At 39.2% G+C, this 72,089-nt stretch overlaps 1 protein-coding gene across 5 annotated transcripts; it reads right to left on the bottom strand.

Annotated features, from left to right (window-relative positions):
• Positions 1-24,069: 24,069 nt before the first annotated feature.
• Positions 24,070-31,435, bottom strand: LOC148036242 (voltage-dependent chloride channel 1, chloroplastic-like). Of its 5 annotated transcripts, none has more exons than XM_087678257.1 (5): positions 30,128-31,435; positions 29,878-30,045; positions 26,478-26,684; positions 26,224-26,295; positions 24,484-24,620 (listed from the first exon to the last, which is right to left on the bottom strand). In XM_087678257.1, the coding sequence occupies exons 1-4, from the start codon at positions 31,082-31,084 to the stop codon at positions 26,266-26,268; spliced, it is 1,362 nt and encodes a 453-aa protein (XP_087534383.1). In that variant the 5' UTR covers positions 31,085-31,435; the 3' UTR covers positions 24,484-24,620; positions 26,224-26,265. The 5 variants fall into 5 exon arrangements, with proteins under 5 accessions (XP_087534380.1, XP_087534384.1, XP_087534381.1 ...); XM_087678256.1 differs by lacking the exon at positions 24,484-24,620 and adding an exon at positions 26,103-26,122; XM_087678254.1 differs by lacking the exon at positions 26,224-26,295 and having other exon boundaries at positions 24,070-24,620; positions 30,128-31,433.
• Positions 31,436-72,089: the final 40,654 nt, after the last annotated feature.

The following is a 72,089-nucleotide window of genomic DNA, read 5'->3' as shown; positions in this document are numbered from 1 at the left end:
TCCTATTAGGATGAACGCTCACATCACTCAAGGGGTTGGTGATGAAGATCATGTCGGCTATTGTTGTCATCAAGATATTGAAGACGAGGCGTACCTAGGGAGGCAGCCAACAAGTCTCGTACTTCAATGATTTGTAAGAAAGATCGTTTGTTAAGAAGGACAAACGGACTGATACTGCAGAGATAGCGCACCAAGGGAGGTGGCTTCAAATTACTTGCTGGAAAGATTCTGCTGGTGAGTTGGCTATCCTGAACTGTGGAGTGTTACCACCTTTTCCACAGTCAGCTTCCCGCCCAAGGGTGTTTCCACCTTTTCTTGGAACAAGGCCTGTTATGACGTGGAATTTCTTCCTTTTCTCCTAATAATCTTGTTTGTTTTTTTTTCCTCCTTTTTTTCATTAAGAAAGAAAATGGTAGAAATACCATGTGTCAGGACCATCCTCGCCACCGTTGTTGGATCAAACGAGAAGAGAACAAGGTCGGATTGAGAGGTATCTGTGAGGGGCTAGCAGAACGAGACCACCTCATGAGGAGAATCATAAGGGCTATTAGAAGCACGAAGAGACTAACGCTGCGACGCCCAAAAGGGAGAGGGTAGGTCGATTGTGATTGACAAGATCCGCAGGGAGGGAAGTACTTCTTCAGATGATAGCCATTGATTAGGAAAGGATCATCAGAGGCATCAATGATCTGTACCTTCTTTGAACTCCTTGTGCTTGATAAAACTATCATAATAGTCCTTGTGTCGCATTTGAGTGGTTTCTATGCACTGTAGGGTCATCCGTCGTATCTCATCCAAGCATTCCAAGTGCAGGAGGTGGGTTGCAGTGACTCATCATCTCCCAAGCATTCTTTAACTACCACTCGCAAAGAGGGCAATTCTAGTTCAATAGGAGGGAAGATGACTTCTATACCATACACTAACTCGAAAGGGGTATGTCCTGTAACTACCTTATGGGAGGTTCTGTATGCCCAGAGAGCCTCTGTAAGTCAATCGTCCCAATCATGACGATGTGCGGCAATCATTCTTATCAGGATCGAGTAGAGGATGCGATTGGTGACTTCAACTTGGCCATTGGCTCTGGGGTAATAGGGAGTGGACTTGCGATGGCGGATCTTATACAGCTCCGTCAGCTCCTCCATGATTTTGTCAAGGAAATGAGTACCTCTATCACTTACCAGCTCGATGGGACTGTCAAAATGGGTGATAATATTCTTGTACATGAACAGGGCTACGTTGTTACCATCGTCCCGCTTCAGAGCTTTAGCTTCACACCACTTTGTGACATAATCCGTATATACTAAGATGTATCTGTTCTGCTTCCATCTGGTGGATGGATCAATGGGACCCATAAAATCAATCCCCCACTTCTCGAACGGCTTTAGGGGAAGAATAGGTTGCAGTGGCATGGCAATTGTTTTGGTGGGTTTTCCCATTCGTTGACAAGCATCAGATCTCTTGCAGTAGTCATATACATCCTTGTGGAGGGTCGGCCACTAGTATCCTGCTAACAGACCCTTCCTGGCTGTCGCTTCTCCTGCGAAGTGTCCACCACATGGTTCGTCATGGCATGCTTTCAATACTTTCATCTCCTACAACACATCTTCTTAGCACTTCATCTTTGCCTCTCTTGTACAGTGTACCGCCTAGCAAGGTGTAGGGGGCTGATTCTAATAGAATCTTCTTTTTCTCATGGCTTGATATGCTAGGAGGATACTGTTGAGTTGCCAGGAGGTTGGCTATGTCTGCATACCAGGGAGTAACTGTTTCAACTAGAAACAAGGAAGCATCAGGAAGGTCTGGATCATCATGTTCCTCTTCTGCAGTTTGAGGGATCCGTGATAGATGATCGGCTAGGATATGGGAACGGCTAGGCTAAGTGGCCACTTCAAAATCGAACTCCTGGAATAGGAGCAACCATCTCATCGGTCGCCCTTCAACATCTGCTTTGTTCATCAGGAAGAACAAGGCTTCGTGATCCACGTAGAACTTGAAATACATGGACAGTAGATAGTGTCGAAACTTCTCCAGTGCAAACACCATTGCCAAGCACTCAAGCTCTGTCACTATGTAGTTCCGTTCCCTATCAGTGACCTTTCGGCTTGCATAATATATTGGTTGATCTAATTTATAGGGGGCCTTTTGACATAGAGCAGTACCTAGCCCTTTGACTTATGCATCTGTGTGCACATGAAACTCCTTCGTCCAATCAGGAGGCTGTAAGATAGGTGCTTTGATAAGGCACTGTTTTAGGGTATTAAAGGCTTCTTCACAGTCATCAGTCCAAAGAAAATCCGCATCTTTCCTTAGGAGCTTGTGTAGAGGGGCCGCCTTGGTTGCAAAATGTGTAATAAATCTTTTGTAGTAGCCCACATAGCCAAGAAATCCTCTCAATTGCTTGAGGTTTGTTGGTGATGTCAAGGCGGAAATGTCTCAATCTTCGTCGGGTCTGTTGCAATCCCTTGTGTAGAGGCAATATGGCCCAAAAGAACTCCTGATGAGATGCCAAAGATACATTTGTCAGGATTGAGAGAAATCCCATACTCTCGGCATCTGTCAAAACATTGCTCTAGGTGTCCCCAGTGCTCACAGATTAAGCTATAGACACAAAAGTCGTCAAGATATACCTCAATGAAATCATGCAAATGATTCTCGAAAGCAGTCATCATTACTCGTTGGAAGGTGGCATGAGCGTTACAGAGTCCAAATGGCATCACTCTATAGACATAGGTTCCCCATTCTGTGGTGAAGGTAGTTTTGGATTGGTCCTCCTCTACAATTTGGACTTGGTTATATCCCTTGAATCCATTCAAGAGGGAATAGAGCTCATGGCCTGCCACTGTGTCCAACAGTTGGTCTGTAAAAGGGATAGGGAATGATCTTTCTTCTTATTCGAATTGAGCTTTCGAAAGTCCACACATTCGAAGTTTCCCATTCTTCTTGGGTACTACCACAATGGGCGAAACCCATTCACTGTTAGCCACAAGATAAATGAACTCGGCTTCAAGAAGTTTCAATAATTCGGCCTTCACCAGAGTAGAGTAATTAGGATTCATACGCCTTTGTCTTTGCCTTACAGGTTTGGCATCAGGCTTTAGGTCAATGTGATGTTGGCATACTGTGGGATCAATCCCCTTTAGATCTTTATATGACCAAGAAAACATGTCCCACAAACACTCAATTTTCACAATTATTTAAGTATAAATGAATATTGAAATAGTGAGGATGACTTGATAGGGGTTTATGGTCAAAATATGCCAGTTTATTTGGTGTGCATCTACCCTTGCGTGATAGGGTTTCAAAACCCTAAACTCAAAAAGTTTTTCTTAGGTGATGAAATCCTTGCTCAAGGAGTTACAACAAGCAATTCCCAATGTGATTTTTCTTAGATGACTAAATCCTTGCTCAAGGAGTTGCAAGTGCTCTTTGGCTTCAATGGCTTCTGGAAGTCATATCTTGCATAGTCTCTTAGATACTCATTTGGATCCAAGAGTAAGTTCAAACTCATATCGACTTCTATAAAGGGAAGTTTTGTGACTTCGTCTAGGAATATGTTAGCATAATCGCAATGGTAGAAAAGTCTAACATGCTTGAGTTCTTCCACTTTGTTCCACTTCAACAAAAATATTACATGCCCTTATTTATTACCTAACAGATGAGTTAGCATCGCTCTTTGAACTTTGGGTGATCATGATTTCCTTGAGCTTGTGAGTGTCATCCTTGAGGATTTTCTTGAGTTTGATCATTCTTCCAAATATTGATCAATATGACAATTGTTGACCAATCATAGATAAGATCAGGGCAAGGGTACCAAATGTGTGAAAAAATCAAGATTGATAAGAGTTGAGGTATTTTGAAAGATGCAAGGCTCATGGTATAAACGGCTTGTTGTCAATGTAGCATACAATGCATATTCTCGTTGCCCTTTGCCACGTACTAAATTTGATGCCCATGTTGGGTTTCTTGATGATTTTGGGCATCAAATGATAGGTAAATATTGAGAGAAAAGTGTCAAATTTTATTATAAGAATTAGGGTAAATGTTGTAGTGTAGGTTAGTTCTATTGATATGAGATAAGGTTTCACTATTTGCATATATATGTGCATCTAGGGTCCACCATCTTGGGTTGTAGGAGTAATACTTAATTAGAAATTCCAATTTTAGATTAGTATTTGTAATTAAACTAATAATATCCAATGCTCGACCCTTAAATGTCAAGGCTAAGCAATGAGAATTGAGATACATTATACTCCCCCAAATCTTGATGAAGGTATTTATATAGAGTAGGGTGTTGAAATTTGATGGAGGTCTTCTACCTTTGTTTGTGTTTTTCCCTTCCATTACTAAAGCCTAGATATTGGGACAATATTATAACTTAGAAGAAGGGTGTTATCCATATAACTAATAGTGACTAAGTGATATGGATTATCAAATGACTAGGTCATAGTCAACTCACCATTTGATTAGTACCATTAATATGATTCCTTAGATTATCTTCATCATAGTTGACTAGGTTATAGTTTACTCATCCCTCATCAAAAGACCGATAACTCATAGCTTCTCTCTAATTTTTCCTCCTCCTTCCTCTTCTTGAACCTTTCTACATGATCCATGTACAACACTACTATATATTGCATAACATGACTTCTAGGCCTCTAATTCATATTTCCAAAAATTGAATTTGCTATATCCATTGAATAGTTAATTTCTCCTAAAAATGGTGTGCAAAATGGTAATAGATTTAATTTACATACACACATATACATGTGTGTGTGTGTGTGTGTGTGTGTGTGTGTGTGTGTGTGTGTGTGTGTGTGTGTGTGTGTGTGTGTGTGTGTGTGTGTGTGTGTGTGTGTGTGTGTGTGTGTGTGTGTGTGTGTGTGTGTGTGTGTGTGTGTGTGTGTGTGTGTGTGTGTGTGTGTGTGTGTGTGTGTGTGTGTGTGTGTGTGTGTGTGTGTGTGTGTGTGTGTGTGTGTGTGTGTGTGTGTGTGTGTGTGTGTGTGTGTGTGTGTGTGTGTGTGTGTGTGTGTGTGTGTGAGGGATAAAGAGAAGAAAGCTAGAAATACATGGATTTCAAAAATATGGGTGCAAAGAGTAAGGTTTAAAGAGAAGAAGATGAGAGAAATGAGAAACAAATCATAACCCAAATGAATCAAATGCCAAACCTTTGTACTATTGCCAAATACAATAGTACCCAATCAATTCAACCCTTGTTGGGACAATTGATCAACTCAAAACTAATTTCCCAACATATACCCTGACCTTGAATATGAATAGATGGTTATCTTGTTATACATGAACCTATGAAAAAGGAAAAAGCATCAAATCTCAATACAAATGCATAGCCTTTGATGGGGAAAGACCAATCCCATCATCGAGAAGCACTATCAACTAATACAGTTAAAGAGGCATCAAATCTTGTATGGGCCTCAATTTTGCACTTCATCCTTATTTTTGCTATTTATTATAATAGTAAATAAATGCCTTTAATTTACTCCAAAATCTCTCCAAACTAAAGTGCAAAATGTTCCCTTAATCACCGAGAAGCAATACCAATTGATAGAAGTAATTGATGATGGAGAAAACCCTATGTGGGCCTATTTTTTATGAATAATCCCTATTTTTCCATGTTTATTATAGCAATAATAAGATACTCAAAAAATGCTTCAAAATCTCCCAAGATTGAGTCTTTGATATGCACAAAGCATCCACTGATAGTAAAGAGTACGATCCCTGTCATCCAACTGGTATCCTCAACCCTATACCATCCAATTCACTAATGGAGTAGGCATAATTATCGTGATGTTGTAAATGAACTTATGAAGAAGGCAAAAGCTTCAAATCTCAATGCAAATACATAAACTTCTATGAGAAAAGACTAATCCTATCACCATAAAGCACTACCAATTGATAGACATGGTTAAAGAGGCATCAAACCATATTTGGGCCTACATTTGGTTCTTCAGTCCTATTTTTACTATTTATTATAGCAACAAATAAATTCCTTAATTCACTCCAAAATCTCTCCAAACTATATCATTGATAAGTGCAAAATGTTCCCTTAATCACCCGAAAGCAATACCAATCAATAGAAGTGATTGATTGGAGGAAACCCTATATGGGTCTATTTTTAATTATTCATCTCTATTTTCTTGTTTATTATAGCAGTAGTAAAATACTCAAAAATTTCTTCAAACCCTCCCATAGGTACAAAGCATCCCTTGATAGTAGAGAGTATAATCCTTTGCATCGATGCACCCAGTATCAATAGAGGGGGTCTAAATCTTTATGGATAGCAATTTTCCCTATTCTCTTGCTGCTTGTAAATCCATATTCGAGGAAGCAAGAAGAAGACAACGAACTCCCCTCTCTCAAGCCAAGACACAAGACTCCCCTTCCTCCCTACTAGAGCTTACCTTTCCCTTTGATTTTCTTCAGATTGTGGGCCTTCTCTCTCCCTCTTCCGTCCACGATTGAAGCTACCCTCTTTCAGCCTAGTTGACCACATTTTTAACCAATAAAAGTCTCTATTTTGCTTCACTTCTCCCCCTTTCCTAAGGTTCTCCAGGTTGCCCCCCCTTAAACCATACATTATCTCCCATGCAACCTTGATTTCCTAAGTCTTCCTCTTAACTTAACCTCATAGATGTTTTCCAAACATTGAAGACTACATATAAACTAAGCGAATACACTAAGCAAATATCCCATAAGAATGTATCCTTAGCTTGAAGGTAGTGCATAGAACTTTGCAAGGTATGGTGATCATTGACTTTTAGAGCTTAGTCCAAAAATCCCATGGCAATGCATGCATGTGTGTTTTTCTTTTTTAATTGAATAAGGTCCTAAGCCTTTAGAAAGCTTGTCAATTAGGCTCATGCCTCTCCACTTGTTTTTTATGCCACTACAATCGTGGTAGCATTCATGTGAACTTATGATGTGATGATCAATGCACATGTTGGTTGTTGGACATTTTAGTGTCTCAAATAATTGAGCCCCCCAACAATAGACATGGGCCTAGGCTATTATCCCACTCAATAAGTTGTACTCCTCCTTCATCAGGTAGGTGGTAAATCATGTTGTTATTTATGAATGGTTGGGAAGGGCTAAATTATGGTTTCTTTCTCCATATAGGTTGCATCTTTTGCTCTTAAATACAACATAAATTATTGTTTTGAATAGGCTAAGATAATAATAGTGAGGGAAACTTGAATGCTTCCCTCCATAATGAAGATAGCATGATAGCCCAAAATGGAGATGGTTGATGCTATTGTAGTCAATAAAAGAGGAGAGAAAAACTTGAAATGATAGATCCCTCCTCCCCTCAAAATGATAATCTCCTCAAATCCTTACTAAATAGTGGCATGATTGTATAGAGATTGATTGCAATAGGGAAGAAGTAAAAAGGCTTAAAGTAAGCCTTTGAAAGCACCCCTTTTATGCATATATTTAGTGTATTCTAAGATCTTTTGTGCTTGAAATAGGGCATACACTTTATGCTCATTTGTATTAATGGCCTTTCCTTTCCATAATATCTAAATCAAATCTTAAATTCCAAATTATATTTTGGCTTAAGAAAATGAATGCCTAGCAATAAGACTATCAAATGAATGTTACAAAACTATCAAATAGTCTTGTGCGTAAGCATAGTAATAGATAATACTTACACATAGATAGTATCCAAAATGTTATTTGTGAAAATAATCCTAAGCACTCCCTTGGTAAGAATATTAGAATTATAAAATCTTTGACTCTTTGACCACTAATGATCTATTCACTAAGGATACAAAATATATTAAATTATTTGCCATCCATCTACACAATGGAATACATTTACATGTGCAATAGATCACTATTATATGCAATGAATAAATAAAATAAAAATTCACAATATAAATTTAATAATTAAATCCACTTATTTTCAATGCAATGCAACTCAATTAATTATCATATAATAGCATCTTGAAGAGAAGAATAATAAAGGGTATTAAGCTTTGCTTAGATGTCTAATTGAGACTGTCAATGCGTGAGGTGCCTCCTCCAACAAACCCGAAGGAGTCCTCTTAGTAGTTGACAGAAATTCATATCCATATATATCACCATCCAGTCTCCCCATTGGAAATCTAGGACTTAGTTAAACATGGGAATCTCAGTTCTACTTCACAAGGAAAGCGTGAACAAGTCACCCCTAATAGCAATCTAGCATCCACCTAAGAAAGACCACTTTGTAATCAATCAAAGGTAGGAGTGAGGTTAACACCGCACTTAGTTCAAAGAGAGTGAGAGATGGGAGAGAGTGTAACTCGATGCCCCTGCCCATAAGATAAAATCTCAACTCCGACCCCCCTAAAACAGTGTTAAACTTGGTAACTAATCTTATGGATATTGAGAGAGTCACGATTTAATCAGCTCTATCTAGTGTTGAAAAGTTACCCAAACCCAGCCATAGGCATTCGATCGTCAAGATCAAAGCCTTCCACTTTTCTCAATTGGATTTTCTCTAGTTTTCTAATTAGCAAAGCATATTACTACCACATTGTTTGGACATTAAAAAACAACTTCCTTTTATTACTCAGTTAAGCTAGGTTCATTAAACTCAATCTTTAGCACATAACAACAATTCGAAAATTAAATATTTTATTTCATAATAACAAGTAGGACCATCACTCCGCAAAGTGGTACTAAACTATCTTTCCACAAAAAGACACAATCCAACCTAGAATAGGACCTTCCAATCTCATAGGATTGGGTTGTATATGATCAAACTCCGTCTACGGTCAACAAGGAAACCGTCCTATATAATGGGGGCACTTATCACTTGGCCCTTTATCCTCTCAGGTGCTCGAGTGATTAAAAACCAAAAACACCTACTTTCCTCAAGAGCATAAGACCCCCACCTGCAGGTGAGTTTTTCCACACTCTGCAGAGTGTTAGGGACCCCAATGTCCCGAACCACCATAGTCCACAACTTGTCCAACTATTACAACCATAGAATCATAAGAGACATAATTCATCATTCACAAATCCAAAATCGATCATAACCATAAAATATTGTTAACACACTTATCAATGTATGCGATGCATAGAATCTATCCCCCTCATCAATTCACATATTCTTTCCTAAAAAGTAATTAATAATACTAACATGTTTATGTAAGTCTAAGTACGTTCTAACTAATCATAAATGATGTAACAGACTTATCCTATGGGATTTTCTAACATTACTAACTTGTCCTTCACTTTATCGTAAGATGCAAAAAAGCAATAACATAAAATTAAAAAATTAGAAAGTTGTAGAGATTAATAGCTTAAAAGTAATCATTTTCTTATGTACTAAACCTGATTATCTCCATTCAACCATCCATCGTAATTAAGGTTTATGACCCCAACCTTGGTTTGTTGTGGAATAATCGGCCCTTCGGGTTGAATAGATTCGAATGTAACTTTTGCTTGCGCTTCAACTTCGTGTTGAGTTCCCTCAATAGCGACTACTTCCTTGCATTGGGGAGCTCTGTGAGCATGACCTTCCTCAACATCTCGACGTCTCTTGGGTGCTATGAAAGAAGCTTGATGGATTTGAGCAACGCTTCCGCATAGATATGGAAAGAGAGAGACTCAGCTTTTGCATTAGAGCTTCATTGCGTCAACAACAGAGAGACTTCTGCATAGGTTGTTCTTCTAATGTGACACTCTATCCCTGTTTACATAGTAATCAAGGGGGACAAAGGGGGATAAAGAGAGAATGCTTGTTTTTAGTGTTTTTGATGATATCATCGATGATATCAAAGAGGGGCTCTATTTTTGGAACGTAGTGTGGAGATGAAGATATGATAAGCATCGTGCATTGCATCATGGACAGGATTACTCCAAGACTCACAACCAAGGCATAGACCTTGGCATCTTGGCCTTGGCATACTTGGCAAACGGGCTATGAAGGCTTCATTGGCGTCGTTGGCTGCATGTGAAAAGCTCGCACTAACTTGTAGAAAAAGCTACCCGTAAGGTCACCCATCCCAGTAGTGTCATCACCCAAGTGCACTTAATTGCCAAGTGACTATCCACTAAGCTAGTTCTTTTTTATTGTTTTATACTATAAACATAGTTTTAATAAGCTTGTCTTAGAAGGATTTTTCAAGCCTTCCTTCCATAAATTGGCATATAATACCTCATTATTAATAACAATTATCTTCCATAAATTGGCTAGTTTTAAAAAGGTGCAATCTTTACCATTTTGTTTTCAATAGAAATCAATTTTTGGAATGTATACACAGATTGTTTATTAAATTAAAGTAAGTAATGGAGACATTACACAATGTATTTTTTGGTATAGTATATTCTCAAGCACTTCTTTAAGATTCCATAATAAAAGTATTTACCAAATCATTTAAATGTAGTTAGCCATGGTACCATCTTCTCACCGGTGTTGATATACCCATTTAAGGATAAATGAATGATTCTTTAACTTTTTCTTGAAAGTTCTCCCAAGTGGTAGGACGATCAAAGTTATGATAAATAATGTTTTACCAAAGGAAAGCTTTGTCCATCAAATTTTTAATGGTGCACTTGATTTATCTTTTTCAACAAAATATTCTTCTTTAAAGTAATCATTGAACTTACTTAACTAAGACAAAGTAAATTTTCCATCCTTTTTCCAACAAAGTTAAAATTTTGAAAAGGCTTATAACTAATCTTATAGTCATTTTCAAGTTGTTGAGCATTGTAAATGCTTTAAAGTATGTGAGCAATGCAATTGTCCTCGAATTTTGAAGCTTGATTTTGATAGTCCTACTCTTGAAGCACTCGAGTAACATCAACCAAATTGTGTTCAAAAATATCAAGGTTATTGTAAAATCAAAATCTTAAAAATAAAGAGTCCATGTTGATCCCATCCACAATGGAAGATCTCAACAATCTTGTATTTAATTATAGATATTTTATGCATAGAAATTTTATTCTCCTCTTTATGGTGGAATTTGAGTATTCTCTTCAAAGACAAACTTCTTAGAACCACATGTACAAGGTCCATTATACTCGTGTGTGAACAATCATTAAGATTTTGATTAAAGACCTTATTGTTATGAAGGGCCTTTGAGTGGTGATGGAGAACCTTTGGTAAAGAGTTGAGTAGCCTATCTTGTCCTTGCCTTGGGTATGGTGGAGAAAGGGGTTATTATATAAATATCTCCCCACCTTTGTTAACAAAAATACATGCCTTTCAATAAGCTTAAAGATTTTGAAGCTTTAGTTTTAAGCTACTTTGAGCTTATGCTTAAAAGAAAAAGGGGACAATGGTCAAACATGGACTAAAGGTAGAGCTAAGGCATGGCATTGACAACTGTTGGATTTAAAGGTGTTGGAAATAATAAAGTCACGGGCTAAGAAGAGTACTTTCATGCTCGTGTTGCTAGCATGGGGGAAGACCATGCAATCTAATTTAAAATCTCCTCTTATTGAGCAAAACGTCCGTCCTGGCTCTCGCTTCAAAAAGCCAAGGTCTTCCCAACAGCAGAGGGTATGAGGTCCCATAAGAATTTGGTTTGACCACTAAATAGGTCAGCCAATAATCTCTTCCTGCAAGGGTTATTTTTACGTATGGGAGGATGCCCAATGGTTTAATTCTACTTTGGTCTGCCAATCTGATAAGCCACTGTGTAGGTCGGATTCCTTGCAACCCTAAGTCCTTCATTGTCACATCCGTCATTATGTTTACTGATGAACCTCCATCAATCAATGCATCTGAGATAAAGCATCCTTCTATCCATACACTAATCTCTAGGGTTCCAGGATCTAGGAAGGTATTAGCCACATCTACTTTCTTTACAGGCTCCGAGGACTTATTGATCTTGGTCGTTGTTGAAGGAGCTATCCTTAGTCCACATCTTCTTGTCAAGATCCTTTTGATTTCTTTTCAGCAGCTGGGAGACATCATCAGCAACTATTGGAATACTAAGTTTGGTTTAAACGTATCTAGGTCTTTGACCAAGTCATAATCTTTGATAGGATCCACAGGCTTCTCCAATCTGGTGGAAAACGGGGCTACACCCATTTTCATCTTTCCTTTTTCTTCTAGTAATGGAAACATAGGCACTTTCTCTATTTTTGGAAGTACTTCTGTATCATCTATGTCTTGGACCTCTTATCCTGTTTCTGGGACTGTCTATGTGACTCTCTATGGCACTATAGTGCTCTGCACTGCACTGTTCTGTCCTGTACTGCTCTGTCCCTCTGTTGTGGCAAGTTGAACTTCGCAGTCTTAGTAGGAGAATTATTTTCGTTCTGAACAACTGGTTCCTTCTTCTTTACGTGCATGATAGCGGCAACTTCCAATTCTGCCAAATTGGAGGCAGGCTCTTGTGCCTTCTATTGGCTATCAGTAGCATTGGCCTTGATAGGGGCTGAACTTGGACAGTCCTTTGCAGTGTGGCCTTCTCATTTGCATCGGCTACATAAGGGCTTGTAATCCACAGATCGTCTAGGGTTTGGACAATTCGGGGAGATATGACCCTTTTCTCCACACCTGTAACATTCCACCTCTGATCTATGACCACCCCCAGACTGTTGTCCTCTGTAACTTTGAGAGGGAAACCTCCTTGGACCAAAATTAGGACCAAATTTCCTAGGCTTTGGTCCAATATCTTGTGTTGTCATTTTGGATTCTAGCAAGTTGAATCTTGCATTTTCATCCTTCTATCTTCGTTTCTGCATCTCTTTCAGAGAGCAAATATCCTCTGTATGGTTCTTTTGCAAACAGTAAGAACAGAAGGCTCCAAGAATGGTTCGTTTTCGGGTACATTCAGTGGCTAAATGTACCGCTTGATGACACTTTCCGCACCATGTTTTAGAGCGCATCACATCTCTCCCAGCTCCCGTAGGGGTGGATATATTGGCAGTATTCACCTTCAGCGTCTGTAGCTGCTCTATAATCACATCCATAAGCTCTTTCTTGATACTTGCAACTGAGTTGGATAAGTAGTCCTTCAAATTTTCACCTCCTGAAGTACTTGTAGCAGGGTTTTAGGAAGCTTCTGTAATTACTGCATACACTAGTTGGGTCAATCCAGAGGGTCCTCTATTCTAGTTCTGATTCAGAGCTCCTGTTGAGACTTGGGGTGGTTGATTTCAGTTGGTAGGATTCCACTGTTGTTGAGTCGCCATTGGAGGAACTGTTTGAGGCCACTGTTATTGTGGTTGAACCATCATTTGAGGCACTGTCGTCTGTGGCGACCACAAAGGATTAGGTGCATTATACTGCGGCACTGTTTGCATCTGGGGATAGGGGTAGGGAACTGTCCCTGGGACTGCATTTGGTGGGTATACCATTCCTGGCATGGGAGGAGGTAAGACTCCTCTTCCTGGAGTCATTGATAGCCTTGTTTCAACTTCGTTATACAATCTTGTACCTTCCACTGCAGCTTGCAGATTGACTGGTCTTCTCAATTCCACGAACTTGCTAACTTCTGGTTGTAGGCCTCTAAGGAACACTCCTTTCTGGATACCTTCGTCCAAATGATGGTTAGTCCATCTCTTCAGGATGGATTCCATTCGTGAAACATAAGCTTCTACTCTTTCTCCAGAGGACTGAATTAGGTTCATGAACTCCTCTCGCATCCGCTCTTCAAAACCTTCATGCCTGAATTTAGTGAGGAATGCCAACTTCAGGTCGTCCCATATGCCATTGAAACGCCGCGCCCATGAAAGTGGCGGGGAATATTGCTAACCAATGCTCAAGGGTTCTGGCATTGTTAGCCACACATGCTACCATAAATTCTGCTACATGAAGATCAGGGTCTTCATTGTACTCTCCCTTAAAAATTGGCAATGGGACTACATTTGCTAGCCTCATCAATATTTCTAGGACAAATCTAACTAGGAAGGGGACCTTGAGTAGCCATGGGGACTTCTGTAAAGAGTGCTTTTAGGGCGTCAAAGGAGGCTTCTGTTGTGAGCTCATTCTCAGCTTTGATTTTTACCTTCTCTCTTCTCACGTACCTCTGGACTCGTTCTAACACTTGCCTCTTAATTGCGTCATTCATCAGGGGGTTGGCTCCAACCAGTTATTCAGTACTCAACAGAAGAGAATAAGAGAGGGGCTTCAGTCTCTGGGGGATTCTCTGGCCAACATCTCCTCTACTTCCTTCTTTTCAACATCTCTGAATTCGGCTTTCAAACCACTACAAAGGGGGAGATATTCCATTCTGAAAGTATCAAAACTCATTCTTCTTAGGATCGTTGTTGTGCCATCATAATAATGCCAGCTTCTGAGGGTTTCAACAGTGTATATTGTGAAAAACACTCTGTCTACCAACTTCCAGTGGACTGCTAATTGGAAAAATAGAAGATTTGTCAGTGCACCAAGCATCCCACGTATCTTGCTATTGAGCATCCATGAACAAATTCCAACTCTTTTCCTTCTTATTTTCGTAAACCTCCAAAGACCAAGACTCCTGAAGCTTCTTCACAATCTCCCACTTGATGATGTCTGGAAACTTTTCAATGAATACCAAATCTTCCATAGATAGTCATTCTCTTTGCTTCTGCTCTTTAGTTTGTTCCCAAACAATTTTCCATTCTCTTTGCTTCTGCTCTTCAGTTTTTGCTTCTTCAACAGGAAGAGAAAATAGTCCACCACATACAGCATGCATCATGATGGTAATATGTTTTCACCATTGTGGGATGAACCTCTTGTGGAAAGTGGCTTTGGCAATAAGAATCTCCAACTCTTCAGTGGAAGAAGGAACTATGCAAGCATCCATTGAATTCTTCTTTTCTTGGCAATGCCATTTTCTTCATTTCCAGCCTCTTCTGATGCTTGTTGATGGCAAGTTTCCCCGGCTGCGCACCAAAAACATGGAGTCCCAAGAGGAACACCAAGGAAAAGGGAATTCTATTGCAAGAAAATCTATCTTATAACATTAACAAGCTTTTATTTCATTCTTTTGATGACCAAAACAAAGAAAACAGTATATCTTCACGCAGCATCATAGTAGATATCTCCCACGGATTTGATAGAATCAACCACAATCTTCAACATCTTCATAAAATCCATCAATAGAACAAGAAACATAAAATAATACACCATTTTTTAATGGAAATCAATCACATATTATTCATCTTCAATGTCTTCATAGTTTTCTCTCTTGATCTCTCATATACAGCTACACTGTTTTGATAGAATTGGCTATCTCTGGCTCTCTCTCTCTCTCTCAATAGTATATCATCTCCTCACTACAATACTCAATAATAACTCTCAATAATCCTTCTTAGGTCGTGGATGTACCTCCCAAGAGGTATGTCTAATGCGAAGAGGCACCAGAACCACTACAGTGTCTCTTTATAGCTCACTACTGTCACTGTCACTCTAGTCTTTTGAACTTAGATTCATCCTTTCCAAAAGTAGAAAACTTTTCCAAAGTCACACATACATTCTACAAAACACTTACAGAAGATTTACAGAACAGAACAGAATAGGAACAGAGCAGATACAGAACAGATACAAAGGCTCTACAGAAGGTTTACAGAGGGTTACAGAAGGTCATCAGAGAACATCAAATCCTCATAACTCATACTAAAATCATTCCAAACTATAAAAAAATATTCAATAAACCTTTAAAATATTTCAACCTTCATCAATCATCAATCCATGCTTCATACAGAAGAAAATTAGCACAAAACAAAAGTGATACATAAGGTATCAGGACCAATCAGAACCTCAACATAACCTATCCGATCATCACAGAGCTTCATATTTCTTCTAAAAATTATCATGGGCTTCCAAAATATAATCAATATTATCCAAAAAACTCTCAAGTACTTCCATTAACAACCATACATCACTTTAAATTCATCAAAAATCAATCATTCAAACCTCAAAAACAACAAAAATCAATCAAAATTTCAATCTTTTTCCACTCTCAATAGTTACTGTAATTTCACTTTTTAGTTGTTTTGTTTTTTTATGATAAGAATTTTGTACTTATGAATGTTAAGTTCTAAAGGGGAGGGGAAGGTTCCTAACTCATGCATGACTGCATATTTTTCAGTTTGAATTAGCGCACTAGAAACTCATTAGAGTATATCCCCTATGGATTTGTTTCATTTCTTATTTGGATTTGATGTCACAAACCATCTCTCCATGAAATTTCAACTAGTTTGTCTATGATGAAGTTACTTTTGTTGAGTCTTGTGAGATTAGCCTAATTGTCAACTGACTGGTTAGTATAGCTTTCTTGATTAAGTTTCTCGAGGAGGGTTATTGAGCTAAAATGTTTGAAGGTTCAATGTTGAATAGTAACTACGTAAGTACTTCTTTTTTTTTTACAAAACTCTTAAATATATTTAATCCCCTATATCAAGACTTTTTTTAAAAAAACAAAGTCATGACACAAAAGAAAAAAAAAACTCTCAAAAGAAGATATCCATCGTCTCTGAGGTCCTGGTAGGCTGTAGGGATTTCCTTGACAAGTGCCATGCGCCGATGCCTTGCATTTCTTGGGGTGGAACCTTTTGAGCATGGTTGAAAACATGTCTTTGAATTTAAAAAAACCTCTGATAAAAGGAGATAGAGGTGTACTAATCCTTGTATTCTATAGTGTAATCAATAAGTGGCTAGACACGTTGTTTCTTCTTTCATAGAGGGTTTGCAGTTCTGCCCTAGAGCCTCTATCTTGTGGAGTGTCCTATATCAGTTTTGCTAAGGTCTAGTGTTGGTCTTGCAAGAGTAAGCAAAGTCTTTGTTATGGATATCTAGAAGGAGAGTAGTGTAGCATTTCATTGCTTTGAGAGGTTTTTTGTTTCTTAGCAACTCTTATGGTTTTCTTTTTGGTTGGATTCTTGCTTGAGAATTGCAATGTCATGCATGTCAATGGATAGAGTGGTTTGGGGAATGGTTTTATTGTCACATTAAGTTAGTTCTTAATTGCAAGAGGCACAGATTATTATTTGTTAGAATATACTTGTTTCCTTTATGCTCCTTACAGGATTGTTACAGATGTAGATGTGCTCGTGGGGACGCTCGTGGTTTGAAGGGGGAGATTTTTTTTTTTTTCACATCACTTGTTGAAGCTTTCTTGAATGTTGTTGCTGTTGAAGCTGTTTTTGAATACTTAAATAGTTGTCCTTTTGTTAATTCACGGGAGCTCACTCAAGCTACTGAGGGAGGAATAATAACTACTTATTTTGTGCCATTTTTACACTATTTTTTGGTAAAATTGAAGGACTTTGGCTCTGTATTATGCATTATTTTTCAGAAAATTTAATTAAAAATAAGATTGTAAAGCCATAATATTTGGGTTGTGCTAAGGTGGAATTAGAAGTTGAGAGTCATGGTATTTTTAGATGAAGAATTTAGGGAGCAAAAAATAATAAGGATACAAGGCGGACGAAAAAAAAATTAGTGAAAAGCATAGATATTTTGGAGATGGGTAGAAATACGGGTATAATTTAGCATGCATACATGGAGTTTGGGTCAAGAAGCTGTGGGCATGGACAAATTAGGTCTAGGGATGTGAAAGAAACCCGTTCAGGTGGAAAAATTGTCATTTTTGAAAAGAGATTATTCAAGAAGTTGATGGGGAGGGGGCTGTCAAGTGAGAGGGGAGGTGTAGGGAGAGAAAGAAGACAAGAAAAAATGGGCACCATCATTTTTGGGAGTTTCTTATTGATTTATTGCAAGTGTTGCCTCATTTTCCAGCATGGATTGGATGCATTTGATCCTCTCTTACATCTTCTCTAGTCTCATACTATTCTTGATCATGATTCTTGAGTGTAGAGAGAGAAGTTTTCAACAAGATTAAGGAGAGATTAGTATGTATTAGTGGGAGAAGTGAAAGATTAAGGATTCTGAAGAGTAGTAGAAATAAAGGAAGAGGAGGAGCAAGCACTAGCACTCTCAAATACAGTGGATCATTCTTAATTATCTTCTTAATCAAGTATAAATGTTTTCATTGAAAAGTGAATAAAAAATGGATAGAATGTATGATTTATGGTTGTATGCAATCATTTTATGATCTCTAAAGGTAACATGAAAAAGAAGAATTAAAGTTCTTGCATTAGAATGATTGAAATTAGGATAAAAACTGAATTTTTAGACCATAATTAAGAAAATTAAGAGTTCTGTATAATGTTGATAAGAAGTAAATCAAAATAGAGTTATAATGCATTGAAAATGAAGTTTTATATGCTAGAGATGAATCTACTAAAAGATATACGCATTTTAGTATCAAAAATTATAGTTTTTTACTGTAAATACTGATAATTAAGAGTATTAGTAAAAGATTAAGGATGAGGATCCAAAACCGAGTCAAATTACGTTATGATGGATTTATCTACTAAATCTTAACTTAAATGGACTCTTGAAATTAAAGTTATTGAATCTTAATGGTAACAATAGTAGTTTTTGTGTATGTTTTTGTAGTAATTAGTAAATATTAAGAGTAAATGGAAATTTTTATGGATGAAAATTGATATTAAAACTAAATTCAGTATAAGGAATGTCTAGTTAATAGGGTTTAATGTATTACAATCAAATTGTAATTATTATAAATATTTTTATTTTTTTGGATAGTAGTAATAAAAAATCAATAACTTTTGATAATGAGTGATTTAGAATAAAGATTGAAAAGAGACTATAGTTTATTTATTGTTCTAAATTTTTTCATAAAATTTTATTAAGAATGGGCTTTATTTATATATATTTCCTTTGTTAAATATAGTTCAAGGCTAAAACAATAATTAGTAAATATTAGTGATAGCATTAAGGTATTAGTAGAAAGTAAGTATATATTAAGAGTTTTTAAGTAAGTTCTTTCTTTGGTAGAAATATTAAAGATAATGGAATTTATATATTATATGTTGTAGTTCAAAATGAAAGTTAAAAAGTGATGTTTAGTGAATTATAAGTATGCAAAGAAGATTATTAGTTGGACTACTAAGAAAAAGAATAATATGAATTTTATGCTGATAATTTAAAGATGAAAAATATATAAATATCCACCTTAAACCTTAATTAATACAATGGCTTTACACATAGCCATTTTGTCTGCATATCTGTGGGCTTTATAGAGGGCCGTCACACTTGTATTTTCTCATTATATAGAGAACTAGTTCTCATGGCTATAAAGAAGACCCTCGCATATCTTGGTGGTAGTCTACTTGGGCACCTAAAGGGAGATGGCATAAAACAAATTGATAAATGTGTTGTCCCTCCACAAAGAAATAATAATCTTGAAAGTACTTCACAATCTACAAAAAGTAGAAATTCCCATTCTACATTGCCCTCACGTAGAAGTAGACATGGATATTATAGTGCAAAGCCAATATATTTTGACAAAACAAAGTGGAGTTATAGGAGTCATCATTTAGGAGTGCAATGTCTAGTGATTTGAAAAGAAAGGTTGTTTCTCTAGATGAGTGTGGTAGTATAATTAAGAAGTTGTTGTACAACTAATGTAAGTGGAAATATTGGAGTTACCTTATGGGAGAAAATTTCTAAAAAATAAAAAAGTCAGAAATCTTTATCCGTATCTTATATCCCAATTATATAATGAAAATTTTTCATTTCGAGATATTAGTAAAGGAGTTTTTCTACTCCCAACATACATCTTTGCCTTATAATATGTGGTTGGATATTGCCTTTGGATTATCTTTTCTCCCTTCTTTGAAAGATACATTGTATCAACCTAGAGCATTTTTTTGAATGCTAATGAGTCACAATGTTTTTTCCATTTAAATAACTCCAAGTTTTACTTCTATAGTGATGAAAATCACATGGTGAATTGTCATTTAGAAATCAATACTAATCCAAAAGAGAAAGCTCTATTTTTTTAAAAAAAGTGAATTTCCCTTGTATAAATTCATTCATCATCACAGCAATAGACCATCATGTTGGTCTCACACAACATCATTCTATCTCAAATACATTCACATATATGTTGAGAAATAAGTCATAGGTTAAGTCATATCCTATGCTTCCATGAAATGAAAAAGAGGCTATATGTAAAGTGTCCTAAACTCAAAGCATCTATCCACTTTCAAAGATACTCATTGTGTGCATGAGAACAATGAAGAAAAAGAATAAGAAGATGGATTGAGCCTCCATATCTTGTGCCATCTCCCTTATGTTGCACATCTAAATCAATTCCTTTCAATTGGTATTAGAGCAAGAGTACAAGAATGAAGAATATAATTGAGGAGCACATCAAATTGAGCCTACATTAGATTTAATGCTTTTTTCCACCATTAAATCGCACACAAATCTTCAACCAATTCACTTAAAATAGGTATAAAAATTTGTAGAGCTATTATAGCTCACATTTTGGGGCATTACTGTTAGATTGGGTGCATTCACAAAGCCATTAAAGGCTACAAACAATGTATTATAGCAATAGTTTGGTTGCTTTTGGTCTCGAGTCGGTACATGTATTGGATGTCAAAAGCTTAGGGGGGCACTTTAATTCACAAATTATTTGAGCTAAGGGCCTATCTGTTTTGCTAGAAGAAGCACAGGGGCAACTTGATTCAAATCACATGGCCTGCTTGTTGCTAAAGAAGGAGGGTGCTTATTCGTGTAACAAAGAAGAGAAGGAGATTGATTTGTGGTTTTTGATTAGAAGAGAAATCCTAAGCTCACAACACTCCACGAATTAGGACATGAGGATGTTCGTGACACTAGTGAGCTTGGTGACTATAGCCTAAAGGCCTAGTGTATTCTAACATTATTCAAAATAGCCTGCCTCTGCAATCGATTAGCTTTATTTTAAATAATTCTTTTAAGCCTTAGCTAAAGCCTTTAAAAAGTCTCCCTGCCCCCTTTATTGAACCCTTTTCACACTTACTACCATTGAACTAGTTTTCCTAATTCATTCACACTAGATCTCCTAGAATTGGATATTTCAGAAACTAGTGTCAACTTGCTTGGGTTGAACTAGTTAACTCCAAACTAGTTCACAGATTTGTGTTCACACAACAACTTGTTGTTTTGAATGTCAAAAGGATCGATTTTTATGCAACTTTCAAATGTTGTTTCGGAGGGGGAAAAGTATCAAAATAATCCCAAAATTTTTAGTATTGTTTGAGCTTGTCCTTGACTTATTCTTGGCACAAAAATTTGTCAAAAAATAATAGGTAAATTCTTCATTTTTTGCTCATATTTTGATACTTTTTGGGCCATATGGGCACTATTTGAGCTCTAAATTCAATGTTTCTTGTTGGGCAATTGATGTGTGACATGTGGGAATGATGGGTGTATGTATATGACAACGTATGGAAACACGTACGATATTCATATCATTTGAATTCATTTTACATGTAATTTTTTGGGCATTTTTTATTATTTTTCGTCTTGGAAACTGAATAGTTTTATGCTCGAGACCGATTCATGTGCTTGAACATATAGTAGTCATAAGGTCAAAAATGGCACACATCACTCAAATTATTGGTGATGAGTTGACAAAAGATAACTATAGCCACTTTGGGAGATACTGATTATGTGTATGAAAAGAATGAAGATGAAGAAGAAGAGGACGAATTGAGCCTCCATATCGTGTGCCATCTCCCTTCTATGCGCATCTAAATCAATCCCTTTCAATATATACTCATCCAATCAGATTAGGAAGCATCATTAGTCATATGAAAAATCATAAAAACATTTTGCAATAATGGCTTTGACAAAGCATGCATCTAAAGCTAGTAATGCCATTTGTAGCCAAGGACTTTCACAAATTGCTCTTTGACATCAGAAGACTTCGAGCTCTTCTTTAGAAGGGCGTATTTTTAAGGGCTATATATAACCTTATGTTGTTAGAAAGAATGATATTTTGGGATAGTGAACCAATACATAATGCTAGTATCTACTAGGTAATAAAGTGACACACATTGAAAACTTAAGGGAAAAAGTTAATCCAAAATACTAATGTTGATGTCAATCCAAAAGTAGATCTAAACATCAATTTAGACAACAATCTACATCTTCTCAACTCTTTGGTCATACTCCATGAGCATGATGAAGATAAAGACAATGAAATGGAAACTAAAGATAATGATAATGAAATGCATGGTGATATGCAAGGTAGCACTTTTGAAAATTCAGCAAACACAAGGGACTCTATGACAACATCAAAAGAGTACTCTAGAAAAGTTTCAATAGAGTATACTAGAATATATCATTTTTAAGAGTGTGGCATAAGAAAAGAATGAATATATAAAATATGAATGGTGTGAGAAGTTTAGAGTTAAAAGGGCAATGGAGGAAAAAAAAAAGATACAAGACCATGTAATGTAGCCACAGTATGTAAAAATGTCACCTCCAAATAGCATCATTGGGTAGGCACTGAAGTAATGCTAAAATAAAAGGAGTCAAAGTGTTTGCAAATATGAGAACTACCAACGATGAAAATAAGGAGAACAATTACAACAATAAATCTCGTGTACTTTATGGCTAAAGACTTGGTGATCCAAAAGTTTGTTAGAATTTGTGACTTTGCTTATGCAAAGGGAGTACAATTTATGTCATCTTACCTTGAATATTCTTATTACATAAATATCATGGATAAAAAAGGTATTTCCTTCTCTATATAGTTTACAACTTCAAGAAAATAAAAGGCTGTGTAAAGAAGCATTTCATCCTTTACATATCATTCTTATCCTTTTGAAAAATATGTAAAGTTGAATTGGCAAATCTTAGTTGCTAATGGAATTGCTCTAACGAAGTTCAATGCCATTATGTCATTTTTGAATAAGATTGGTTTAGACATGCATTGAATGATCAATATAGCCACCAATGATGGAGATAGCTCAATGTTATCATTCATAAAGCACACCTTGCCATTGTTCATGAAACTAAGTATTTTACTTGTCTTTCACATATGGACAAAATTGCCATTGTTGATGCAACTAAGTATTTTATTTGTCTTTCATTGGTGGACAAAATTGCAAAAAATATATATTGCTAGATAAATACCTCAAGTTTATGCCACATGGCTACAAGAAATTAATGCATAAGTTTTGAAAGTTATTAAAATAACATTATGTGAGATGGTTGGTAAGAGGTAATGTAATGAAAAGCCTATCCAAGCTAATGCCTATAATTTTGACATTTTGGACAAATAGTGTATTTTTAGTGTCAAACACCAAGGATCTAAAGAGTTTTGTGTTGCATTTGGATGCTTAACACATTAATCATTCGCAAAACACAATTTTCATTGTATTTGTATGCTGGCATTAATTATTCACAAAACACAATTTTTATTGCATTTTTCTTTATTGCTAGTTTATGCTAGGTGTTTTGTATCAAACATCATGGAACTTTGCAATATTTAGGGGTTACACTCACTTAAGACATGTTTCCAATTGTTGTCATCTGGAGCCCCTATGATGCCCAAATTTACTATGAAAGCATTGCTCTAATGCCCATCAAAACAGCTAAAGGTGTGTTCAAGGTTTTGTTGAAATGGAACCTTGGGCATTATATTTACAGCATGATCAACCATATCATGGAAGTGGTTTATTGATATTGAGTATCATTAGGGCAATCTTTGTGAAATAATGACCACTCATATATAACTATCATTTACTAAGTCCATAGTTAGTTATATATTTATAACCATGCTTCATGCAAGCACTCATGTGGCATTCACTTTTGCAAAATTGAAGATGGTATAGCATACCTTGCATGCCATCACCATGCTTCATATACTGATCCGTATATAGACACACCATACACAAAACATGTATGTATCTTCTATGCTTATTAACAAGCAGTTTTGGGGGGTACCATGTGGCACTCTCTTAGGTCCCATCCACTTCAAAAAACATCTCTTTTTTGCCTTGTTTTTCCTTTGCCTTTCTTTTTCCTTTTTTTCCATAAAAGGTTTCCTTAGCTCTCTCTCTCTCTATATATATGTGTGTGTGTGTGGATAGAGAGAATGTGTGTCTATGTGTATGTGATCTGCTTCCCGAACACGAGGCCCCTCTCCGTCTTTCCTCTACACTGCCAATGTGATGTTACAATTGTTGGTAGTAGCTTGGTGGCAGTGGCCATAAATAGCAAGTCGAGGCACAACATAGACCTACATACAATTCATGATAATATGAGAGAGAATATCATATAGAGAGACAAACACAGAGAGGAAGAAAAGTTAGTCCTAAGAGGAGGCCCAACACAAGCCTCTTGAGATCTGAGAGGAAGAGAAGTTACTGGTTTTACATTTTTTTGGGAAAATGTGGTAAAATGATTATATATATTATTTGTATATTGAGAATACAAAGGGAGCTAGAGAACTAGGAATAGATACTAAGAGGGTTGAGGCCAATCGTTGCATGTCCTACCCTTCTCGTCAGATTATGATTTACATTGGTGATGTTACACTTCTAGTCGGCTGATCGTATTCATTAGGTCAGTTGTTCCTACGATTTACCGAGTAGCCTTTTGTGCTGACCCCGTTGTTACTGCTGGATTGCCAATCGATGTTGGTGGTGGCTGGTGCTGCCTTACCAGTTTTGCTCTTTCGGGACAAGTGCTCATTAGCCCGTTGTTGCAACTCCACCAGCTCCCATATGTTCTCATGTGCGATGCCAATGATCTTGTCCAGCGCAAGCATCGAGAACGGTTCTTCGATAACCACTCCCACCTGCACACCCAATTTTTGGCAGCTCAGACCACCAGATCATCGTCAGATGTCGTTTTATAGATATATAGTATGGTTATGTGCGTCTTCAGAATTCATGGCACGTTTTCAAGCTATGTCACGTTTCCGCTCTGTAGACTCCACTCAATCAGTTGCCCATAGTTTGGCCGTCTTGGCACAACCGAAACAGAGCCACACTCAGAACATATCCACAACAAGAACCTAGTCGAATGAAATAACGATTTAAGGTTTTCTTACTGTGCTTCTCAGGTGCTATAACCAAGTAATTCTTTCTAAGTATAGAGTGAGCTATGGACTCCTCCAAGGCATTGCTCTACTCCTAGGATTTAGTTTACAATCATCAAAGAAAGTGATTGCCAGTAATGCTTGCAAGTGTATATACTATTCATGATTAAGCCTTTATGGTTAAGTTCGTATGTATCCATCTACTCTTTTGTGCAAAGAGAGAGAGAGAGAAGAATTGTTGTACGTGATTCTGTTATCAGACAGAGTGTGGTGTTTCGATGTCTAATTCAGCTTGATGAATGACTCTATTGTCACCCCAATCACCGTATCTTATACTCTCTGCTTCTTTCTATTTTTCAACCTAGAAATGGAGGTGAACGACTTGTCAACGTATTTTATATTCTCTGCTTCTTTCGATTTTTCGACTTTTCTAGCACCTCCAGATCCTTCACATACATCACCACCACGTACATAAGCCAGAACACGTACGAACTGCGCAGTGTCATGGCTGGTGGTCCATTAGACTGTTGAGCTTTGCATTCTCCAACTCTCCACCTCCAGGCATACTGGACGCATGATATTTCTCTATCCTCAACCGTCACATGTCAGCAACACACCAGTCTATATCGACAACAAAGTTACCTTTTCAACCAACTGTGATACTGAGTTCGATACCTGAGATCACGCCTGGCTTCCTCGACTACATCACCTCCCAAGAAGCCATGCTATAGCCGCAATTCTGTGTTGGTGGATAAAATTGGTACCGCTTTGACCACAAGCTCCTGAACTACTGCACTCTCAAGAGTGAACTCAAAACACTGAGAAAACCTCCTACTACGTGAGTTACCAGCCCATTCCGCATCTATGAAGGTAAGACGAGGAACTCCTCCAACCATAACAATACAAGAGCTCCTCTAGACTCGGCCTCTATATGCAACAAACCAGTTATATATTTTGCTGCTTTGCTCAAATTCTCTGCTACATGGCCAAAATTGAGCTTAAATCAGCTACAGGTCACCTTTTTGCCAAATTCACTGCAGCACTTTAAGATTGAATTTAAAACCACCTTGCGAGCTAGCCCAACAGCCATCGGCCGGGGCAACCTCCGCCTAGTCATATACCTCATCCAGCTTCGTAGTGTAACCTGTAACCCATGCTGTACAAAATACTTGAAATACTTCAACGTTCTCCACAATGCATAGTGCAATCCTAACTGCATGCTTCGTGATGACCATGAAGGTAGACTCCGACCCATCCGCCTGTACATATAGTTTGAGACGCAGACTGACAACCTTGCTGTATTTGACAAGAATGATCAATGCATATTGTTTAGCACAAGATAAACTTTGGACAGTCTTACCAGAATTGCAACTAAACAATTTATTGGTTCGATGCATATTGTTTAAGGAAAAGCCAAATGCTGCAAGCACTCCTGATAAACACAAGATGTCTTAGCAGAATTTCAACTAAACGAGTCGCTGGTTCAGCTTGAGCAGTCGCCTGGACACCCTTGCTAAACACCACACAAGCTCAAGAACAAGCAATGCACACCGAAAAAACAAAAAGACCATCAAGGATCAAAATTCAGGGGAATGAATGGAACGCTGAGCATACCTCTTCGATGCAAAACAGGGTTGCAGCACTAAAGAATGTAGCGGGCACAACCAACCAACGACAAGGATCCCATAAAATGATAGGAAGAGTTAAGTGCCACAAGACCAGAAACCGAGACGTAAGCCGGGTATATGACAACGGTATTGGTGTGCGGATGAGTCGCTCACAGACACTAACACTAGCATTAAATTGCGTGATATTTTCATCCTGCAGGTAAAAGCACAGAACTTCAAGAGTGTTAGTGTTAGGAACCCCTGAACGAATTTTCAAACTAGCCAGATGAAGGACATGATCCTAAGTCCAAGTACAACCACCTTTGCAATTTCTCGTTCACTTTTCACAATCAAAAAACAGTACGGGACAAAATAGATGCTACTAAACAGTCATCACTGATTGTGACATAAAGGTGGTTGTTGCAAAATTTGCCTCAACCTTCCTTTGAAATGGCAGATCCTAAGTGCTGATTGCTCCTTGTAGAAACTTGCAATCCGCCACACTTGTACAAACTTGCAATACCAATGTGCGTGACTGACTAAGAAATACGAGTTAGATAAACTTGACATAGAATCGTAGTGAGAATTAAGAGTTGATGAAAGGAAATTAAATGTCCAAATTGCGCACTCTACATGAAGACAGAGTTGCTACATTCAGTTTATCTTCACTGCTATTACAAGACATCTAACACTGCTATTTTCTCGTGGACATTGTCATAAATGTCCCAAAGGCATCCCAAAGGTGATGGCATCACATGAGCACTTGGGCTCATAATCATGAGGTTTTGGGTTTGACTCTCACTACGCGTATCACTTAGGGCCTTCGAGGAAGAGGGTTCTCATGCGGTCAAACTTCATCACTATTCATTCGACATGCGAGTTATCCTACTACTCAAGCTTCGCTAGTCACTAGGCTGGCAAGCTACCCTACCCCGCACAGGGAAAATGCAAGTGTAGCTCGCGCACATGAAAAATGCTAATGTAGCTCCTGCCCTTTAGAGGGGAGATAGTAAGATACCCCTTTAGGCGTTTGTGTGTCTGTGTTTTTTTAAAAGAAAATCTCTCTTGCTAATGTTTGGAGTGGCGATCCTCTTAGGCATTTGACAGTATGTGTCTTTATTTTTAAAATGAACACACCCTAAAATCACGGGAGATGCCCCTTTTTAACACACCCTGAAACCACTATAGTTCTGAGCAAGAGTTTTTTTTTTTTTTAAACACGTCTTGAGATCATTATTGTTCTGGGCAAGAGTATCATATATGTCTCCTATCCTTTTAAAAATAACACTTGTTGAAATCACTACAGTTCTGGCTCACTTTCTGAAACAACACTTGTTGAAATCACCACAGTCCTGGCTCACTTTCTCAAACAATACTTGTTGAAATCACTACAGTTCTCGCTCACTTTCTCAAAACCTGAAATTTGTGGTCTGTCTTAAAAGACATCTTGGAATTGTTCTTACCACGTTAAGAGAGAAATCTCTCGAGTCCCTTCTCCTCTTCTTCGCTGCGAATATTTGGAAACACCTTCCCCATTTAGGAGTTTTGTGTGCTTTTCTCGAAAGAAAAAAGTCCCGAAGTCACTGTAGCTCTGGTCCTTGCAACACCACTTTGAAGTTGTGAGTTCGTGAGAGATACATTCTAGGACATCTCGACATATACGTGGCTGTTATGGACATGAAAACCTTTCGCCAAGTTGCCCTTGTAGTTGGGCGAGATTTAGACACCCTGCACTTCAGCTAGCACCAACTTCATGTGTTCCTACAGTTTCTCTGGTGTATACGTGTGAGTATACTTTTCCATTTCTCTTAGATTTGCATTGTGTTCATTTCCATCTAGGTCCATCATGGTATCAAGGCCACAACTATGACTGCATCTCCATTCACAAGTGGAGAAGGAAAGTTTAATGTAGCAAATGACAAGACTTCTCTTTCATGTAGATGGCGTCATTGTGCCCTACAGAGGCTGTTTTAGAGATCTTGAAACCCTTGACATCAGGTGCTTCTTTCCTCGGTTATACAAACCTAGAGCACACAAGGTGGGCACTATCGTAGTTGAATTCTAAGGCTTATTATTGTCGATCTTCCGGTCCGATGATCAGGCTACCTTGATCCACTCCAAAAGTAACACGACCCGTGTTTGCAGAGAAAATTAAAAAACCATGTTTCCACGATCAATTTCAATTGAATTCAAGGATGTTGAAGAAAAGTAGATCTTGGCCTGTTTCAGTTGGATTTGAGGATTCTGAGTCTAGAGCTGTTGAGTTGGTTCAAAGAAGGGCGGGCTTCGTGGTTGAGATGATCTAAATCATAAGGGCTCTTTTTATGGACGAATTGTATCTCAATTGGGTGTAGCTACTAGTAACTAACAGAGGAGAGACAACCATGAGAAACATGGAATGTGAGAATGTAAATTCCCAGAAAGGGTGTGGACTATAATAGGACACGTTCCATAAGAGTCAGAATTAGAGTACAGATTTTTGTAAAAGGTATGAATTGCTGGGACGATGAGTGTAGTGCAGCAGCACGAGATGTTAAGGACCGAATTCTCAATGATAGCATCAGCATGGGAGGGGTTGATCATTTCTGTGTGTTGCCTGAACTTTGACTCTTTCTGCTTCTTTTTCCAACAGCAAGAACTGGTCTACATTATCAACAAGCAGAGATTTGATATGGCTTCACATTGAACCGTTCCAGAGGTTTTGAATGGTGGTCTTGAAGATAGACGACAGGATTCAATACTTACTAGAAATGAGCCTCGAGTTTCAAGCTTTTTGCAATATATATCAGCAGCCAATGTTTTATCAGCTGATTGTTTCTAAGCCTTGGATAGTGGAACAAAATTATTCCTTTGGAATATGAATAGGACAATGAAAGGACGAAAGTAAGATTTGAAAAGGTTACGAGAGATAAGAGTTTTCTTCTAGAGGACTGCTCCCGGTTGGAATGGCTTGGCAAACAAAAGAACAGATTATAGCATTAACCGATTGGCACCCTCGATGTTATTCCTTGATGAGAAGTGCACAACATTCGAGCTTCGCTCTGGTATGGCCCCATCTAGATACTTTTGCAAAGAATGTCCGCTTTGTATAGCTCAACTTCCAAGTTCCGATAATGCCTTTTGAAAACAGATACTTGGCGAATATCATAAGCAATGACAATGAGCATTGATCGATTATTTTCCGAGTCTAACTTTTTTGCTTGGACAATAGATTCGTGTGCAGTTCTTGTTGATAAAAGTCAGACAATCCTTTGCAATTTGCTTTAGACAACAACAGGTTCTCGTCTAGAATTTCGAACCTCATCGAGTGCGGCAAAAGGCGGTACATTACAAATTACAATCGTACTATCATTAATCATAAACATAAGTTGTTTTGAACATAGAAAATGTGAACTGCGAGGACTCACCAGCATTGCTTTTTCTGAATTTTCAAGCTGCACCAAAGAGAGGCTTTGTGTCATTAGCTGAATGAGGCAGTTCGGTCGATGCTGTGAGGCAAGCACAAAAGCTAGGTCTTCCTCCCTAAGCAAGGGTTGTAAGTCCCTTCTCATATCAGATCCGAACATTAAATGACACTGTCCAGAACAAAAGTCAAACCCTTGAACGAAGGCATAATCCAAAAACACTATGTTCACATGAACTGCAGTGGACGCTCACCTTCAGCGAGACGGGGAACGCCATTATGTAGGAAAGCAGGCATGATTGCAAGATCAAGTCATCTGGAGTCCGTATCATTTGTACAGATTTTCTTGCAAAATCCTTGGTAGTACTTATAACTCTGGTCCAGGTTTTCCTTGCTTCATCATACCGAGAGTAGGAAGCATCGGTCCTAAATACTAAGAGGAGTGCAAGGGCAGGAGCGGTGAGCTCGTAAGGGAGCGAGGGTGCATGCAGCAAAGGGAAGAAGGACGGTAGCAGGCCTGTATCTACAGCGGAGTTGTAAGAGGCGATCACCACGGAAATGGCAGTAACAATGGTGACGGGAGGAATGAGGGATAGGATCACTCTAGAGGACAGGCCGGAGAGCATGTGCCGCATGTGCCTTAGGGAGCTGCGATGTCGGAGCCAGTCGTCGTGCGAGTAGAAGGACCGCTGCTGGCGTTGAGGCAGGCCGCTCTCCTTCTGCGCATCAGCCCAGTCAGGCACTCTCCTGATGAAGTCGATGAGGTTCTTGGACGCCAGAAGGTGCGACAAGGCGGCTTCCCGAGGCGCTAGCGGTGACATTTCTGGCGGTACGACTGGAATTTCCTGAATCATTTCATAGTCGATGTAGCTCTCGTCCATCTTGTTAGATGCCATCATGCTGGCCATATCCTCATCATCGCTCTGGTTATTTCTGCCGTTCGAGGAGGCTGCTGTGGTGCAGGTAAGTCCCCTCTTGATCCTGAGTGGAGAAGGATGAAGGTATAATGACAACCCTTCGAAACCATAAAGAGGCATGTAGGCAAGTCCCTTCGTGATCCTGCATAGAAAGGGATGCAGGTGCAATGGCATTCTCTCGGAACCATGGACCGAGCCTCTTCCGCAACCATGGAGACAGCTCCAGTGTGGGAAACAACAGAATGACTGCTTCAAGTGAGAATGGCAAAGATCTCTACCTGCAAAGGACTCCATTTTCGCGGCAATAGAGCATCAATCATTGTGCACCGGAGCATCCATTATAAGCATCCTTCTGGAGAGAGGAAAGCAGCTGTCAGGCAGAAATCATGCAGTCAGTGGCGTGATGTTGCTCGCGTAAACTTAAGCAAGCTTCTCAGCACAGGAATCACGTTAATCCACGGTATCAAGAGACCGCAAGCTTTCCTCAGAACAAAGCAGACGTTTTCTCTCTCTAGTCTGTGCTGCTGCGACAGGAAACCCTAGAAGATGCATTGTACGAGCGTGTGATGGCCCAACTGAAAACCCTAGCAGGCGCATTTACGAGATAACACGGCGGGGGCGAGCAATCTTCTGTTTGTAAACTTTTGTGTGTGTTTGGAAGACGAGTGTTGTGTTAAGATGCCACGTGGGAACGGGCAGGGGCAGGAGGAGTGATGTGGACAAAAAGCGATTGCACTCGTGGACAAAAGTACACGAGAAAGATGGAACACCCACGGATCCTCGACCTTTGGCCTAACCACCCAAAGGCTTTTGGTGGATGGTGAGGCAGAGAGAAACTCTCGAGCTGTTCATGCGAGGGTTTTTGGGGGGTTTTTGGGAAGGTTTTCTTTAAAAAGTGGAAACCAGCCAATGCCACATGAGGGGTTTTCAATTTTTGTGAAAAACTAGGGGTTTTCCTTAAAACACCCTAGGGGTGGTAACCTTAAAGAAAACCCCTTTCTATTTGGGAAAAGCACAAATTGCATATTGGTTCATGGAACCAAAAAAAAGGGAATGGTCTTTGTCACCTTTCCCATTGGACCCCACCAATACTCGCACCATCGAGCCATCATTGCTCCTTTCACCTTCCTATTTGAGAGGTGCAACACACCCGTTGCTCCCATGGCATGAGCTCCACCAGCATATTTGAGCATCCGTCACCCCTGTGGCTCCATGGCATAAGTTCAATGCATTGATTTGTTATCCCATGACATGAGTTCGATGATCCATCATCACAAAGAGACAAAGAGAGAGAAAGAGAGTTAATGCACCATTGGTCTATAGGACGCATGGCAAGAAAAGAAGAAGAGGGGATGAAAGCCTTTGTTCTTAGTATGTGCCTTCAATTCTATTGCTTGCACCTGCAATGCCTTGATTTTGATCTCATAGCACACGTTCAATGATAGATCGTCTCTTAAGTGAGAAAGAGAGAGCACTCAAAGAGTGAGTGAGTGAGTGAGTGAGTGAGTGAGAGTGACAGTAAGAGTGTGAGTGAGTGAGTGAGTGTGTGTGTGTGTGTGTGTGTGTGTGTGTGTGATACACCACATTTTGTAGGAGGCATGGCAAGAGAAGAAGAGAGAAGAAAGAGTGAGTGGAGGTCATGGCGTAGTGGTAGCTAGCTTTTTTTATCTTTTTTAATTAGAAAATAGTAGAGATTTTCTAAAAATCCCCCACGTGAACATATTAAGTTTTCAAAACCTTAAAACCTAGCTAGAAACTATTCCTAACGAGAAACCATTGTGGGAATAGCTCCTCTGTGTGTGTGTGTGTGTGTGTGTGTGTGTGTGTGTGTTCCTTTCAAAAGAAGGAGAGAAGATAAGCGTCTCCCTCGAGAAAGGGAGGGGGGAGGGGAGGGGGAGGGGGAGGGGGAGGGGGAGGGGGGGAGGTAAGGGCTTTGTAGCTATACCATGGCATTGCTACCAAAAACACCTATATAGGGAGTTGTAGTGTCTCTAAGCCCTACTTAGTTTCTACTCTATGTGTAATCTCTATACCCAGTGGTGAACCCTCATATATGCGGCGTCACAGGGTGTAGTCCTGGGATGTGCCTAGGTTGTACCGTTTCTTTCATTGAATAATACAAGAGTATACTTTGCTCTCACATACCGTGTTACCTTTTTGTATCGTGTTGAGTGAGTGAACAAGTGCAGGTGCATCACACTTGGTATCAGAGCAACTCTTGCTCGGAGTGAAGGAGTGCTCATGGAAGTAGGAGAGAAGATCCAATGCCCCAAATAAATCGTACCAAGACGAAACACACGTCATGTCACCCCATTTCATGTCGACCCCCGTCGCATCGACCCCATTGTGACGATCCCCAACACAGCGACCCCGACACAACTTCCCTGCAGCACAACCACCATCCAAAGGTGAAATGCAACTTCCCGCATCGACAATACCACCATCTGAGGTGAAACACAGCTTTGTTGCATTGACAACACCAAAAGCTGAGGTGTGGCTTCCCAGGACCACATGGAGAACGACAAAGAGAATGCACCCATCCCAACAATGGAAGAGAGGAAGAATAGTAAAGGGCAAGAATGGAGAGTAGCTCAAGAGGAGAAGGTAGTCAGACTCGAGAGGCACTTGAAGGGCATGTCAGGCATATTGGACTAAATTTGGAGAAACATGCAAATGAAAGAGAAAGAAGAGGAAAGGAGAAGAAAACTAGAAATGGAGTAGGGTTACAAAGAGTGGGCGTTACAACAGCAAGAAGAGGAGAAAAGACACAAACTGCAAGAGGAAATTGGTGCGCAAATCGAATGCTAGATGTGTACATAGCGAGCATCGGAAGGGCCCCAAGAACAAAGAACTCTACTTTAAGCTCAAAAATCAAGAGAATAGACTTGCACGACATGAGGCAAAAAGACCAATTGGATACAATCTCCCCCATGCTTGTGTGAGTGCTCCACAAGGCATGTATTTATAAATTTATTCATCTCAAAGCTCAAAAATAGCCCAAATTTATAAATAAGCATGCTTTAGCTTTTGTATTTGCTTTTGTCCAAATAAAGAATAAAGTGGTTGGGCGGCCCAAGAGTCGGGCTATGCCCAAATACAATGCCTAATAATGAAATATTTAAACCGTGTGTCCATTCACATACAAAAATAATAAATATATGTCAAGTGTTTCAATAAATAAGCATGCCTAAATAAATATTAGCGCCACGCCTTTAATGATAAGATGCGCGCCCATCAAAATTGATAATTTCTTGAATACACGCTATCGCTTAGTGCTTCCCAATGCCACCGTCGCCTACTCTACACATCAACTGAAGCATTCACAATTGTTAGAAAATAATAAAATTAAATCGACAAAAGTGAATACCTAGCAGTCTTCGGCTACAAAATAAATAAATAGGTTGGAACTCTGTCCTAACCTTAATTTAATATAAGTGCACTCTAAACTCATAAACATTTATTAATTTAAATATGTATTTTACAGAATCACCCATTGTGGAGTCACCCACGTGCACATTAAATTAACATGACACCCAAAAAGGACAGGCGTCCCCGTCAACTTCTTGCACAAGGAATCTACCTTGTGTACAAGCCCCGACAAATAAATATAGTTTTATGAAATCCATTGACCACACGGAATCCACCGTGGAATTAAAAACTCATGGAATCCACCGTGGTCTCACGGAATTCACCGTAGAATATGCCTCCTGGCATTAGAGATGGATAGGTTAGGGAGAGAGGAGACCTTGAGGAGAGCACATGATATAAGAAAAGACAAGGAGAATGTAGTGGAAGCAGGCAGCAAGAAGAAGGATAAGAAAAAGGACAAAAGACACAACCATAGGGAAGAGGAGGAGAGTGACATTTCAAAAGATGACTATGGCAAGTTCAAAATGCCCCAACCCACCAAGTAGAAAGAAGAGAGAGATAGGTTGGTTTTGAAGAAATGGATCGCAGAAGTAGACAAATACTTTAAGTATGCCAGGATCACGAAAGACAAGAAGGAAGAAGTGGCAGCCATCTACTTAGAGGAAGACGCTACTAGTTGGTACCTGATGGCAGGAGCAAGGATGCACCATCTTTTCACCACCAAGAGGAACTCAATGACTATTTCATCCCATAGATGAAAAAATTCAAAATTAGAGATGAATGGAGAAACCTCAGACAAACACAAGGGAAGATGAAGTAGTATGTCAGCAAATATAGGCAGCTCATGTTGCAGCTACTCAGCATGGACACAGACACTAAGCTACATGGATTCCTATTTGGCATGCAAGAATGGGCTAGAAGAGATGTAGAGAGACAAGAGCTAACCAGTTTAGCCGATGCCATGAGGATGGCTAAAAAGATTAGTCGACCTAGAAGGGAGGAGAACAACCCAAGGGAGTCAAACCAAATTCAACACCAACCTCAACAACAACTCTTGGACCCCGAGACCCAATACCCCTAGAGGCCCATTCCTAAAGGCGTGGAGTTAAATCGCAGGCATAACCCCAGTCACATCACAGTCTGCCTTAATACCAAGAGGATCAGTTGGCTGATGGGGGACCAACCACTATAGACTAACTGTGAGTGCATCATATGGGTCTATGGGATTAAATACATCATAGTGGAGACCCCAAGGCTCAATCACAGGTATTAGATGTTTCAAGTGCAGGGACCCCACTAGCAAAATCGATGACCCATGGATGACACAGCCTCATCAAGTGGGTCTAGAGTGGTAGCTACTAGTGAATATGGAGGAAAGGAGTCATAGCCCCTGCCCATCCATGAAATTTCTTGTGGAAGTGACGAGAGCCTAGACCATCCAAGGGTGGGGACAATCAATGCTCATCCCCAATGCATGACGGCCCATGTAGTAGTAGCTCAACATTTATACATCAAGGGTAGAGTGAGTGAAGGGGATCAAGCCATCATGGTAGACACAAAGAGCCACCCACAACTTCATCACCCTAGACTGTGCAGCCAAACATGGGCTCAAATTGCCTAAGACCTCAGAAGGTTTAACATTAAATTTTGCACAAGGAGAAGCCAAGGGGTTAAATAGGTATTTGCAGTGCAAGTAGAAGTAGGGAAATGGAAACCCAAACTCAACTTCTTAGTCATCCCCATGGACGATTTTAAAGTCATCTTAAGTCTAGAATTCTATGACAAGTATGCCATTGCAATGTTTGGGAAGCAAGTTAATGAGATGATGCTAGACATGCAAGGAGAAGGTGTTAGAGTACCCTGTGAGAGAATGCAATTGCCAGGTATAGAACATCAATCAAAGTGCAAATGAAGGAGAACAAGCCTAGAGTCTCATGCCAAATGGTGAAACCAGGTACTAACCAACTAGGAGCACCAACCTAAGCACCACCTTGCTAGGTTAACCATATTAGGTCTTGCATCATGACCTGTAGTGCCAAACAAGTGGAGAAGTCAGTAACATAGGGGAACATGGTGTATTTATGCATGATTCGGCCCATTGAGCACAAGGTCACCAAGAAGCCCAAACTCCAAGTTGGTAATACAAAGAAGTGGCAAAAATACTTGAGGAGTTTAAGGATGTGATGCCAATAGAACTACCCAAGGGCTTACCACCCAAAAGAGACATGGACCACAAGATCAATCTCATTCCAAGGGTCGTCCCGCCAACTAGAGCCCCTTATCATATGAAATCACACTGAACTCATGAAGTTAAAGAAAGAGTTACATGAATTGGAAGAGCAAGGTTTTATCTGACCCAGCAAATCCCCCTTCTATGCCCCATTGTTATTTGTCAAGAAGAAGGACGGGGGACTTCGACTATGTGTAGACTATAGGGCCCTTAATAAGATCACTATAAAGGAGAAGTATCCCATGCCCCTAGTTGAAGACCTCTTAGATAGGCTACATGGAGCCAAATACTTCAGCTGTATAGACCTTAGGTTAGGTACCATTAGATTTTCATAGCAAAAGAAGATATTCCCAAGATAGCCTTTTGTACATGATATGGCAGCTTTGAATGGCAAGTCTTAGGTTTTGGATTGAGTAATGGGCCGGGCACCTTTTGTGGCTTAATGGATGGAGTCTTCCGGCCCAAAATAGATGTCTTCATCATTATCTACATGGATGATCTCCTAGTGTATAGTAAAACTATAGAGGAACACAAGAGACACTTATACCTAGTTTTTGAGAAGTTGAGACAACACAAATTATATGCCAAGCTTGAAAAATCTGAGTTTGCAATGAAGGAATTAGAATTCCTAGGGATTCATCATGGATTATAGCCTTGCCGCACCACTATCCCACCTCACCAAAGCAGATAACAATTTCGCATGGGGAAGCGAGTAACATGTTGCTTTTGAGTTGATGAAGAAATGTATGAGTCAAACCCCTGTCCTCAAAGTACCTAGCTTCGCAAAGCCCTTCGAGATCTCCACAGATGCATCAAATTATGGCATTGGGGAAGTGTTGGGTCAAGATGGTCACCCATAACTTATGAATCCAAGAAGTTCACTGATGTAGAAACCAGATGGAGCACACATGAGAAGGAGATGTTAGCAGTAATTTATTGCCTTAGAAAATGGAAGCATTATGTCCAAGACAAAAACACAGTAGTATTCATAAACAACATATCCCTCAAATACTTTCTGTCCCAACCAAAGTTGTCTACCAAACAAGCCCGATGGCTTCACTTCCTAGCAGAATTTGACTTGGAGATCAATGATCCACCAACAAGATAGCAGCGTATGCTCTAAGTCGCAAAGCAATTTGAAAGCCATCAGTGTGGTTAGCAGTAACTTCCTCAAGTTAGTGAAGGAGGCTTTAGAACATGACCATTACATGCACAAGATTATAGAAGAGGTGAAAGCTAACAAGACATCACATGGCATGTATACCCTCGAGGAGGGAATTCTATTTGTAGGGAAGAGATTGTACATTCCCAACAATATGGAACTTAAGAATGTCATTTTACATAAAGTGCATGATGGAAAATTAGGTGGGCATAAGGGACAAAGCAAGACACTTACAACACTCAGAAAGCAGTTCTTTTGGCCAAACATGAAGGAAGAAGTCATAAACTACATCAAGACATGTCCTACTTGCCAACTTGTGAAGGCACCACACTTCAAGCCCATAGGATAACTTCAACCAATGCTAATACCTAGCCGACCACGGGATGTAATTAGCATGGATTTCATTGTGGAGCTCCTTGAATCCCATGGTTGCACCATTATTTTTATAATGGTGGACTATTTCTCAAAGCAAGCTCATCTTCATACCTAGTAAGCCACCACCGAATGCCAAGGAGATAGCCCGCCTCTTCTTCACGCATGTTTTCAAGCTACATAGCTTATCCTTAGCCATAATGTCAGATAGAGATGGAAGATTCATGAGTGACACGTGGTGCAAGGAACTCTTTAAGACTCTAGAAACACAATTGAGATTCTCATCCTCCTTCCACCTCGAGATAGATGGGCAAACAGAAAGAGTCAACCAAGGCATTGAAGACTATCTCAGGAGCTATGCCTAGGTGGGACCAAAAAGATTGGGCCTTATACCTCGATGTGCTCGAGGTTCACTACAACAGCTCAATCCACTCCGCCACATAGGCTACACACCCTTCGAGTTAGCTACTGGAAAAGAAGTCATCACACCCCTGGCCTTAGCCTCAGGAGCTACCAAAGTTGAAGATTAGAATGCAAGATTTCTTGAAGAATTGGAGAGACTGCAATGCCGCAGGTAAGCAGAGTCTAGAACAGAGTAAAATCATCATGGCAGAATAGGCCAACAAGAAGTGAAAGGCAGTACTCTTCACCAAGGGAGACATGGTCCTTGTCAGCTCCAAGCATATGTCCCTCCCAAAGAATATGAGTCCCAAATTTAATCACTCAAGTGCTGAACAAAGTCACATACAAGCTCAACCTACCAAAAAGTATTTATGTCCATAATGCATTTCATGCCCTTCTTCTGCGTAGGTTCTATCCCGACAATGGGAGCAGCACGTACCACTGCTTCACTACAATGGCCCCTTCAAAGTAGAAGCATTCCTTTGGTATCAGGAATACAAAGGGTACCCCGAGTACCTCACCAAGTGGAAAGGACGCCCTCTCAAAGAAACCACTTGGATTTCAAAAGTGGAAGTGCATGAATGTGGCAATGATGCCTTCGTCGCCTAGCTCAAGGAGAATCCCACCAATTCTTCCAAGGCCACTTGAGTCATCACACATGTGTGCCTTGTGTGATAAGTCATGGATCATGCAATAAATAAAAAAAATCTACAATAATAAAATTTGATAAAATATTGTGATAAACATAATCTCATAATATTTTTTGGGTATTAAAAAGCAGTTGTTTCTAGTTGATAACTCAAAGAAAAATATGTAAGGATAACCAACCACATGCAAGTGTTGCCTAATACGACGAATTTCCACCATATACTAGTGCTACCTACTATGGCAAATATGCACTATGGAATTCTATGGATTTTACATAAAACACTACCTTTTGTAAAAATCTATACTTAAGGGATATTTAATGTGATTGTAAGTGGTAGGCACTAATTAAATTGTCATATTGTAAAGTTAGCATTGGTTTTTGAATCTATTTTGATTTTTTCACACATAATGATTTCTATATAAATAAATATATATGATATTGATTACCTGTTCTAGTAGTTGTGTGGTCGTGGTTAAGGATTATTTCAAAAACTAGGATTTTAGTATCGACTTCTAACAAAGGTAAGTGATCAACTACATGAGTAGCTAGCGTTGTTCCCTTGAATGGTTCAACAAACTAGTATGAAAGGAATTATGTATTTGCCAGTGAGGAGAAATACCCAATCTAAATACATTCTCATTAATTTTGTGAATATTTTTGAATGGTCCATAATATCTAGGTGCTAACTTAATTTTTGGATGCTTTTCAATGGATTGAAGCTTTCTCTTTTCAATTCTTAACCAGACAATCATTTTCTTGAAACTTAATAGCCTTGCATCATTTGTTAGCTTGGGATGTGTACCTCAATTAAGCTTGCTTAATTTTGTCAGTGACTTCTTCTAAAAATTTTCTATGGTCAATAGCCAAAGAGTTAGTAATTGGGACATTTCTAGCAATAGTCGTCATATATAATTAGGTAATTTATTCCCATAAACTACATCGAATGGAGCTCTACCTGTTGCAAAATATGGGGTATTGTTGTAAGAAAATTGAAGAATAAGCAAATATTGGTCTCAATTACTAGGTCATTCAATGGTGTAGAATCTAAGAAGGTCAAGAATCATATTGTTGGGTCGCTTACATTTGACCATTACTCTCAAGATAAAAAGCTAAAGTAAAATCCATCTTAGAGCCTAAATTCTTAAAGAGAGCTACCCAAATATGATTGCAAAATCATCCATCTTGATTAGATAGGATAACCTTAGGAAACTTGTGATAAGGAAATATTGTATTAATAAATAACTTCGTAGCTTATGGAGTGGATATAATGTTTTTACAAGGAATGAAATAAACATGTTTACTAAACCTATCAACATTGGTCCAGGTCATATCATGATGAGAGGTGATAGTAGGAAGACTAGTGATAAAGTCCATAGAAATTTGCTTCCATGGGCCATTGGGAATTGAAAAATGTATAAGCAAACCATAAATTTTTCCATGGTGATGCTTACTTTGTTGTTAGACAATATATTCAGATACAAACTTTGTTATATCATGCTTTATAGTAGACCGATAAACATAATATTTACATGCAGCTACGGTAGATTGGATACCTCTATGTCCCATATATACCTGTTGATGCATTTCAGTCATAGTACGTGCCTAAAAGGTATGGTAACACATAACTTTCATTGATAATATAAAAATTCATTTACATAAGAGTAATTATCAAAGTAGTGGTGTTAGTAATCTAGAATTTCTACCAAATAAAAGAGAGATCTAGATCAATAACATACGTATGAATCATTACATCAAAGGTTTGAATTTCAACAATAGAAATATGATTTAGATACACACTTTTGATGTTATTAAATCTAAGTGAATGATGTGATATAATAGTTTTGTATTGCATACAACTTAGTGTATTTGTAATGACATAAACATGACCTAGCTAAAATCGTACCATAGGATGAAAATTTTGAATAAAGGAATCCCATTTAATGTGTCAATCAAAAATTGAAGATTGATTTAGTAAATGTTTAATAACATGATAATTAGTCTTTATAAGAACTTTAGACTCTATTAAATAATGTTTCCCTATATCCAAAGCATGAACTACAACTAATAATTCTTTATCATACATATAATGTAGTTTTATTCTTTTGAAGGTTTAAGTTTTTGACTTTCATAGGCAACAGGATGATTGTTTTGCATTAAAATAGTACCTATGCATGAACCACTAGCATCAGTGAGAGAACTAGAAATAAAGGTTGGGAGAAGTCAGGTTACTGAAGAATATGTATATGGATCAAAAGATATTTCAAAGTAACAAAAGTTTTTTGTTGACTAGGGCCCCAACAAAAAACAACATTTGTGTGTAGTAACATGGTCAAAAGCAAAGCAATTAGAGAAAAATTTATAACAATGTTTTTATAAAACCTAACTAATCCTATGAAAGATCGAGCTTCATGCATACTCTTGGGATTAGGCCAATCTTTAATGGTTATAGTTTTCTTAGGATCAATAGTGATACCCTCATAAAAAACTATATGATCCAAATATTCAATTTGATGTTGGAAAAATAAACTTTTATTAGGGTTAGTATAGAAGTGATTTTTGTATAGTAAATCAAATATAATGTGAATATGTTTCTTATGTTCCTCTTTAGATTTATTGAAGACATGTACATTATCAAGAAAAACAATGACAAACCCTTGATAATAGAAAAAATTTATATTCATCATTTAGGCAAATGTAGTAGAGATATATTAGTAAGACTAAAAGGCATAACAATAAATTTATAGTGACCAAATTGTGTCCTAAATGCAGTCTTAAATACATTAGTTGGAATCCATGCGAATTTGATGATATCTTGATTTAAGATCTATTTTGCTAAAATTTTTAGCTCCTTTAAGTTAATCAAGTAGATCATTGACTCTAGGAATTGGACATCAATTTTTAATAATAATCAATGCACCTCCTATATGTTTTATTTTTATTTTCGGCCAACAAAACAAGTATACCAAAAGGACAAGAAACCGTTATCTAATAATTTAGTCACTTGTCTTTGAATTTCTTTTTTATGCAAAGGACTATGCCTATATGGAGCTTTGTGTGGTGGAGTATTTCAATTTTGTGATTTAGTTCTCATCATGTGATGGTGGTAACTTAGGTGGATAGTCATCTGCAACACAATGTTTATACGATTCTAAAAACTTTTTCTATATAGATGATAGTACAAAAGGGTCATATTTTTCAATTTTAGCCACAAAAATTATACATGCCTTGTGTTGCTTCCTAAGTACTCACTTAGCCTTCAACCTCCTAACTAAATTCTTTGAAATAAAGTCATAAGAACTACCATCATCATGCAAAATACTCATATCCAAATTATACACATAACCTTCCATCTTCAATAAAGTATGTAAGGAAATGTGTATATTTGATTTTTTGCCAGTAGTTGCTTCTTGATCTAGTGTGTCGGTAGTCCAGTTAAGAGTGTAATCAAGCTCTCCTTTGATGTTGTGCAATTGGGTGGTATTTTGGTTGTTGTTGGGGGGTAATGATGTTGGAATATCATAGTTGCAACACGGAAGAGTGTGCACAAGAGGGAGAAGAGAAATCACAAGGTACAAGAAGAAGATCTTACTTATTTAGTTTCTCATGAAGTACAACTAGTGCACTCTCTCTTCTACACTAAGAGTGAACCTTAGGGCTATTTATATAGCCACTAGATAAGCTAAGGTTAGGGTTTCCCCTATCCTCTACTCCATTCACACCTCACCTTCCCTCATGCATCCTTGCTTATATAGGGTTCTCATGCTATACTTCTAACACCTCCGCTCAATCCTAAGGTGGCATTGGATTACATAGCATGCAAATGCATCCTCCCCGCCCCCCCCCCCCCCCCCCCCCCCCCAAAAAAAAAAATCAATCAATCAATGGGATGCCTTTATAAAGTAGGCTACAACAATGTTTATGGAAATATGATAAAAAGAATACTAAAAAAGTTGATCAGGTGCTTTGGAGACATAGTTGGCCTCCAATTCTTTTGATGCTTCAAAGGAGTTAGGCCATTTACTAATGATATGTCCAGTTTGCTATCTTATTGGGATATCTTTTCTAGTAGTTACTTACAATATGTCCCTTTTTATTGCAAAAAGAGGTAGGTGCTAAGCTAGTGCTACCTTCCTTTTGATTTCTTTTCTTCTCATCCAAACAAGATTGAATGACACCTTCAAGTGTAGGATTCGGCATATTTTTAAGAGTAGTTACAAGAGTTGGAAAGACTTTCCTTACAACTTCTACAAGTATTGCAATGGTATCTTCTTCACAACAATTAGAGCTTGGATTGAAGCAAGTTGACGTATTAGTCCCTTCATGTGGGAAATAAATTTTCCCAATTCTTCTCCTTGCTTGTATTCCAAGTTGAAAATTTTATTTTAAGGAAGATTTTGGAGTTCTTTCCTCTTGCACCATACAATTTCTTGAGCTCATCCCACTTCTTTGTAGTTGCAAGTTGATCTATGTGGTGGATTAAGAATTCATCCAGGTGCAACATTATTATAGCTTGGGCTCTTTTACTATCTTCTACATTTGTAGGGTTGGATGAGTCAATGGCATTGGTCTCTTTAAAGAAGGGATAGTAAATCCTCTCCACCATTTAATATTTCACTAATTTCTATTATGGATGGAAGTCTCTCCCATCAAACTTACAGATTTGAGGTTTTACATCAACATAGGCCATGACAAGAAGGTCTAACCGATTACACAAGGTAATGGCAGTGTCTAAGCCTTTACAAAGTGAGCACTAAGAGAAGAAGTAAATGACACCATGCTTAGATAGTGTGTTGGTAGAACTGATAAAAATTTGGATGAAGAGATGAAATGGTCGATGTGTTTAAGATCCAAAAACCTTCAAAATGCTAAGAATAACTTGCAAGCAATGATAACTAGATTGATCAGAAGTGTTTAAAAACACTAATATCCAAGCTTGGTGAAATGCTTATTTGGAGTTTGATTGAATGATTAGCTTGAAAGTCACCTTTGGGGCAAGAAGCTTCGAATTTTGAGCCCTAGATCTACATTAAACATGAATCTTATTGAATTAGTAATTAGAATCATTGTTGAAGACTTCAATAAGAAGAAAATTGAAAAAATCAAGATTCAAGCTTTTTTGGCTATGGTTGCCAAATTGGGTGACAGTTAGGGTTTGTCCCATAGTGGCCAATAGAAAAGGAATTTTGGCAAACCTTGTTAGGTGGGGGTAGCCCACATTGGGGGCTGCCAAAGCCCTATGGTGGCCACCATGATTGCACTTTGTGCATGCCACCCCAAAGTGACAAAATGTGATGCTATCAAAAACTACACCAATTTTAGATAGGAGACAATGTTGCCCTTCTACATGGCCAATGTCAAGGTTTGAAGTGATGAGCACCTACAACTTGAAGTGGAAAAGAAATCCCTAGAAGAAAATAGGAGCTAACATACCCTTGTTTTCCCTTATCAGCTCCTCCACTGATTGCTAGTCCAGGTTTAGCTATGGAGGTCAAGAGGTTAAGATGAAGGATGAAACTTTCTTGCGCACTCAATTGAGATACAATGAGGGGAAGCTTAATGGATCAAGTATGGCTTTGATACCATGTTGGAATATCAGAGTTGCAACATGGAAGAGTGTGCACAAGAGGGAAAAGAGAGCTCACAATGTACAAGAAGAAGATCTTGCTTATTTAGTTGCTCGTGAAGTACAACTAGTACACTCTCTCTTCTACATTGAGAGTGACCCTTAGGACTGTTTATATAGCCATTGGATGAGCTAGAGTTAGGGTTCCCTTGTCTTTAGTCCATTCACATCTCACCTTTCCTTATGCACCCTTGCTTACATAGGGTTCTCATGCTATACTTCTAATAAATGAAACTCACCAATCCACTTGATAGTGTCCAAATTTTCTACAATGATGACAAATAAATTTGGCCTTTTTATTTTGAATATTAAAATTTACAATTTGAGGCTTTACTTTGTTGTTTGAATTGTTGGTGCGTACCTTTGTACATTGTTGATTCATGGTTGGAAATTAAAAGACCTGTTAGATGAAAAAGAGTTAGGGCGATAAGGAAAAAAATGTCTTTTCAGATTGCAATGCTTGTTGAAGAAACGAGGTGGATTGGATTGTTGAGTGCAAAGCATCTAGGCAATAGATTGAAATTTTTCTCAGCATTATGGGCATATGAAATAGCTTTATAAAGAGAAGTGGATTTGAGAGAACTTAGTTTAGCTTGAATGTTGGATTGAAGGCCATCTTCATATTTATGTTGTAGTGCGTTCTTGGGAACTTCCTCAAGTGTGCACAATAGCAAAAGTCTTTGCCAAAATCGTTTGTTGTAGATAGAAACATTCTCACATTCTTGCAAGATAAGTTGGACCAATCACACCTCTCTTGAATATGAAATTGGGATGAAAAAAAATATTCTTTAACTTTGTTGGGAAAATCGGTCCATGTCCTTGGATTGCATTTAAATAATGTTGAAGAATATTGATTTGTTGTTGCAAGGTGATTTTTTAGAGTAGTGATTCCATATTTCCTATGTTTACTTCATTAGTGTTAGAAGGATCCGACATGATGGAAATAATTTAATGTGCAAGAAATAGCTTTGGAGAAAATTGATTGCCTAGGAATAGGTCTGTAAGATAAAATATCCTACATGTGAAAGACTTCTTATAGAACACATAGAATATAATTACTTTGCTGCATGTGGTTAGATAATAATCCAAGTTTTATCCACACACAAATAGGTATTAAAAGATATATTCATGTATTTGGAGGAAATATCCCCTAGGAATGACTTCTTTGCCCCTTGAATAAGTTTTTAAAAAAGTAGTGTGTGAAGAGGATATTTGACAGTGCCCCACCCCCACGCCCCTTTTCTTGGAGGGACAACTTGTTTTAAAAACAAATAAAGATAAATATTTTAAGCTTTATGCTTGAGCTTAAAGCTTAAAATTTAGTTGAATAATATGGCATGGCCTATAGGGATAAACGACAATTGCTTCATGGTGGAATCGATAGAAATGGTGGGAGAACATGGCAATGAATAGTGGTTCTAGGGCTAGCATGGTGGCACTACCCAATTGATAGCCTTTGATTTAGCCAGTGTTGCTTCTATTGGAGAAAAATCACTTGCCAAGGCAAAACCACTCTTGAAAGTAGTTTGGGAGAAAACAATTATGGTGTTGGAAGAGTTAAGAGAGAGAAAGTGACATTTGACAAAAGGCTTTTACAAGTCTTTTTCAACCTTTGATTCTTGGAATCAGCAACACCCTTGGAAACCTCAAGATTTAGGAGAGTAATCACTTTGTAAAGCCTTCAACTAGTGGAAAATGAGGCGTACCTTGATGATGGCTTCCAAGCATGGATGAATGGCTCCTCTTTGATGCTGATGTGCAGACCAATTAGCTAGCTTTGATACAATATCGCTTATCTTCATCATAAATTAGACAATAATTGAGTGCAAGAAGAGTGAACAAATAGCATGAGAAAAAACACCAAAAGCTTGTAGGATTGGGCACAATCTCCCCCCATGCATAGGTGAGCACCTCCCCCATGTATGCATTTATAATATTAGATCAAGCTTTTGTAACCAAAATACATTAAAAGCATCCTTTTTGTGTTTGTTGCTTTTTCTTCACCTTGCACTACTTACTTTTGTGCAAATAAATCAAGACAAATGCTATTCTAATAGTTTTTACAAAGATAGTATTTTGTCTAATCTAATAAATATATCAAAATAAATCTATTGCACATGTACGTATGCAAAGTTCTTGTGCTGATAGGTAGATACAAAATATAATGCTTTTCGTAATATTTTTTCACACTATAGAGTACATAAATTCAATGCACAAAATTATGCATCCAAAAATAATAATTCTACTTACTCCATCTAATTATTTGCTTACCATAACACAAAATATATTAGTATCCTTCCATCTATTTGCCAGGCATAATGCAATTGGTATCACATGTGTGCGCCTCATGTGACAATCCATGGATCATGTGGCAAACAAAAAAAATCCACAATAATAGATTTTAGTAAAGTACCATGATAAACATAGTTCCATAATACATAGGGGTCTTAGTCTCACAGGTAGTCTCACAATAAGTCACGTGGTTTTAAGGCCTCTCTTACATGCCATTATTGTGGAAAGTAGGGTCATATTTTGTCGTAGTGCCATAAGATGTATAATCATAAGTATAGAGAGAAATGCAAGGGAAAAGTGTAATATAAGTCTATTGATCATAGCATTGCTCTTAGTAAGTCTAGCATGAAAAATGAGGATATAAATGCCTTGGAGTTTGAGTTTGATGATGATTACATATTGGTAGCTTCTTCTCTTGATGTTAGTTAGTTAGTTGATCCCTCATCCACTTTTTATTAGTGTTGGCTACTTGATTCAGAAGCCTCTTTCCATGTTATTCCCCATAGGGATTTGTTTAGGCGTTGGTGATGTCGAACTACAGTTTTCTTTCAACAACACTTTTGTTTCGCATGATATATGCCATATTATAGCTTTTTACCAAAAGCTTACTCTTTTTTGGACACTTGGATGATGCAAGTTATCATATGTCTTTTGGTAATTCCATGTGGAAGATTACTTGTGGAAATCTTGTCTTTGCTCGAGGTACCAAGGCTGGCAGTCTCTATTCCTTGCTTGTATCTAGGTCTATTGACCATGGTTGCTTTGGTTGGTATGTTTCTTTATGACATCATCTCCTTGGGCACATGTCCTTAAAAGGAATGAAAATACTTACTTGTTTGCAATTTCTTTTGTTCCTTGACAATAAATGTTTTGATTCATGTGATCATTATCTTAATGGTAGGAAGACACGCAGTTCTCTCATAAGAAGTCTGGTATTACACGCATGGGTAAGCCTCTAGCTCTTATTCATTCTGATGTATATTTTTCCATGCCCTACTAGTCACTAGGTGGCACAAAGTATTTTGTCACTTTAATTTATGATTATTCGCATAAGGTATGAGCATATACCATAAAGTAGAAATTAGATGTATCGGCTGCCTTTTAACGTTTGTTTGCTCTTGTTGAGAAGAGTCTAGGTATAGACTAAAATGCCTAAGGCCAAATAATGGGGGTGAATATGTCTCTAAAGCATTTAAGCATTTTTGCAATGAGTAGGATATTAAGTGTCAATTGTCTGCCCCTTACAGCCCACCCTAGAATGGTGTCGCAAAGTGCATGAACATGAGACTCGGGCGTGAGTTCATAGTATGCTTAGCTAAGTAGGCTTATCATAACATTTTTGGATTGACACAGTTACTACTATCATACATTTGATCAATAAATCCCTAGGAACTGCTCTTAATTGTCAAGTTGCGGAGGAGGTATGGTATGGAAAATCTTCCTCATATGTGCATCTTAGAGTCTTTAGATGTGATGCTTTTTGCCATGTTCCCAAGAACAAATGCAATAAGTTGAATCCTAAATTAGTGAAATGCATCTTTCTTAGTAATGGAAATATAGGTGAGATGGGCTATTAACTATGGGATCCACAAGCTAGGATGGTCATCCATAGCCATAGTGTTGTTCTGCCTGAGGAAGAGATGCATAAGTAGCTTGAGCAGGTAGTTGAGGTATACAAGGTGATATTTCATGAGGAGCCTCTTATTACTGTACAACCAGCTAGATAGCATGTAGTTGATGTTACAATGGTCAATGATCATAATATTGGATATGATGTACACACCCCATAGCCTATTTTGAGACAGTCTACTAGAGATAGATGTCAGCCTAATTGGTTTGAGTCCTCTATGGACTATGTTACAATGATAGACTCTAGTGAGCCCCTTTATTATGATGATGAGGCCATGTGTAGAGGTGATAGTCACTCATTGTGGGAGAGGGCCATGTAGTCAAAGTATAACCTCATTGAAAAAATAATAATACATAGGATTTGGTTCATTTTCCCAATGGGAAAAATGCATTGCCATGCAATTGGATATACAAGTTGAAGAGTACCCCTGGATGCCCCAAGCTAGCATATAAGGTTAGATTGGTTGCTAAGGTTTTGAGTAGAAGCATGGTGTTAAATTTGATGAGGTTTCTTCTCCTATAGTTAAGATGACTACCCTACACTTAGTGTTGGACTTGCTTGCTCAATTAGATCTAGATCTTTATCAGATGGAGGTTAAGATGGCTTTCTTACATGGGGACTTGCATGATGAGATTTATATGTAGTAGCTTGAGGGCTTTCAAGAAAAGGGCAAGAAACACTGAGTGTGCAAGTTGAGAAAGAGTTTTTATGGTATTAAGTAGAAATCTAGAGAATGGTATTATAAATTTGATGTATTTATGCAATTGTAGCCTTACTCTCGTAGTGATATGGATCCATATCTCTACATGAAGAAGGCTCTTGATGGTAGTCTTATTATCTTAATACTTTATGTGTATGATAAGCTGATTGCTAGTGATCCGGGTTTTTTACAACCCGGATTATTACCACAAAATTTGGCCAAAGCCCCTATCAAGAGCTTACCATATCACTTTGGGTTTACTCTTCAAGCACTAGGTATGCTACATTGCTTCTCGATTATGATAACTCTAGCAAATGGGAGAACAAGTTCTTAGGAGGCATGTCAATGTAAAGGGTAAAAGGAATGGTTATCTTAGTGAAGATGAAAATGGATTACACCTAGGAGTTGAGTGAGTGCATAGATTTTTCAAAGGACTAGCCTCCAACTACACATGGGCTCCGTCTGTATCACTAAGATTTGGAATCTATCACCATCATTAGAGGACACCTCACCCTAGCACACAAGTCAATATCCACATCATGGTGTCATTTGGATCTTGCACAAAAGCTTACAAGCATGGACCCCTTTTGTCACATGCTTATATGTATTTATATACATATGGAGGACTAAAGTCAAAGCAGCTTTTAGAAGCCGTTTTTTATAATCTCAATAACTCCCAAGAAAAAGCGAATTTCAAGAAAATTCTCACAATGCCCGATCGATTTCGACCTGGTCTACAAAGTTGCAGAAGAAACTTTTTTCAAAATCCTCGCGGATTTGAAGTTAAGAAGGCGCAGATTACTAGCTACATGCAATTTTCTTCTCTCTTTCACCACACCAACTTTCCACTCTATCCTTCTTGTAAATATATTATAATAATGTGCTTTGGGCACCCACCTCTTGTAATCTAGCTCCATTTCTCTATTTTGTCTACCACCACCCTTGGCTTCTTGCATGATGACCAAGGTGGGGACTTGTCCCATCCACTATTCTCCATATTTTCAAAGATACCATACATCATCTAGGATTATGTTAATCAAGAAGATTAGCTTAATCTAATCCCTCATGGAGGCTATATAAAGAGCCCATGGAGAATGAAGAAGGGGGGAGGAAGGACAATGACAAGTCCATGAGAGCATTCTAGAATATCCTCATCTCTTTGAGGTAAGCTATGAGTAAGTTCTTTTATTATGTAGTATAATGGCAAGCTTCCTCTACCTCTTCTCCTATTATCTCCCTCTCTTCTCATCTTCTCATTCCATGTAGTATAATGGCAAGCTTCTTCTACCTCTTCTCCTCTTGTCTCCCTCTCCTCTCATCTCTCTCTCTTATATTCCAATATGGTGTCTAGTACATATATTCTCTCTTGTAAATTTGTATCTTGGTTCTCTTGATTCTCTTTGAGAAAAGTGATGTCCTAGCCCATCCTCCCTTTGGCTAGGTGGTGCCCCTCTTTAGTTCTCTTAGTGAGGATTGGAGGTTGGATGGGTAAGAGGCAACCCGTTCATCATTTCAGCCCTCACTAGGAGAGCTCATGATGAGTTGGATGCTTTGAAATCTCAGCTCAAGAAGAGCTTTGAGATGAAGGACATGGGGCAAGTCTCATATATTCTTGGGATGCACATCATGCGTGATTGCTCCAAGGGACTCTTTTACTTGCCATCACAAAAGGAGTACATACAAAAGGTTCTTAAGAATTTTCATATATAAGATGTTAAGCCTATTTGATGTTGTTTACTTTGTATATGAAGGTCAATTAGGTAGATTGTCCCTATTCAAACGAGCAGAAAGCCAAGATGGCCAAGATCTCTTACGCATTTGTAGTGGGTAGTTTGATGTATGCCATGATAGCTACTTGCCTTGGCATAGCATCTATAGTGGGAGTTGTGGCACACTATATGGCTAGACGTATCCAATCACATTAGGATGCTGTGAAGGGTATCATGAAGTATCTAAAAGGCATTGTAAATATAAGCTACCACTATGGTGATTAGGGTACTACAATCATGGGTTATATTGACTTTGACTATGCAGGACCATGTAGATAGTGACCATTGAGGCTTGCAAGAAGACCATTTGATGATAGATCCTAATATTACTCTTACTCCTACATTGCATTTAGATTCTATGAGTACTATTTAGATAGCTAAGAATCTAGTCTTCCATGAGAAGACAAAGCACATTGAGGTGCATTATCACTTCATTGGAGGTGGCAAAGGACGAGTTTGTTGAGCTTGACAAGATCTCGAGTGATGAGAATCCCGTAAATCTATTTACTAAAACTCTCTTAGCATAATGTTTTGCCTTTCTTAGGATGATGTTGATGTATCTAGGATACTTGGATGACACTCACATGAGGATTTGAGCTTTGTTTGCTCATCTAGCATATGACTTTTGTTCTAATGGGAGCGACTTACTTGACACTTGGATGTTACATTGAACTTTGGATTTTATTTGTAGTGAGCTTGAGTATGCTCTACCTCAGCATGCTGTAATTACAAATTGTTGTACTGTTTATGAGGGCAGTCTCCTCCATTTGATGCTATTTTGGTCATAGTTTGTGGATAGCTCATTATTTAGTCCATACCTCTTTTTTAAAGCTTATTTTGGCAGTGGTTTTGGGATTGTTTGCAGGTATTACAATAGCTTATTTGGTCAGTCTGTGTCTCTTTTTCTTGTAATATGGCTGCTCATTCAAATGGTAGTGCCATCTTCAACATTGAAAAGTTAGATGGCAGTAATTATGGCTATTGGAAGACCCAAATTTTGTAGGTTTCAGTGCAAAAATCTCAGATTAGGCCAATCAAATATAAAAGTATTAAGCCTAAAGGCCATGATTAGGATGTATGGGATCACTTAGATGAGCTTTGTATATCCACGATTATCATGTCCCTCAACAAGCATGTTTATTATAATGTTGTCACAGATAGGTAGTTCTGGATGGGATTTTTAGGAGAAAATTCGTAATCTCTGTGATAAGTAGAGTCTGCTTCTCAAATGTATTGGCTAAAGCAGCTTATGGATCTTCATATGAAGGAAGGTACTAGTGTTTCTCAGGATTTGAGTGAGTTTCATACCATCATTAGCTAGCTGCTATCGCAGGGTATTGACTTTAAGGACAATCTTCCACCTTTGTTCTTATTGGTCACACTGCCTGGGTCTTGGGACACATTCCATACTGCTATGTGTGCAAATATGCTCGAGAATGGGCTGAAATTGTCTGATGTACAGGGTGCACTCCTGATAGAGGAGATCAACAGGAAGAATGTGAATGCTTATCGTACTTCTCATGCTTTGACTGTTCGGGGTCGCCATGATAGTAAGAGGAGGAATGACCACCATGGTAGAGACTTGTAGAAGTCTCATTCTAAATCCCATGGACAATCTCGCAGTAAGTCTTGTGGATGTAAGTCTAATTTGACATGCCATTACTATGGGAAAGTAGGACATATCAGGTTGCAGTGCCATAAAATGTGCAATGACATGCACAATGAAAAATGCAAAGGAAAAGCGCAAGACAAGTCTGATGATTGCATCATTGTCCCTACTAAGTCCAGTGTTAAGATCAAAGAGATCAATGCAATGAAGGAACCTAACTCTGATGATGATTACATACTTGCAACTTCTTCCTTAGATGAGTCACGTCTGTCTGATATGCAGTGCCTTGCCTGGTTTTACTCAGTGTTGGTTGATGAATTCAAGGGCTTCCTTTCCTGTGACCCCTCATAGAGACTGGTTCCACTCCTATCGCAAGTATGACTGGATTTGTCTATTTGGGGAATGACTTGGCATTGTAGATAGTTGGTATTGGTGATATTCAATCGCAATTTGGTTTAGGTAGTATATTTACTTTATATATACCGGCTCTCATGAAGAGTCTTATCTTTGTTGGCACATTGGATGATGAGGGTTACTTTGTTTTCTTTAGGAATTCTTCTCAGAAGATCACCCATTTTGGGAACCTTGTTTTGGCACATGGTGCCAAGTCTGGCACTTTATATCCCTTAGTCATATTTGGATTTTTAGATCATGTTTTATTTGTGGATGCAGCTCCACATATATCTCTTTGGCATCGTTGTCTTGGGCACATGTCCTTAAAGGAAATGAAAATGCTTACTCATTTGCAGCATCTTCCACCCCTTGACTATGGGGATGTAAGTGAGATGGGCTATCACCTATGGGATCCACAAGCTCGAAAAGTTATCCGTGTAGCTATGATGTTGTTTTCCATGAGGAAAATATGCATAAGCAGCTTGAGCGAATTGTTGAGATATGTAGGGTTATCTTTTAGGAGGAGCCTCTTATTCCCATACAACTAGCTAAACAGATTGCAATAGCAATTGATGCTCCAGTAGTCCATGACCATGATGTTAGCTAGAATGTGTAGGATCCTTAGCTTGCCTTGAAATGCTCAGCTAGAGCTAGACATCCTTCTAAGTAGTTTGAGCCCTCCATTGATAATGTGATGGTGAAAGATATAGGTGAGCCTCTCACTTATGATAAGGCCATGAGTCGGGGCGATAGTCACTCTTGGGAGAGGGCCATGTAGTTAGAGTTTGACTCTTTACAAAAATGTCATACATGGGATTTGGTTTCTTTACCCGTTGGAAAAAAATGTGCATTACCATGCAAGTGGATGTACAAGTTAAAGAGCACCCTTGGATGCCCCAAGCCTACCCATAAGGCTAGATTGGTTGCTAAGGGTTTTAAACAAGAGCATGGTGTTGACTTAGAGGAAGTCTTTTCTCCTATAGTCAAGATGACTACCCTACATCTAGTACTAGCATTGGTTGCTCACTTTGATTTGGACCTTTATCAGATGGATGTTAAGATAGCTTTCTTACATGGGGACTTGCATGAGGAGATTGAATGGTACCACAAGTTTGATGATTTTATGCATTCAGAATGCTATACATGCAGTGATATGGATCCATGTTTATACATGAAGGCTCATGATAGCAACCTTTTGATTTTGGCACTCTATATGGATGACATATTGATTATTGGGAGATCTCTTGATGAGCTGGATGCTTTGAAAAGTTAGCTCAAGAGAGAGATGAAAGACATGGGATAGGTTTCTCATATTCTTGGGATGTGCATTATGCATGACCACTCTCAAGGGCTTCTTTACTTGTCACAAAAGGAGTATATCTTGAAGGTCCTTGAGTGGTTTCATATGCATGATGTTAAGCCTATTGGCTATCCTTTGCCTTCTCATGTGAAGGTGAGCCATGCTGATTGTTTGCAGCCTAATGAGCAGAAGGCTGAGATGGCCAAGATCCCTTATGCATATGCAGTGGGCGGCTTGATATATGCCATGATAGCCATTCATCATAACATAGTCTTGCAATGGGAGTTGTGGCATGCTATATGGCTACACTTGGTAGGTGGCATTGGGATGCCATCAAGGGTATCATGAGGTACCTGAAGGGCACAACAAATATGTGCATATGTTATGGTGGCTAGGATACAAGATTCATGAGATACATTGACTTTGATTATGCAAGACATGCAGACAATAGAAAATCCACCTATGGCTATGTGTTAACCTTTGTTGAGGGTGCTATTTCTTGGATATTTAGGGTGCAGAAATGCACAGTACTCTTTACTCTACGGAGGGTGATTATGTTGCAACCACTAAGGCTTGCAACAAGGAGGCTCTTTGGTTAGGTCGTTTGGTGGCAGACCTTGGTATGAATGACATGGTTCCTACACCACATTCAAATTCTATGATTGCTATCCAATTAGCCAAGAATCTGGTCTTCCATATAAAGACAAAGCATATTGAGGTGCGGTACCACTTTATCATAGAGATCGAGGACAAGTCTGTTGATCGTGTTAAGATCTCAACTGACCAAAACCCTATAGATCTTTTCATGAAAAGTCTATGAGTAGAGTATTTTGCCTTCCTTAAGAAGTTGATGGGTGTTGGATGAGATGACCTATATTCCTCATCCTACTGTACTCTATGTACACATTGTACTTTGTCACTTTTTTTCTTATTTCCTCTTCACTCAAGGTACATTTACCTTTAAGTGGGAGGTTGTTGGGGTTAAAGATGACTATGACTAGCATCCCATGTATTACTACACTGACAATACTCTCACCTACACACTGCAAGTGATGGGCACCCAACACTATCAGTTTATTCTTTATTCTTTAGTGACATTTGAATAAAGGGAAGGTCGATCACACATTGTGACTGTTGGAGTTTCCACATCTTGAGTCTCTCTCTCTTGCTCTCTTGCACCATCTGCCATAGCTCACACCTCTTTTGCTTCTGCTTGCTTGTGCTTCCACTTGGGCTTCTCCCTTAAAAAAGGAGGGTGTGTGAAGTGCAAAGGGCCCTTGCCTTTCCCCTTGAATGCAAATTTGTTTTCTTGTGTGAGGAGAGTGGAGGGTCATGCACAAGTGAAAGTGACTTGTCATGTTGGACTTTGAGTTCAAAGATGCAAGGTTTTCAATGTGCTGCAATAACCTTTGTCAAGGTATGAGAATTATTTGCAATTGTTCTTTAAAAAAGTTTGTGTTTGATGCTCTAGTCAGAGTATACTGTCGAAGATTTTCGAGCTACAAGAGGCATAGTTGTTTTGTTTGTGTTCATGTGTTGGTTGTGTTGTGTTTGTGAAATATCAAAATTTTTTGTTGTGTAACATTCGTCGCGACAACAAAGTCAATTCCCTAACTTCTTAATGTCTCATTATGGGATTGTGAGAGAGGCATAGTTGTTTTGTTTGTGTTCATGTGTTGGTTGTGTTGTGTTTGTGAAATATCAAAATTTTTTGTTGTGTAACATTCGTCGCGACGACAAAGTCAATTCCCTAACTTCTTAATGTCTCATTATGGGGTTGTGAGAGAGGCTTGTCTTTGATCACTACTCATTTAACAGTGTGTTGTCTCACCTTGTTTAAACTTTCTATAGTCTGCTTAATATTATTTACCCTAATTACTTGAGCATATAGTAGCACTAAATCATTGATATCCACAAACTCTTGGTCTCCATCTTTGGAGGATTTTCTCTTCCTTGACCCCTTCCTCCATATACCTATAGTCTCCTTCCTTGGTTTCAGAGAAGGTGTTGACTTTTGGGAATTATGAGTTTTGTACCATGTGACCCCAAGCCAATATCATCTTGATTAATCATTTTAGCTAGTCTATTAATTTGACCAATTCCAATGCTTTCTGGTGAAGTGACTTCATAAGCGTGTAGTACATTTATTGTTGTGGTCGACATGCAAACCCTTGCAAGCCATTCAAAAGAATCTCATTTTTGAGAGACTCGGGAATAGAGCTCTATAGGAGCTTTCACTCAACTGCTAAGACCCATGGACTGCTTACTGCTCAAGCATTTTAAGACGAATACCAATGTCTACCTCTCAATAGCCACATATATGCTCTCAGGCCTACGAGTGTAGTGAGCTTACCTTAATGCTCGATCGAGTGTAGTGAGCTTACCTTAATGTCTACCTCTCAATAGCCACATATATGCTCTCAGGCCTACGAGTGTAGTGAGCTTACCTTAATGCTTGATCGATTACCCTTCTCCCTCAAGCACACCGGTAACTTCATGATATGAGATGTGAGCTCAAGCAACCTCAATCCTCCACCTTCAAGCTCCATGCTCCATAGCTGTGCATGCGAGACAAGAGAAGAGAAAAGAAGAGAAGAAGGGAGGAGAAGATGGAGAGCTTCTCTACCACAGTCCCTCACCCTCACACACTCACTCCCTCACACTCTCACACTCCCTCCCTCCAGCACAAGCATAAGTAAGAAAAAAATTGAAGAGAAGAAGAAGAAGAAGAAGAAGAAGAAGAAGAAGAGAGCCACTTTTTCCACACACCAAGAATGAGCTTCTCTATTCACTTTTTGGCTTTTATACCTTTGGATCATCGTCCTTTGCAGCTCCAGGTTCTTTTCCTTCATTTGCCAGCTTGAGTGTGAGCACTTTAGACTTGCAAAAAGAGAATGCCTCACTTCTTGTGTCGTAGATCAGCAATTGTTTTCACTAGTAAGTAGAATCCAAGTGCCACTACATAAATCACTTTGTGATATGACCATTTTGATACTTTTAATTTCTTAGGATAATTCCAACTTTTAAAAAGAAAGTTAGTATATGTTCTATGATGACTTAAATTTAAGAAAGGGGATACATAAAAAGTCATACATGTATAAATCTTATAAGCTTAAATAGGGGGATATATTAGTCTTACAAGCTTCATAAATAGGGGTTTTTTTAGAAGTCCTTGCACGCAGGTGACATGTCTTCTTTACTATGAGTAAACCCCCCGTGATGATCCCCCTCCTAGTTGAGTGCCAGTCTCCCATGGCACTTGCGGGGCTTTGTTGACGAGGAGGGCTTGGGTGATTGAAGGGTGGTTGTGGGAGTCGACAATGGGGTTTTTGTGGGGATTGGACATGGGAGAGAAGTGTGTCGAAATGGTTGAGGTTGTGGAGACTAAGGGTATATTATGTGGGTGATGGGGACCTTCGAAGTCAATGGTTAGGCATGAGTTACTAGATTCACCTGAAAAAGAAAAGAGGATGCACTACCTGGGGGGGTGTACCTACCTCACCGTATAGTGCATTGTGCCTATGTCAGTGGAACTAGGACCAGGATTGTGAACTACAGGTAAGCTCGGGGTGTTGTCCCACACTTGAGGACCTAGTTTGTGCATAGGAAAAGTGTGATGGGTGTAGCTTAGGGAGACAAGTCTACTAACCATAGGCGAGTGTGACTTCCTTAGGTATGTCTTGTCCTTGATGTGCCCTAAGTGTAAAGTGGGGAGCAAAAGGGCTAGGGGGCTAGGGACGGAGCCGATCTGCCAAGGCCACTGAACACACCTAACTTGAGGACCCCTAGGTGCAGTGATTGTGGCACTCATCAAGTGAGGTGTGTTTTCCCACTTTCTACTTGATTTTCTTTTCTTTCTTTGCTCTTGTCTTCTCCTTTTTTCTCTTTTCTTTCTCTTTTTATTTAACTTGTTTCCTTTTTCATTTCTTTTTCTCTTTTTGTTTGTTTGTTTGTTTTGAATGTGAATGAGGAACTAGTCCTTGTGTTCTTGGTCATTGGGAGAAAGAGGTTGGGAGCTTAAGGGACTTATTAAGGAAGTTCTTGCTCTGCATGTAGTCCTTTAGAGTCATATGTACATTTAGAGGGGTTATTGACAAAAATGGATGACTACATCTAGTAAATCGGTTGTCGTTCATGTCCTCTAGTATGGCCACGCAAAAGGATAGAATAAGAGTGGCTCTCTGCCCATTGCACAGTTATCTATGCCGACATTCAAATCCAAAAACAAGGGTGGTAGGCGGCATTCATGAGAGGTAAGCTCTTGCTTAAGTAAAACTCTAAGTAGCCAAGGCAGTTATAGATTTGTAATGAAAGCATGATATTGGGGGAAGAAGAGACTTCACTAAGGAAATGGGAGATGGAGGGCCCTAGGTCATCTTCGGAGAATGTAAGGGCCTCCTCTAGCTTAGTAGCATTTACATTATAGATTTTAGGGAAATCGTACTTACCATGGATGTTGAGTTAAAGTCCACTCCTACCCTTCTTGGATACGGCATGTATCTTGGGTCATTTCTCTCGTAGGGTAGGGTGCTACAAAATGACATCCATGCTTCCATGTTGCCATCCCAAATTCTTCGCCTTCACTTTGGATGTGACTCATATCCCTTCACGGACTTGGGCACCTCCATAACTTTGTCTTCCCAATAGTCTTGTACCTCCATCCCCCACAATGTTGGATTCTTCTCTCTTTCTATGTTCCACCAGTTTCCAAGTCTTTTGTCCATGCTTATCACCTCCTCCACCACTTTAGGGAATAATACTCGGCTCAGTGTGGGTGGGTATCAAAAAGTAAATTTGAAGGGCTTGCACTTGTTTTCCCACTATTCCCACATTGTGAGTTCCATGTTCCAATTGACAGGAAATCATTCTTCTTTTTGTGGGACGGGAGCTTTCGGGATTGCTAGGGGTCGCATCCTTAGCCTTATTTGTGCTTGTTCCAACATCTTCTTCCTCTTTTTCCCTAACTTTTGCTTTTCTTTCCGCAGTTGTATCCTCTAGTGGCACTTCTTGCTAAGCTTCTGATCTTGGAGAGGGTGGTTGGGGGACTTACTCTTCGTCCTATTGCCCCACCCCAAAGTCTTGCCCTACTTCATGAAGTGGTATCTGATATTCTTCTTCTTTTACTGGCTTTTGTAGTCCTTTTTCCTCTATATACCCCAACAATTCCCTCTCTTGAGCTATTAGTCCTACCCTTAGTAGGTACTCCCTTTGCTCTCATTGGCTTAGGTTGTTTTCTACTTTGTGCGCCTAGACACACAGGTCATGCCTTATGGATTTGCGGGTAATATCCATCTTCTTCTTTAAGGTTTCAATGGCCTCCTCCTCTTCTGGTTTTGTGACATCTAAAATGGTGTTGAGGAAGGCACATTACTAGGCTTCCATGCTCATCTTTATGGCCTTTGCTGCCCTCTACTATGCTAACTCTCTGTTGCCTTTAGCATGGGCTAGATGTCTTGTCAATTCTTTCGCTCTTCCCTCGCTCTTGGCTACCCATTCCTTTGCTTTTCGCTTCATTTCCTCTAGGTTTTCATTTTGCCTTTGTGCTAAGGCCACTATCCTTGGCTCTTGTTCCTTCCATCTTTAGATTGCTTCTTCTTTCTCCTTTTCCAAGTGCTCAATTTCCCTTTCTAGCCTTTCTTGCTCTTCCAACTCCGTTAGCAACCTATGCTCCATTTTCTTCATGTCTCTTCGATACTCTTCCTCTTTCTGAGCTTTTTCTGCGTCCTCTGCTTCAAGTTTGTCTACTACCTCTTTGATCCTTTTCAATTGCTCTCTCAATTCTTCATGTTGCATGAGGATGAGCTTGTACTCCCTTTGCAAGCCTATCAACTCCAGTCATTCTTCCTTGAGTCTTTCTTGCCAATTGTCTTCTTCCTTTTGCTTGGCCTTGAGCTCTTCCTTCAGCTCATAGATTTCCCTTTGGTACCCTACTATTTGGAGAGTCCTTTCCAAACTAGAAGGCTACCAATGCTTCTCTTTCAACCTCTAACTCTGCCACAACTATCTTCTTTTCCTCTGTTTTTTCTAGCTGTGTGAGAAGCTCCTTGATATATTCATCATAGCCCTTAGATAATGGAATTGCTATAAGTATAGACGTTGTCAATGCCTCTATCTTCCACTTCTTGGGATCTTGCCTCAATTTAGCATCCGAAGCAGCTGCCGGTCTCTTTGTTCTAGCCATTAGAGCTCCTCCACTTGAGTTTGGGGCTATTTCTTGCACTTTATTCACTAGATATTGCACCCAAACTTGCCATGATATTGCTTGCATCCACAACGCTAGTGATGGCTTGGGTGGTTGTGGTAGTTATGGGTTGGGGCACTAGGGTAGGTGGGATTGGATACAATAGGCACTTGCCTTCCTTTGCCTTTTTCCATCAGTGGTGGTTCAATCTTTGGCACTTGGGTGCTGGTGCTCATGCCTTTCTCCCTTAGTGGACTCGTAGCGGCTAAGTCCTCCTCCTTAGAATGCTGTTCCACTGATATACAGATGGCTTGAGCCAAATCTTCCTCTTCCTTCATGTGCAACTCTTCCACCTATGCTTTTGCTTTCCTCCTTCTCTCTTCTTCAGACCTCCTTGACTCTGCCTGCACTCTCATGGCAACTTAGCCTTTTCTTCCTTGGTCATTCTCTCCCTGGTTTCTTGTCGATGCTTTTGATGATGATTTCTTCCTTTCCGTCCTTGTTGTGGAAGCCGAAGACTCCCTGCTTGTCGCTGGTCTTGTACTTGTGGCTAGTGTCTTTGCCGAAGCTTCAATGGTTTTTTTCACATAGCCATTCCAATTCACTTTATCTAGGGACTTGGCTGCAAGGCTCTCTAACAAGGGCACTCCAATTCTTCTCATTAAGCCATTATACCTTTGGCTAGAGAACAAAGTGTAGATCATCTTTGCTTGCAACTTGACTTCAAGGTTTGGAATATCAACTAGACTAATGTTGTCTTGGTGTGGACTAGGGCTTTGTCCATTCCCATCATGCCATAGACATCCCTTTTAGGCCACCTCTCTCGACCTTGTTGACCAAGTCCAACACTCTTTCCACCATTTTTGGGCTTAATTCCACCTTGATCCTACACGGTTCTTCTCCTTATCGCACTGTTATAGTGGCACGGTTCCTATTGGCATCAAAGGTCCGTAGAAACTCTGTGCACTTGTTGTTGTCAACAACTTATTCGACCTTCTCCATGTACTTTTCCAGATTGCATTGGTCAACAAGTTGCTTCACGGCCGGTTCTTCCATGACCACATCATCCAAGTTCATGATGTTCGTAAACTTGAATTGGTTGAAGGCCCTTATTTTAGTCGGGGCCGTACTTCACCTGTTCTTTTGTAAATAGAAGCTTGGCATGCCATCGTAGGTTCTTTTCATAATACCATAGCTTACCATTATTTTTTTGGAGATAAATCTTGCAAGATGATAAGTAGATAATGAATGTAAGTTATGGAAAGGTGAAGTGCTTAAGTGTAAAATAAAGGCTACTTCAAGCAGTCCACATAATCCAAAAAATTTATGACAATTTTCCTCAACCGTAAGTTGATTTTTATCGGTCCTTTAAACATTGGTTGAGGTTTGAGATATGGTTTCTTTCCCACCTTACCCCATCCCCTCCCCCCTAGGAATGATGTGAATCCTTCCTAGGATTGGAGAATGAAGGGTAAGGGAATTAAGCACATGCTTGCAGTTCTTCACTTTTGCATTAGCCAAGCGTAAAAGTGTGGGTTATACTCCAAGTGAGCATGATGGTCCATGTCATGAGGTCTAATATCTACATACATAATGTAGGCCAGAAAATCAGTTAGGAAGTCACTAGAGTTGATCCTTATGGCAATGTGGAGCTCTTCCTTGGTGTAAGGACTCAATCTAAATAGGGGTGGTCCATGTTATGATCTTCTAAGGGTTGATTGCAAGTGATGGCCAATATTCTAAAGGAGGTAGGAGCTACATAAGTAGGGTCATACTAAGAGGTTTTTGATGGCGTGTCTCTGCTTGGCATTGGTCATGATTGGACAACCCTCTTCTTCTCATTGAAGATGGATAGTGTATCATTTACGTAGAAAGGAGAAGTCAGTAAGGGCTAGCATTTTAAGTTCTTCTAGCTCTTGGTTTGTGGCAAAGACTTTGCTCTTGCTATAGGAGGTGATTAGCCTTCGTTTGGGAGCTTGCTCGAGAGAGATCTCAGTGGTGATGAATTCCTCAACTACCATGGGGACTTTAATGAACATGAACTCAGATTCTTCCCAAGTACATGGCATCGTGCGTACATAGTTTTCCGAAAGGCTCATCTAGGAGGCCTAGGTCCAACCGTTCGTAACTTTTAGCAAGCGTTGTGAAGGTAGCATCCAAGCATCTAATGCATGTGACCAAGTCATCCCCCATGGTCTTAGCTACATTAGAGGCCAACATAAGAATAGATCTTTGCTCATAAGAGGGTTTAAGGCCTACATGAGATTGGGGTTTGACTAGGCTGGATAACTTAGCAAGTGGTGTCTACTACTTCGGTTGATTCTTAGGGCATGGACTACTAGCCACATGTGAGGGGCATTTGGGGCTCAGATGTTTTGCTGCTTGCAAGTTGTGAAGCCATTGGGGTGCTAGTAGCGTTAGATTGAGTCGATTTAGGAGCAATCGGTTGTGGTTTTGGTCGGTAGACTTGTTGAGGTTTGATGGGTTTTGTTTTTGACTCAAGTGGTTTAGCAAGTTTAGGTGGCTCACTAGTCTTTGGAGATGGACTAGTAGTAGATGATTGAGAGACCTGTGTACTACTCTTGGTCAGGCACCCAAATCCAGTTGTTGCCCTCATAGTAGCCTTGTGCATGCAATAGGGTTGTAGGTACCCATGGTGGCTTGATTGTTTGTTGAGTTTTAGAATGCCAAGTGCGTCTCCTATTCTTAGGATGTGATGTTTGGGAGTTATGGGTCCATGTAGATCGGCTCTTAGATGGTAGTGATTGGTGTCTAGACACCCATTTTAACTGCTGTTTAGTAGTCTTGGTTGCGTTTCCCTTGGGTTATGATTGGTCGGTCTTGGTAGGGCCAAGAAAAATCACGACCCCCTCCTTAGACTTTGTTTTAGGTACTACTATGGGTGGCATTACGGGCTTGGGCGGAGCTACACTCACCTTGTCGAAAGTTGTTACCATCCTCACATTGCCAATGGCAAGGTGAATGCGTTGTGAGTCATGTCGACATTATAATGTGCCCGATTCTTGAAAGCATGTCCTAGCAACGATTCCTTACTTGGGGCCTTGGTGTTATGTAGCACATAGAAAATCATGGATAGGCTTTCAATCTTGATAGAGACTGCTACTTTGTATTTCCCTAGCAGAGGGTAGTACTATCTCCCAAATGGGTTGAGCTCAGCATTCATGGGTTTCAGTTGGGGGTTGACCAACAAGAGTCCAATGCTCATGAGTAAGGATGTTGAGGTCAGCTCTATCATCAATGAGCGCATCAAAAGTGCATGTCTTTTGAGCAGCGATTGTGATTCATAAATAAGCAAGTTCTACTACCTCCTCATCCGTATCCTTGATTTTTGTGATGATGGCTACTCTCACGTTGACAAGCGGCTGCAACATTGGTGGCTTGTGCAATGGATGGGTTGGGGGGTAGTATTTCTTGAGATGAATGCTATTAAAGAAGCCTATGCCCTCCCCCTTTAAGGTTTTGAGCTCTACATTGCCTGTTTGACTAATATTCAGACTTTGAAAGGCCCTAATACTCTAAATTTCATCTTTTGCTTATGACCTTTCACTGAGTATAGCAATACTAGGTTGCCTTGCTCAAAATCATGTTGTTTGACATGCTTCTCAAATGAACTCTTATGTCTTGCCTTCTCACAGATTAGCACATGAGTATCTAGGAGTCGTATCTCAAAGAGATGTTTTAGCTCTACTAAGCATTCGGTCCATGCTTCTTTCCCATCCCATTGCTCCTACATTGCTACTCTCAAGCTAGGGACAAAAAACTCTACTAGTTAAATTTCTTCGGTTTCGTAGGTTAGCTTGAACAATGTTTGCCCAATTGCCATCTTATAGGTTGTCCTATAGGCCCATAGTGCTGCCATGAGTTTGTTATCCTAGTCGTTGTATGAGGCAGAGACTACCTTAGATAGGACATTCGTAAATATCTTGTTTGTGGACTCCGCCTACCATTAGCTTGAGGATAGTAAGGTGATGATTTTCTATGGATGATCAAGAAGGTGAAAAGTATGTGGGTGATCACTTCATTAATGAAATGAGTACCTTGATCACTAACTAGTTCGATGGGTCAGTCGAATTGTGAGATCACTAACTCCCAAAGGAACTTAGTTGTAGTTCTAGCCTCATTCTTTCTCGTGGCTCGAGATTTGGCCCATTTTGTGAGGTAGTCCGTTGCCACAATGATATATTTGGCTTGGGAGTACTGTGCCACGGGGCTGATTGGGCCAATGAAGTCAATGCCCCACTTTTTGAATGGTTGGCATGCTACGACTAGGGTCAACTCCATCTTGTCTTTATGAATATGAACCTTAATCCTGTGACACTCGTCACAATGCTTTATGAATTTAGCAGCATTGAGAGATAGGGTGGGCCACCACAGTTGAGATTGTAGCACCTTGCGGGCTGTAGTATCTCTATTGAAGTGTCCTCGAGCAATTCCACCATGTGCCTCAATTAGCACATCATGCATTTCATGCTCACATACGCATCTCCACGACAGGCTATCACAATAAGTTCCTAATGTGGCCATGCCTCAAGGAGAGGAGTGCGATCTAGTGAACTGGAACTAGGAACTTGCAGTATGGGAGCAGTGGGAAAATCACATCTGACCCTTTGAATTTTCCTTCTTCTTCCCTCAAACACTAGATATAGTGTTATCTCCAAGGGCAGTGGAGGAAGTGATAAAGCTCTTGGCAAGGCTAGGGAAGCGATGGTTGGAGGAGAGAAGTAGACATCTCACAAGGTGGCAATGAGAGTTTGTAGACTATTGGGAGGACAAGGTGATAGAGGTATTGAAGAAAGTGGAGGGATATGAAGCATAACCAAAGTGATGAAGAAACATTTGGGACTCTAAGTTAGATGCCTAGATGGCATTGTCTATAGCACACTACCATATGAGAGGGATAATCCTACCTAGATGTCTTATTTGCAGAGAATTGGAGTTGATTTCAACCAGGAGGTGCATGGTAGGTATGCTTTCCCTAAGATCTACAATGTGAATGTTGCATCTCTGGAGGAATGCTTAATCTTCACATAGAGGGACCTCCGCCCATCCATAGAAAGCTTCCTCAAGGACTTCTCTTCTTGCTAAGATCCTATCTTCATCATCACTTGTAATTGTCTCACCCTTTTGAGAATCCTACTAAAATAAAAGCATATCGTAGAGGAAGAGTAGTTATCGCCCCTCTTTTTTGACATTAGTACAAGGATAGATAGTTACATAATGGCATGTTTCATGATGAAATCCACCCTCTTGCTAGCATTTTATATGAGCTTATTAGATGATATGAGCAATAATAGGTTTATTGGATGCAACCACTTGTTTTTTTCCACTACACCCCTCAATGTAAGAATCAACTTGAAGGGCTATATGCAAAGCATAGCTTTTCTAAGCAAATCCCTCAAGCCTCCTCATAGCTTGGTCCCTGCCCATGAATGGGATGCCACTTAACATTCTCCCTTGTAATTTAAAATAACGAGAGAAAATAAAAGAAAAGAAGTGAAAAAGGAAAGAAAATAAAAATGAAATCCCTCCATTTATACTCGATGAGTGTCACAAACAACCATTGTACCTAGTGACCACCCTAGCCCCTTCCCCACTTCACAACTTAGGACACATCAAGGGTAGGACATTTTGATAGATATGTCCCCCTAAGTTACACACAGCACCTCCCTCTACATGAATTGGGTCCTCAAGTATGGGACAATGGGACAACACCTTAGGCTTGGTTCGACCCATCTCCGAGTTCCATCATCACTTACATAGTGCATTGCACAGTAAGGTAGACACCCCCCCTAGGAAGTGCACTCATTCTTCTTTTTAGGTACATTGTGCAGCGGGGCAGCAAGCTAACAACTACAGAGGCCTTCTTCAACCACCAATCTATCTTTGACATCAACAACCTTAAAACTTGCTTCACAGAATGGCTCCAATATCACCAACATCTCCAAAGACTCCACGAACCATTCTACACCAATCTGCAATATCTTCAACTTGTACCTTCAAGTGCCATGGGATAGGCACCCATCTAAGAGGGGGCAATGTTAGCCCTTGGAAGACCAAGAAAGAAAAGTCAAAAAAGTCAAAAATAGAAGACAATCCTAAGGCAAGAGGAAGACGCATGAAAAAAGCACGTCAAGGAAAATTTGAAGACACAAAGTGTAGGAAAAGATTCTAAATACAAGAGGAGGTGCACAAGAATAAGCACACCTTAATATTTTTGCAAAAAGAGCACCAGGTGCATTGTAATTTATTTTATAAAAGGGAACTTGGCTCTCTCTCATGCAAGTTATAAAAGAATAACAAGCACGAGTTAAGGCCATGGTAATAGGAAAGGAGGAGGAAAAAGAGTGGAGGAATGGATGAGGGCCAGGCCAAAAGGGGGATGGCCACCCAAGGAGGAGATAGCACATGCATAAAAGTCAAGAAGTAAATGAAGAAGCTCTTTCTTGGTGTGTGGCCAAACTTGCTCTCTTCTTATTTCTTGCTTCTTGCTTCATTCTTGTGTAGGAGAGAGGGAGAGAGGGAGTGTGAGAGAGGGAGAGAGAGAGTGTGTGTGTTTGAGTGAGGGACTGTGGAGAATCTCCTCTTCTCCTCTCTTCATCTTCATCTTTTTCTCTTCTCCCTTCTCGCATGTGTGGCTATGAAGCTTGAAGCTTGGCTTGGAGATGGATGCATCTTGGATTGTGGAGCTATCGGTGGATTCATGGGAGGAGGCAACTCGATAGGATTCAAAGGTAAGCTTACGACAATTGTGAGAGAGAGAGTACACATGGCTATATGAGAGGTAGCCATAGCTCTTGACTTGAAACGCTTGATGCAATAAGTGGTTCGCGGGTCTTGGGGGTGTGCTCACGAGAATGATGATAAAATACCTCATCACTTTCATAAGGCTAGTTTGTATTGTATAATTGGAAAGTAATTATTATCTTCTCTACCTTATGCCACATTTCGATACCCTATATCATTGCTTTCTTACTCAAATATCTACTTTTAGGTAATATAATCTTATTTTACATGTTCAAATGCCAATACAACTTAAGCCTCACAAATGCATGATAAAATATTTCCCTTCAAACTTTGGATCATAAGTTTCAACATCTAGAACATTAGCATTACATAAATTTTATAGCTTTAGAAGCTAAGATTTGAAAGAAGGATCATCATACACTATGCAAAATATGGATATTGAATCAGTTAACATTTTTCAAAATATAGAATCAAACCAGCTATGTCAAACATAGTATACTTGTCTTTTAATAATTGGCTATACAAATTATACATCAAGAAATTATCTGTTTTATGCTAATACATAGTTTACTAAAGCTAAGCTAACTAAAACTGAGTTGAGAAACATGCTAGTGGCCCAAATTTTTGGTGAGACCTACCATAAAGGCCAGTAGTGTGAGGACACAATACTTTTTGTGCATATTGGGTCCCCTAAATGGATGTGTAAAGAAAGAAGAGGGGACCTATATGTAAATCTATCATGAGCCATTACCTAACATGTAGGCGCGGCTATGTTTGGGGTCCCATGAGTTGGCAAAGAAATCTATGAATGCCTCTATTGTGGTGTTGGTTTGCCTACGTGGCCTATCCTCACCCTCTCTCAACTTCTCGAATTACTCCCCTTGGCCACCAATGCCCTCTGGGTCCCCCCCACTCCCATATCCAATATCTCACCACCAGCGCTGATGAGGTCGATTCCCTCCTAGTGATCCTTATCCTCATCCTCCTCCTCTTCTTTCTAAGTAAAATGAGTCCTACCCTATACTACCTATACCTGTCAACACCATGCCCAAGTGGCCTCTTTGCATTCCCTACTCTTCCTCTCATGACATGATATTATTATTATTAATTTTTTTTGTAATAAGGAGTTAGTAATATTAGTGAAATGTTTGGTTACATTTGATGTTAATGTCTTTAGTAATAACACACACACACACACACACACACACACACACACTCTCTCTCTCTCTCTCTCTCTCTCTCTCTCTCTCTCTAGGCTTGTGGGTAGGCCAATAGGTGAGAAGAGTGGTTGGCCAAGCAAACAAGAGAAGGTAATGGGTAGGATGGAGCACTTATTATTGAGCAATCTATCTTATCAAGCAGAGAGAGAGAGAGAGAGAGAGAGAGAGAGAGAGAGAGAGAGAGAGAGAGCTCTCTAGGCTTGTGGGTAGGCCAATAGGTGAGAAGAGTGGTTGGCCAAGCAAACAAGAGAAGGTAATGGGTAGGATGGAGCACTTATTATTGAGCAATCTATCTTATCAAGCAGAGAGAGAGAGAGAGAGAGAGAGAGAGAGAGAGAGAGAGAGAGAGAGAGAGAGAGAGAGAGAGAGAGAGAGAGAGAGAGAGAGAGAGAGAGAGAGAGAGAGAGAGAGAGAGAGAGAGAGAGAGAGAGAGAGAGAGAGAGAGAGAGAGAGAGAGAGAGAGAGGGGAAGAGGCGCAAATATATATGTTAGAGGTAAGGGAGGGTTTGTAGCTAAGAGAGGGCTCCCACAACCTCAAAGAGAGAAATAAAGGAAGGAAGGAAGAAAGAAATAAATATTAAAGTCTACAAAAGGCCAATGTGGCCTACGAGACAAAACCAAAGTACATCTCTGTCCAATGTCATCTCATCTCACCAAACTGAAAGAAAAATGCATCGTAGTATATAAGGCTAAAATATAAAAATATCTGTGTCTAAAAAACTAAATGTGTGAAGTGTCTAGCTATATTAGCTCCTCTCTAAATATTAAGATCAACACATGATCCCAACCATGATGTGATCCAAGGTTGCCTTGCTAATGTATTGAGGGTTGAGTCTTTTGTATCTGATAATGACGGCTCCGACTTGACTATAGTATGGGTCCCTCAATCATCGGCCATGTGGTTGAGGTCACTATGCTCAACGAAGTGCAATGGCCCTATCTAGTGTGACTTCATGACATGGAGTAGGGTAGTCTAGTGATATGGATCTATGTATGCTGAGCTAGTGGTGCATGTGGGGTCTAATTTATGAAAGAAATGTGACACTACTCTCTTCCTATGGGAAAGCTGGTCTCTTGTCTTGCAATAATATTATGCGGCATCTTTGGAGCTCTAGGAGGAAAAGCCCTAGACATCTATGATCCTCATACTCCATGGCATGACGAAGAGGTCCAAAGTCCTCACAAAAAAGGTACTGATACCTTTCCTGTATGCCATAGTATATTGTATATCTACATATGTAGTACTCCTACATCTTAGGCTCTCTATCACAAAGTTGGCATATCTTATCCTTCGCTGGAATATTTGTACATCTTCCTCTCTATCCTCAATTGATGGGATGAGACATGCATTTGTCCAATAATAGCCCGCATACTATGGGAGATGTGTGTGTCCATATACTGTGGTTGACATCCTTAGAGAGGAGTAGGAAGTGCCTCTAGTAAAACTCAATCTTCCATCCTATTATGGCCTCACAAGACTAAAATAGAAGCACAAAAACACTAGTTTTGCTTGAAATATTCCTACTACTATAGACAACTTCTTGAATTGATTTATAGACATATTAATCATTTACTCTTTAGGATTGATATGCAGACATAAAATATAAATTAAAATCACTTACAAAACATTACTCCCTTGAAAATTATTGTTCAGAATACTCTTAGCATGATCATTTTTTAATAGATATTTATTATATACAACAATAATTTTTAGGAAACAAGAAAACAAAGTAGTAGAATCAAGCATCAACGGCACCATATAGACGCTACCCTAAAGATCTTGCATTTTTCATGACCAAAAGATTTGAAAAGATACAACTGGAATACCCAGGATAGGCCCCACCTTTTTAGATGTAGTTCATGACATCCAAAGTCACTTTACATATACTGATTTCATGCACCTAGATACTTACAAGTACTAGTAAGGTGAAAAGTACTAAGATAGATGATGCAATTTGAGCCTTAATACTTGGCATAGCCTAGTGGATGACTAGGATAGTTATAGGACGTGAATCCACATGCATGTAGCTAAGTAGTATAATGCATGAAAACTAAGTAGCATGAAGATTAACTCATAGAACATTGTTATACATTGCCAAAGGCCTTGCATCCCTTAACAAGCCACACTGATGTGGGCAACAGTGAGTAGAGCCCCTCTAGGATACTCAAAGCCCTCTAGTGCATTTGTATAACTAGTCTTAAGTGTCAACAAAATGGGGATAATAACTGTGATGAAACAAAGCAAGAAGTACATTTGAAACTGAAACTAGAGATTGTAGCTAGGCATATAAGGTATAATGGCCATACAAGAAGACACCTCAATAATTGATCGATCACCACTAAATCCCAAAGAAGAATCATGTTCCATCCCCTTTAACTCTATATTCACCTCATGATTGAAGAACTTCATTAGTCATAGCATCCTTGTCATGCCAGTCTGAAACTCTTTCTATTGCAAGAGAGAAGAAACATAAACCAATCTTTTAGTCGAGTCCAAACATTTACTCTCCAACTTATGCACCTTATGAACCAATGCCTCCTTTTCTTGCAATAATGAATCATTATCCAACTTGGACAAACAAATCCTTGAGCATGGTATATGGCCGAAATATAACACTAGTAAATCTCTCAAATACCATGTCCCATGTATTTTTTACATCAATCAGTAAAGCATTTCTTATATCTTAAAGTTTAGATTTCAACACCACAGATGCATCAACATCAACCAAATTTGCTTCTCAACTTCTTGCAAAGACTAGAACCTCTCAAGCAAGAGCTAATGGTCAACCTACAACTTGACATACATCTCCATAAAGCTATACATTTCAGCAATGCATTTACTTATAAGTTCTTGAGTCCATTTCTCAAATACAACTATTGACATCTTTCCCTTTGTTGAAATGCATGGATCTAGAGCATGGCTATGGTGGATGGAACACAAAGACAATGTTCATGATGGCATAGATTAAATATACCAACTGTTACTCAAGTGAATTAGATTCCAAGATGGAATCTTGGACTCATAAACATGATCTTCAGTATGACACTAACTATGACTAAAAGGACAAAGTATAGTTGTATTCCATCATTGAATGATAAGAAGGTACATCACTTTATAGGCTCATGATGGTTCCCTTTTTCTCCATTGTGCATATGGGATTCAGAACATCTCTTCTTGGAGCATACATCATTTGTCATTTCTCAACACCCTTGTCAATCACCTTCTACCGCATCTCGAAAATCTTCTTAAAATGCTTTAATCCCAATGCATTGCTTTACATGTAATTGTTGAAACCGATTTTTTAGATTTCAATTGCTGAACATGAAGCTAAACTTGCAAGTTTCTAACCAATGCCATTGTCCGAGTAGTCTCCTTGTTTGACTGTAACCCGTAACTTTCTACATGACATCTAGCACATCTGTCATACTAGTAGCTGTCAAACCATCAGCCATAGAATGCATGGAAGTACAAGGAACATTAATCACATGAATATCCACATGTTCATCCATAGCTTGACCCTCATCATGAAGTTCAAGTTCATTAGAAACATCCTACTTCTTATCATCTTGCATATGCATACTCTCGGGGGGTCCATGAGGGTTTACCGTATGGTACCACATGAGTGTGAGGGA

Source organism: Lygodium microphyllum, chromosome 5 (assembly GCF_053477565.2).
Source record: "Lygodium microphyllum isolate KBCC chromosome 5, Lygodium_microphyllum_v1.1.10, whole genome shotgun sequence".
In the NCBI taxonomy this organism is placed as follows: Eukaryota; Viridiplantae; Streptophyta; class Polypodiopsida; order Schizaeales; family Lygodiaceae; genus Lygodium; species Lygodium microphyllum.
This window is presented reverse-complemented; position numbering and strand designations above follow the sequence as displayed.

Bases quoted from the DNA above. Each gene is read 5' to 3' on its own strand.
- LOC148036242 (XM_087678254.1), bottom strand. From the start codon at position 31,084: ATGGAGTCCTTTGCAGGTAGAGATCTTTGCCATTCTCACTTGAAGCAG. The intron at 26,685-29,877 runs GTGAGTCCTCGC...TTTTACCTGCAG, and splicing joins ATTCAGAAAAAGCAATGCTG to GATGAAAATATCACGCAATT. The intron at 24,621-26,477 runs GTATGCTCAGCG...TTGGGTGTGCAG, and splicing joins CCCTGTTTTGCATCGAAGAG to GTGGGAGTGGTTATCGAAGA.